At 37.1% G+C, this 72089-nt stretch overlaps 2 long non-coding RNA genes across 3 annotated transcripts; both read left to right on the top strand.

Annotated features, from left to right (window-relative positions):
• Positions 1–24065: 24065 nt before the first annotated feature.
• LOC137863254 (uncharacterized) lies at positions 24066–37941 on the top strand. 2 transcript variants are annotated; one of them, XR_011100778.1, is made up of 4 exons: positions 24066–24210; positions 25002–25332; positions 25925–26050; positions 37881–37941. It is a non-coding gene; the product is annotated as an uncharacterized lncRNA (long non-coding RNA). The 2 variants fall into 2 exon arrangements; XR_011100779.1 differs by lacking the exon at positions 25002–25332.
• Positions 37942–38016: 75 nt separating this feature from the next.
• On the top strand, positions 38017–62976 carry LOC137863253 (uncharacterized). Its single transcript, XR_011100777.1, has 2 exons — positions 38017–38090; positions 60546–62976. It is a non-coding gene; the product is annotated as an uncharacterized lncRNA (long non-coding RNA).
• The last annotated feature ends 9113 nt before the right edge of the window (positions 62977–72089 follow it).

Here is a 72089-nt window from a genome sequence, read left to right as displayed (position 1 = left end):
TTGTAGCAATAATATTGAGCTTAATCTTCTCTCTACCACTGACAGTAGCAGTTTTTGGCAGAGAGTAGATCATTGTGGAAAGTTGTGTGAGGAGTAACTCAATTGGTATTTGCTTTTCTCATTTGTCATGTTTGATACACAGGACACAGAGGAAAAAACATTTTCTTAGAGTGAGGAATTATGTCTCTCATTTAAAATGACAAGTTCAGCCATATTATAAAAAGTTTTTCTTGTAAGTGGCTACCACTATTCTTTGCATATCAAATTCCAGTGGCACTTTGAAGTGAACGTCACTGCAGATACTAAAGAACTTTAACAGAGGATGACAACAGAAGGATAAAGGATAGTAGAAGTCCAGGTGGATGGTGGTTCCTCCGGGAATCATGCTCTTAATCACTTAATGATTTTGTGTTTTGCATTTTCAAGGACTTAGATATTTCCTAATGGGTTTTGTAGACATTTGTTGACAGCAAAGATAGATGAGACCTGGAAATCTCTGGTTGCATTCTAGCCTCTTGGAGTAACTGCATTCCCTCCATTCTGCCCAGTATTGTTGGTCTCCTCCATTTGTTTATACTTTTTGCTGATCTCATTTCATCAGATTTTTCACATGAATTGCATTTCAGATATTTCACTAGACCTAGTTCATTTACCTGGCTACACAATTTGACTCCATATTTTCATTTTTGTCTCTCTTTCACTCTTTCAGCATTACACTCAGATATCTCCTCATCAGTTCTTCTTCAACAGCACTTTGTCTCTTGTTTACCTCTTCTGGCTTCTACTGTAGTCCCTCTGCTAAGCAAATCTGCTTGCTTCTGAGTAGACTTTGTTCCATTTGCTCTCCATGTTCCTTCTTTTGACCCAAATATTCTAGGACATAATCTGTCTTTTTCCCACCCTTCTCCAGTCTCTTTTTTACTCTTCAGGCACCTTGTTCCAGTCCATTTCCCTGAAGGATTTGTCCTAAACCTTTCATATTTGAGTTTGGGAGTTACCTCTTCTGTATGACTTTGTGGTGTAATTGCCTGAAGTAACTAGGAAAATAAAACTTAAAGAAAATGTACAGCATTGAAGAGGCTTTTAAAGTAGGGCATAGCTGCATTATCTGAGTGTTCCCTAGGCTTCCAACTTTAGATGCTATCGCGCTGGGGAAACCTGGTGTGCTAGCTCTAAGGAACAGTATGGAGCATAGAGTGGAGTGGAGACACCACGGCTAGGCTCTGTAATCAGGTGGGGACTCTATTGTTCTTGTGCACACCGAGACCAATAAGCTGCACTTTTTGGTACCCTGAGCCAAGGACCTGTCATGTTTTGACAAATGCTGTACCCTAGTGTACTTTTTGCTCATTATAATATCATTATAATACCAAAACACACCTCCATCCCAAAAGCTACCTGCCTCCAAGGTGTGACCACCCCTCACTGAGCATGTGCTATGAATTTCTTGGAGCCTATTAAATTAAATGGAGATGGGAGAACTTTTCACCAATCATAACTGAGATATGCTTGACTAGAGTCACTCAAGCTCCACCTAAAAGATAGAAAATAATATAAATTGGCCTAAGAGAGGCGGATGTTAGGGAAGATACCACCATCAGGGCAGATACCATCCCAAGGGAATACAACATCCTTAGGACCTCCTGACTCCTGGGACAGGCTGAGCCTCTCTTCCCCCCCCCATTGGGACGCCTTTGGGTGAGATCTGAACACTTGGCTATAAATCTTTCTAGAATCTTTGATCTTTTTAATGCATTAATTTCTAGGCTGTGCACCTGTAACACCTGTAACACCTGTGTATTTCATGCATGCTAGCTTGCTTTTGCAGACAGTCACTATCGCCGGCAATCCAAACAACCTGGTTATCTGTTGCTGTAATAAATCACACTTGATTGCATTGTTATAGCTCTCATTAAGTGCAGCTAGGGTAAGGGTGGTTATACGTTATTGGTGAATCCATGACCATGATAGTTCAGTGTTCTGAATCCAACCAGACCCCAGTCGGTTAATAATTGGTGAATCCGACTGGACCCCAGACAGTTAATGCGTTATTGGTGAATCCAACTGGACCCCAGACAGCTAATGTGTTATTGGCAAAATCTGTGATTGTGACCGGACCCCAGAGGGTTAATCCGTTATTGGTGACTATCCGACCAGACCCCAGACGGTTAATCCATTATTGGTGAATATCCGACCGGACCCCTGACGGTTAACGCGTTATTGGTGAATCCGACTAGTTCAGTACCCTGAATCTGACTGAGCCCATAACGGTTAATCAGCTACACCCCTTAACACGACAGGCTTCAAGTTAGTAAGGAGAACACTGAAAAAGCAGAAAAGACCTCTGGGCTTGGTTCAGATTGCTAGCCTCAAATATGGCACTGAGCTGCAATTGCAGAGAAAGACCTTCTCAGGCCCCTGGAGCATGTCCAGTACAGGCAGTAATGTTGGGAATTACAGTGACTGAAGTATTGGCTGTGCACAAATCGCAAGGCTTTCAAGTTGGACATTTTGGAGTGGCTTTTCAGTGAGAGTGCAAAAGGCACAAGATCTCTGCCAGATTGCAAGTCCTTATTCTAAAGCATGGGATTTCATAAAGGAAGGTCTTCAGAATCTTTTAACATTGTAAAATAATGGTATTTCTGCTAGCATTTCAGGAGGGGGAAATTTAAGCCAAGGCAGACTTGCTGTACAGATGATCTTTTTCACTGGGATGAGTTACTGCAAACAGGATCTTCAGTTGGGGTACTACTTCAACCTTGTTAAATAGTATTTTATTAATGGAGGTTTTAAAAGTTTTTGTGGGTGTATATTTATTATATTCTGTACTTTTGATGCATTTTCCTTGAAGTTTGCTATTCTTTTCATCTTCCTCATTGTTTGAATACTTCAGTAAGCAAATGGAGACATGAGAACACTTGACATTTGCAGTGAAGTTTGACCATAGTTACATTACTCCGCTGTAAGTGTATAACTCCTATTAAGTGTATAACTCACGTAAGTGTATAACTCACATATGTAAGTGTATAACCCAGAACTCGAAGTGCATACATCTTTTGAATAAATTTTACAAATGATAAGAATGGAATTTTGATTTATTTACATTCAAAGTTGATCAAACAAAGATGTAAATAGCGTCCTTCCTAGCATAGGTAAGGAAAGTAAGAAATAGAGTGCAGGCAACCTCTTTATTCTTCTTGAATTTTCACTTAGAGCTTGATGTTAACTCTAAGCTATGATTCATGGCCTCTAAAGACTTTAATCAATCTCATGATATTTGTAGGATCTCTAACTGTAGACACCAGATCAGAGTCTCCTAACAAAGAATGTGGATATAAAACTCTATATTCAAATGTGTTTTTGAAAAGTTTTGTTGATCTGACTCATACTCATTATTTTGTCACGAATTTAATTATTACATTTATCTCACTGATCCATTTGAAACCCAGCAGAAGAAACTTAGCTACCAGGGTACTTTTGAGTTAAAATTATACATTATATAGGAGATATGCGATATGATTCTTAGATTGTTAGGCTTATTAGGAAAATTACTTTTGTTTGCAAAATAGTAAAATTGATGTTGAACTTAGTGGTATTTAACTGAAAACTCTTATTTTCCTGGTCTCTTTTTAAAGAAGATTTTTTCTGTTGTATATTTTTCATCAAAAACTGAATGTCTGCCAATATTTTTCAGTTATTTCAGATAGATGTAAAAGCTTGAATTAGAGATGATTTTATTTTTTTTTTTAATTTTTAATTTTAAGATTTTTATAGTACATTCATTCAGTATTGCCTTTTTCTTCTTCAGCAATATAGTTTTTCTAAATCTGCGTTAGAAATATTTCTAATGTGAGTTTAATCCACTAAATGTATGGATGGAAACTTCCATGGATGGAAGTTTTTTTTAGAGATCTGTTAGGCATATAGAACACACTGTACATTACTGCCCCTTGTTTCTGAGATGTTACTAGTCCTAGATGTTGTTAGACTGAAAACATGTACACAAATACATCTTGCTTTATGAACAGAGTACTGTGTTTTACACCCTGTTGTATCTGATGCTGTATTTACCTTAGGCACTCTGTAGGCTGACTTTTACTCATGACCTTAATGTGAACAATAAAGTTTAGTGAAAGTGACTGACCTTTTCATCAATCTATTATCTGCCAAGTAGTTAAACTGTGGGAGGGAATGCGCAGATACTGTAACAGTTCAGAACTCTGGTAGTAACAGATAAATAGTTTTTCAAAGTTAATTCTTTTCTTAGAACACAGACATGACTATTATAAGCCATGAAATATTTAATCTACAACTGTACTGTTTTTTAATCTTTATATCTATACAGTAATGCAAACCTTTTAAAGTGAACCATCTCTGGGAGAAACTTATGCTTCTTTCCTTCCTCTTTCTCTGCTTTGTTTTTGATAACAATATGAAAATCATAATAAGCTCATGGAAATGTTTTTGTTGCTGTTTGTCCAGTTATTAGTAAAAGTTCATTCCTTAGCTTTAATAGTTGTCACATCATGATGAAAATTCCAGAAAAGGGGATCTGATTTATTCTGTGTACATACTGGATTTTCCTGTTACTAAAGTGCACCCTAACACCATTTTAAATGGAAGATGAAGAGTGAAAAAGAAACATTGTCTGTTACATTTTTTCTAACATAGTGGTGTGGTTCTGCAAATGGCTGAAGATATTTGGTGATATTTTCCATATGTGGAAGAAGAATTCTGCACTGGGGAAGGATGTTAACAGAGGATGGGGAGCATATCACAGAATCACAGAATTTCCAGGTTGGACCTCAGGATCATCGAGTCCAACCTCTGACCTAACACTAACAAGTCCTCCACTAAACCATATCACTAAGCTTTATATGTGTATCATAAACTGTTCATAATTTAATGTTTGTCATTTTGGAGAGTCCATCCATACAGATTGCAACAGTGAAAATGCTGCTCTTTTTTTTCATTGATGTATCTGAGCTTTAATAGCAGGTGGCTGTGTTCATAAGTTGTAGATGTATTAGGAAACTATTGTTTGACACAATAAAGCCCATCACTCAGTGCAGTCCTTATGGTCTTTTTTTTTTTTTTTTTTTTTTTTTTTTTTTCCCTGAAGAAATAACACTTCTCTGGGAGGGCTATGCAAAGAAAACATAGAATATATTTTCAATTAGTTGTAATAAAAACATTTATTGCAGCATTTGTTTTATCAAAGGTGCTGAATGGGATTATCTGGGAAAAGATTTTTGTAGAATATTGTGGTCATCCATTCTTTTTTTTCTTCTTCTTTTTTTTTTTTTCTTAACCATTTACATTTGAAAGTGTTTGGGTGTAACTAGGTATATCTGTTTTTCTATTCTATGGCCTTTGATGACTGTTTAATTGTAAAATGACACATTCATTCCTGTTTCTCATTACATCCCTGAAAGATACAATGTCATGTAAATTGATGACTTCCCATGGTTGGCAGTGTAAAAATAATTATGTAGTTTGTAGTATCACACCTATCTCCATAGGGAACTGTTTCTGCATACTTAGATTTTTATTCTTAACTTGCCTAACACTGAACTGCCAAATTGATTATTTAAATTGTAACTGCTACTTGATGGGTAGAAGAAAGGAAATTTGTGTCAATATGAATTATTAAAAATCATATGAATATGTCACCTCATAGCATTTCGTTAAAATGCCATGATATTCTAAAGTTACTTGAAAATCATGTTGAGAATGGATCTATTTGCAAGTTTGTAGACATCTATTAATGATCTAATTGTTTCCTATGTGATGCCTATGTGTTTTTTATAATCTATTTGTGTCTGCTATAAAGTGATTTTGTGTTTTGTGCCTGACTTTTCCCTCATGCCAGAGTAAATCAGTAATTATTCTGAAGGTGTCATTGACAGTCTGCCAGCGTTAAACTTGCATGGTGGAAGAGTAAGAAAAAATTTGTTCTGATACATTCAGTGGGTAGTCTCCTAGTTTCAATTCTTGAAGAACTTCAGGCTTTTGCCTTCACTTTTTATGTTTGGAAAACCTTTTTTGCCTCATGTTTAGCTATTGTAATTAAAAGTGAGATAATAATGCAGAATATATCTCCTGTGTAAATTCTACTGTGCAACTCCAGCATTTGCACTGGTTTAGATCCCTTGAGTACAAACACAGGGAGATACTCTTATCAGGCAGATTTACCTTAGGGTGCATATTAGCATTTCCCAAAGTAGTTTGTGTCCTTTTTTGTGTGACAGGAGAGATGTCGATCAGCTGCCTAGTAAGCTTAATACAGTCACATCTTAATCATGTAATTTTATGCTTTCCCTGAGGATTGTGAGTTCTACTGCTGGGAGTCAATGCTGAAGTACTTTTATACTCTTAACAGAGAACTCAGCAACCTGATTTCTTCCAGTCTTCCAGGTGATATTTATAAGCTCTGTTCAGAGTAGTACTTTGTATAGAGTAATACACAGTCATAGAATTCTTAAGAGGTTTTGATGCTAATTTTTTTTTTTTTTTTGCTGATGTGACTCACGTAGCTTATGTAGGCTTGCCCTTCACCTATTTTACATGTTAACTGCTCTGAAAAGGGAGGGAACTTTTCTACTGTTAAGCATGTTGTCTTCACAGATTATCTATATGTAGATTTAGATAGGAAAAGTCAAATGACAACATGTCAGTTTCTAAGTTCTGGATAAATTATCCCCCATTACCTTGGTGGTGCTGATTGTTTACAATGCTTGTGGTCTGTAGTGGACTATTTGCCTTAAAGGGCTTTGATAGTTTTGCTGAACTTAACAGGTATTCAACTAAGAGATGATGTTTTTTCTCTACATTACTTGCCCTTTGAATAGGTCACATATTGATGAGATCTGTAGTGTTTGATCTGCTAACTGTAAAACCACTGTGTAAGTCTTCCTTTATGCTTGTATATTTCCTGAAAGATCCACTGCATTATTCTAAGAGCAAATATCTAATTATTGGCTGCTGAAAGCCATGTAAGAAGACCTGTCTATATTTCTGAAATCCTTTGGGGACATCTGCCACAGCAAGGTTACACCCAAAATGAAAAGTGGGAAGTGATTTCATACCATGGTCCTGCTTAGCTGGAGTCTGGCTTTGTGAGAAGACAAAAATAATGAAGGCAGAGTGCCTGAGGGAGGCCTTCAGTTACTCTTTTAAAGTTATGCTATTGAGTCAGAGAAAGTGAAGATCTAGTCAATGCATTGGCTTGTTTGACTGCCTTGTATCCAAGTCTGAAACTGAGCATTTCTTGGAGTCATCAATACCAGGTCTAGGTATACATGTACTTCTGCACTTCTCAGACACAAAGCTTCTGAGAGCTTGCCTCTGAAACTGACTCTTCTTACAATGTTATATCATCCACCAATACACTTCTGCATCATTCACTGAGCTTCCAGGATGAAAGATACAACAATTAAATTATGTATGGGAGGAAATAGTATTCAGAAGAAAAAACACTACAGACACCATTGACAGAGCTTGCTTATGCTATCCTGACCAGAAGCATGGTGATAGTATTTGTAAGGCTTCAAGAAATAAATGTTCTTTATGAATCTTGCCCTGTGGAATGACTGGGGTAGTTCTGCAGAATTTGGATGTCTCTTGCCAGTGTCTTCAGGCAGCAGGCGTTGGTTAAGACGGTGGAGGATATCACAATTAGGGGATGAATCATTCCTGATGTCTGTTATTTTAACACCTGTGCACCTGTTCTAGGATCCCTGCATAGAGTTCAAGGTCTTTAAATGTTTGTGCAAAGAGAGAAAGACAAAATGAAGAAAATATGTTCAAGAACTGATATTGTCAAGTAACATTTCTCTACTGGTGAATATTACATTTATATTAGGCTGACTTCTCACACACAGAAAGGTTTGAAGCATCCCCTGGAGGTGCAGCAAAGTTGTCTGAAGCTGTCATGACAACACTAAGCTTCAGAGAGGTTCACTTTCTGTTTGCCATTTTGAAGATTATTTTAACTGGATGCCACCATGGTGTCAATATGTATGATAAAATGTAGGGTTTATAATCTTTGGAAAAGTGGGCAGGCCACTAGGGAGGACTATAAGGATGTTGCGAGGCTGTGCAGGGACAAAATTAGAAAGGCCAAAGCTCATCTGGAGCTCAATCTGGTTACTGCCGTTAAAGATAACAAAAAACGTTTTTATAAATACATCAACACAAAAAGGAGGACTAAGGAGAATCTCCATCCTTTACTGGATGCAGGGGGAAACTTAGTTACAAGAGATGAGGAAAAGGCGGAGGTGCTCAATGCCTTCTTTGCCTCAGTCTTTAGCGGCAATACCGGTTGTTCTCGGGATACCCAGTACCCTGAGCTGGTGGAAGGGGATGGGGAGCAGGATGTGGCCCTCACCATCCACGAAGAACTGGTTGGTGACCTGGTACGGCACTTGGATGTGCACAAATCGATGGGGCCGGATGGGATCCACCCAAGGGTACTGAGAGAACTGGCAGAGGAGCTGGCCAAGCCCCTATCCATCATTTATCAGCACTCCTGGCTATCGGGGGAGGTCCCAGCTGACTGGCGGCTAGCAAACGTGACGCCCATCTACAAGAAGGGCCAGAGGGCAGACCCGGGAAACTACAGGCCAGTCAGTTTGACCTCAGTACCAGGGAAGCTCATGGAGCAGATCCTCTTGAGAGTCACCACGCGGCACTTGCAGGGCAAGCAGGCGATCAGGCCCAGTCAGCATGGGTTTATGGAAGGCAGATCCTGCTTGACGAACCTGATCTCCTTCTATGACAAAATGACGCACTGGGTGGACGAGGGAAAGGCTGTGGATGTGGTCTACCTTGACTTCAGCAAGGCATTTGACACCGTCTCCCACAGCATTCTCCTCAAGAAACTGGCTGCTCTTGACTTGGACTGGTGCACGCTTTGTTGGGTTAGAAACTGGCTGGATAGCTGGGCCCAAAGAGTCGTGGTAAATGGAGTCAAGTCCAGTTGGAGGCCAGTCACTAGTGGCATCCCCCAGGGCTCGGTGCTGGGGCCAGTCCTCTTTAATATCTTCATCAATGATCTGGACGAGGGCATTGAGTACACCCTCGGTAAGTTTGCAGATGACACCAAGCTAGGTGCGTGTGTCAATCTGCTCGAGGGTAGGAAAGATCTGCAGGAGGATCTGGATAGGCTGCACCGATGGGCTGAGGTCAACTGCATGAAGTTCAACAAGGCCAAGTGCTGGGTCCTGCACCTGGGGCGCAATAACCCCAAGCAGAGCTACAGGCTGGGAGATGAGTGGTTGGAGAGCTGCCTGGCAGAGAAGGACCTGGGAGTGATGGTGGTCAGTCGGCTGAATATGAGCCAGCAGTGTGCTCAGGTGGCCAAGAAGGCCAACGGCATCCTGGCTTGTATCAGAAACAGTGTGACAAGCAGGGCTAGGGAGGTGATCATCCCCCTGTACTCGGCTCTGGTAAGGCCACACCTCGAGTACTGTGTTCAGTTTTGGGCCCCTCGCTACAAGAAGGACATCGAGGTGCTTGAGCGAGTCCAGAGAAGGGCGACGAAGCTGGTGAGGGGCCTGGAGAACAAGTCCTACGAGGAGTGGCTGAAGAAGCTGGGCTTGTTCAGCCTGGAGAAGAGGAGGCTCAAGGGCGACCTTATTGCTCTCTACAGATACCTCAAAGGAGGCTGTAGTGAGGTGGGGGATGGCCTCTTCCAAGCTAGAAATTCTGTGATTCTGTGATTCTGTGATCAAGACTAGTGTGACTTGAACATACTGCACGAGAAAAGGTAATGAATACTTTAATGCTAAGGAAAGGTAAATGAACGAGGCAAAAAAAAAAAAAATCTACAAAAAAATACAGTGAAACTATTGCCTGAGTTTGTATCTGAATTCCATGCACAGCTCTGCCTTTGGCTGTCCTCCAATTGGCAAAGCCACTTGTTTTAGTGGCTTTCTTAGTTGTTTTAGAAATGCATATAAAGCCCGTATATGCAAGCAGAGCAGCTGATTATATCAGCTCCATTGTGTGTGCATCTGACAAGACCCATAAAGTAGCTTATGAATATGAAGCTAACTCTATTCCACCTTTCACTTGGATCTGAGAGAAAATTGTCTGAAGTTGAGCCTTCTGCCATCAGTGCTCATGTCTGAAAAATGTTAACAGACATTCTGTTTATCACTTGGAATATGTTACATGTCAAGTGGAAATCACCTTACTTCTCTGTGTCACCTTGGAAAGAAATACTGTGAATTTCAACCTGGCTATTTTGAGAACCCACTGTGTATGTTCATTTGGCTAGGGGGCATCCCATTAAGCAGCATAAGCAAAATCTCTTACAATCGTAGACTTTTCTTGTGGTAATTTCTGTTGATCCCAGGAATCTGAGATGGAAACTGAAACCAGATCTTTCCTGGCTATGCACAGTTCTATGACAATGCCTTCAGAGCTGATGATGTATGAGGGATAAATTCTGCCAACCTTTTCAAAAAGTAACATTTTATTTCCTAAATGTACTGTTTGGATTTAATAACACTTGCAAAATACTGTTGCAGTCAGGGGTAGCAGAATCTTACTTTTTCGTGAGTGGCTGCTGAAGAGCTTTAATTCTAGGACCTTACAGAGGAACCAAAAATGCTAGAGAGGAACCAGAAAAAAATAGAAAAGAACGATACAGTTTTTGTAGATATATAAGGCACCTGACCTTACCTTCTACTTCTAACACCCATAACGATCTGATATTTGCTGTATCAAGCAGATCATCCCTATGAGCTGATGGGTAAATTATTTATTTACATGTCCATTCACAGTTCAGCACCTGTGTTGGCTTTGGTACATATTTAGTTTTGACAGTGCCAGGTTATATGCTCCCCCTTTTGGGAATGGTCTATATCAGTCTGGCATTTCTGTAGTCACCAGGAGTATCTGTAATCTTGGTGAGAGGCCACTTTGTTGTTCCCTGATAAATAATTAATGAATAATACATCAAGAACTGGCATCTTGCTTTGCCCTGTTGAATTGAATTGGGAGAACTTTAAATGTAACAAACATCAATTCATGAATGACTTAGCTGAATTTATTATTCATTTGAATTCCCACAATTTTCCAGCATGTGAATGAATGGAATATTTCAATTCTGAAAATGACTAGTGACATTCATGTGTTTGTTTTAATTTCTTCTGTGTTTCTGGCACTGCTCACTATTCTTTTGTAACAAAACTGTCCCCCAGCTTGTTTGTTTTTTTTTTCATGTCTCAGATCACAGAAAGGTTGTGACATTCAACAGAGAGACAATAGATTTTTTTAATTTTTTCAGTTTCTTGAATACATCTACCAACATCTCCAGGTGCATATATTTCAGTAAGTGAAAAAGATAACAGAACATATTGAGCATAGTAGGAACAGTGTTACAACAACAGTGATTGTAAAATCACTTGTACCATAGCTAATAGGATGCCCTTGGAAGTGTGCTGACAAAAGGGCCGTTTTAAGTTCTGCACCAGGTGTGCTACCACCATGCACATGGTGACTGTGGGGTGCTGGTCTGTGTAAACTCTACAGGCAAATGCTCAAAGTGCAAGGTCAAACAACAGTTACCTACTGCAGTGATTTGCAGCTGCATCCATTGATTTCCTAGTGCACAAAATGAGAGATGACATCAGATGAGCTTTGTGCTAGAGACTTGATTAAATTGGATGCTGCACCAGACAGAAAGGATTACAATGATGCTAGAGGTTCTAAGAGAACATGTAGCATGGCTGTACCTCTGTCAGCTGAACCTGCCAGCATTACTCTGTGAGAAAAACCTTTGAAGGTAACGACTCACTCCAGTCTGACATACTTTGTTTACACTAGCATTATGGTTGTTTTAAATATGTTTTTGGTTCGGCATATGTTTAGGTATAAGCAATATTTTTTGAGATTTCAGATCTGACTCTGATGCATCTTCTTATTACAAGTATATGCACAATCCACCAAATGCACATTCCTTTCTAGGTACTGTAAATTAGCTACAGTATATAACTTTGCATGTAATATGATAGCATTTTTTTCATGTTGGAAATAATGATTGTGTTATGTATTTCTCGCCCAAAGAGAAATAGCATGACTTCAGGCAACAGAAATTAACAGTGTGAAACATTATTGTTTGTGATGTTGTTGATGTTTTAATTGCTGATCATTAATCTGTGTTCTTCAACTCCAGTGTTGGTGGAATTATAATTAGTCCAGTGTGTTTTGCTGAAATGTAGAAAACAATCACTCTGCCACTAATGATAGGGCATGTGGGACTCCAAAACTGAGTATCAAGTCAGTACTTCTGTTCCACAGTGCATATTTTTTTTTAATACTGATATTTCTGGAGAATATTGTACTTGTTGGGAGAATAACTAAAACTAAAGAAAACTTACAGAATGTGAAAACAATTATTCAAAGAAAACCTTACATGTTTTATTTATTTTCATTTAGATACTCACTGCATAATGATGTAATTACAGTATCATGGTACATTGGAAGAAGAATTTGGACATACATATTTCTGGAAATGTAAATAGTGTTGTTATAGTTGATTATAAGCATGACTTTCATTCTCTTGTACATATGTTTGAGCAGAATTAATTTAGAAGTTAATTAGAAGTATGTATACTCCATTTATTGGGTAACTTTTATTTAGGCAAAGATCAGTTTCATGATGAATTGATGTGGTAAGGTGTGCACATAGGCATTCGTGAAATTCTAAAACTGCGCATATTTCAGGATTACTTATGTTGTAGATCCAAATCTAGCTCTGCTCTTTGACAAAATTTATTTTAAGTTAGAATCATTTCTGTTCTTTTTTCAGCCTGTTATCTCAGAAAAAAAAAAAAAAGCTGGTAACACTAGTCAAAAACACTCCTCTTCCCCCTCTCCGTTCCCTTACACCAATGCAAAAGGAGTCAAAGAATTGAAGATTAGTTGTACATTTGCACAACTTGTACAATATGGCAGATGTTCACTAGAGTTAATTTCTAAGGGTTATAAAACAGCTTTTACCATTTTGCCTTGTTTGCAGTGGCAGGGCCTTGCCCATGTGGGAAAGATGCTCCACGGTATCAAACACATGGTATGACTGTAAACTTCCAAAACTGAGTTGATGTAAATCCTAGTACCTTATTTAATTTTCTCTCAGTTTAGCTGAAATCACCTGGAAACAAGTTTTAGTTGAACCACAAAACAGCTTATCAGGAACTGAGTGATGAGTGTCCCACTGAGGATTTTTCACACTATGACTCCGTTGTCATCAACATCATTTAGGCCACACTGATACACTCCCATTTTAAAGCATATATAATCTGATCTGTTTCTGAGGTACTGCTGCTTACTACATAAGAGAGGACTGAATCTCCCCTTTAATGAGGCAGGGACCACTTCTCATTTGGCATAAATCAGTATTTAAATAATTTATTATCTCTAAGAATCTGTCACTTTTGATTAAAGAGTAAACTTACTTCCTAGTTAATGCTAATTCTGTAAAAATTCCATTAACCTACTTACTCCCCTAAGTAAATAAATTTGTATTCAGGTTTAGCACAGAAGCAAAGAAGTGCTTATTCAGAAATTATTTGGTGCAAGTCTAAAACCAGATGTTGTTTCCACACTAATCTCTATAATCAATGATGACATACCAGTTGCCAGCAGACAGCTGAATGTCAAGCTCTTAATGACTGAATTTTCAATAAGGCTTCATTTCAGCTCAGCTTCAGATGCAATGGTACAGGAAAATTACAAAAGTTTCATGATTGAATAAAGTACATTTCTTATTATAGCTGTACTGGTGGACAAAATTTTGCATTTAATATCAATTCATTTTGACCATCAGTCTAACTGTGTTAGCATCAATGCATGATGAGTAATTATGAAATTAAGATATAAATGGTTCAGATGGTTTAAAATCTGGAATCTACTTATACAATATAGCTTAACTGTCAAGCTTTAAGGTGTACTAGTTTATGATTATTGCCTGATTCTAAATCATTTTATGGTAACATTCTAAATGAGAGCACCTGTATGGCTAGTGGAATATTCCTATCTTTTAAACGTGAGATAAAACAAAGACAAGCTTACACACCTGTCCACAAAGAGACAATAATTTATCACAGTGATTAAGAACACTTCCAGAATATGGGAAGTTTTAGAAATAACATTTAGCTTTTTTTTTTTTTTTTTCCTGTTGCCAAGCAATGAGATGGGTATAGCTGCAGACAGATGTGATGAATGAGTCCAGTGAATGCTTTACAAGACCTTCAAAAGAAAGAAATAGAAGTCCTGACCTGTAAGAACCAGCTGCATGATGAATTTGGGTAATACTGACAGCCCAGCAAAACTCCCAGAAGGCATTTTGTTACAGCCAAAAATTTTTACATGGGAATTTGTTCAGACTTACTCTGATATGTTCTGGTTTGAAGTGTCAAGAGCGGGAAAAAACTAGCATTGGCTACCATGCAGCATAACTGCTAAAAGTTGCCCATAGCTGGTGTTAACCCTTCCCAACTGCAAAGCAGATTGAGACTGTGTAGCTCTTGAAATGAAAATTGATGTTGGAACAAACCTTGACAGCTGTGACTTCTTGCTAAGACAGCACTCATTTAATTGTTTCATTCAGTATTATCACACTGATTACAGGTCCTGTTGAATGTCTACACAATCCAATCAGTCCTTCCTTCATTGCTCAGTACAATTGTTGCATTTATGTGAGATAACCCAGCATCCTGAGCAATGAGCACTGACATTTCTTGGCAGAACATGCCATTACTCATAATAAGATGCATTACAAAACATTGTGCCACACCACACCAAACTGCAATTCAAATGGTATAAATCCTTTCACTTTCATTTCTTTGCTTTTCTTTCTTTACACCTTATCTTGGAAGCATTAAATGCAACCAGCTAATTGATTTGCCTGCCTTGCTGAAGGTCTAAGTATAACAGTGATGGTGTCAAAATGACAAAATAATCAGAATGAGAAACTCTGAATGGAGAAAGGGTGGGAGGGAAGCACGAAAATGAGCAAAGGATAAGACGAAAGAAGAACACTGAAGAGAAAAACTATTTTTTAATATACACTATGAACTTTCTCTTGCAAGTCTTGGATCTCACCCTAATTAAAGGGTGAGATTAGTTGGCATGTAGCGGTGTGTATTTGCATTTGCTAGTTAGCTTGCAAAAGAGGTGTTGTATTTATTTATTTATTTATTCACTGTCTGCAAAGGAAGAGTGGGTTATATGGCTGTTAAGAAAGAGGAGACACATGAATAAAAATCTCCATGTTCGTTAGACTCAACTGCTTGAATGCTTATGCTCACCTTGCATTCAAAAGGAGTTTGAGTTCCCCCAATAATGTCCCTATCATAAATCCTCAGAATGAGAGACTTTTTTAGTTGTTTGAGGGAGATTTTTTTGTATGGTCTAGAAGTGGTTAGGAGCTATTTCCACTAGAGACTAATCTAAATCATTAAATATTTCTGGGATGACACTGGATGAAAATCTGGCCTCTTCCTCTGCTCTGCTTCTTTCTTCTCAATGAATTCTCATCAACTTTTGAATTTACAAGGTGAAAACACTGTAAAGGGTGATGAGTTTGCAAGAGAGAATTTAGCTTCCATTGGTGGAGAAAAGTGAGTATATGGTAACTCTTCTTGTAAAAATCTTAGAGCTAATCAAATGGATCAGGAAGATAAAGTACTTGCTCACTGGCTCCCTACAGGTCACAGCTCTCTAAGTCTGGTCTTCTGAGTCTGGAGACTCTCTTCATGCATTTGCTGATGTCTGAGGAAAAAATAGTTCAGTTTAGTTAAGAACAGGGTTAGCATAAGGTGCTGTGATTGGCACTGGAGAAGCCCTAAAAACTTTTATGGTTTGACTGAGGGTGACTGTGCAGAACAGCTCTACAAGCTCTATCTGCCACATGAGATCTGAAGAGAATGGGCAGAAGAATGAGGTCACAGGCTACCACTTGGATACTGATTCCCAGTGTAGCTGTTGAGACATGATTGCGAGTTTTCAAATGCAATGCCCAGTTTGAGACGTATAAAGCTTGTACAAATCTCACACAATAAACTATGAGTTCTTAGCACGGCTGCGTGTCAGGATACTCCTGTAAGGACTGGTTAGGAAGAAAGGAAATTAGCTGCCTACGTCATCTTTTTCCACATCTATAAAACTAGGATAGTAACAGGTACTGTCTTCAGTCTTTCTGTGAGAAAAAATACCAGCTTCTCTGGACCAGGGAAATGTATTATCTCTCAAGAACACAAGTCTGTCTTCTAAACATAACTGGTATTCTTATTCAGAATGCTATGCACACTCTCAGGGTTTATAGTTCCCTAATTCTCTTGTTCATAGTCTGAAGATCACGGTAAGCCACACAGAGACCATTAAGGAGGATGGAAAACCTTGACGTTTCCCTGAAAAAAAAAAAAAAATCAGTTATCCTGACTGCTATAGGTGTTTGTGTGTTCCAATGATGTGCAAATAGCATACAATCAGTGGTGAGTCAGTGTCAGACTATGCAAAGACTATTCTGCAGTATTAGCTTTAATGTCTTACTGCTATATGTGTGTACGTCATTGAAATGCCATTGATCAATAGGCTGCAGTGGCTTTGAGTCTAAGTTATGTAATGTGTTACTGAGTTTTGAATTTACTTTATTTGCCAGTGGAAGAGTTCAGAACCTCAAAGAATGGCTGAGGTATGTCTTGAATAGTGCCTTGAATGGTGTCTTGGATAGTGCCATTCAGGGATGTCTGTGTTATGGTGACAAGTGCCTGTCTTCTGCAAATTGGTGTGTCTGTTCTGGTGTGGCACTTCAGTTCTACAACGTTTCTCTCAGTGATTGCTGAAGTTTGCCTCAATAAGTTGAAGAAGGATATTTTGTTGTTAATTGAAGACAAATGTGTTTGAAGGCCTCTTCCCTTAGTATTTTTTGATTTATCTTCAGTTCCTATGGTAAAGATATTCCAGGAGAAAATGTTCTTAGGTCATCTCTGCCCACAGGTTAAACACAAACATTTTTACTAAAACCACTGGTGAGTTTCCTGGTAAAAGAGGATCATTATATCCTAGGTGACAGTATCCTTTTTCTTCACCTTTCATAGTGGTAGCAATAGTTGGAAGAACACAGTGAGTCCTTTGAAATGGTAACAGTTTAAACATGGGTATGCAACTTCATTTCATCATGTCACCTGAGAAGGGGGTGAAATCCGAGGAAGTGCATCATTGCCTTCTTCCTTTGTCAGCCCTTTTATCCCTACAGGCAAAGAAAACTTTAGTTTTCTCTTCTTCCAGTACGTCAGTATCAGTCTGTCTTTTTCTGACCCTGTTGTGCATCCAAGGGCAGCGGTCATTGGGTGGGAGAGCAGCAACATTGCAAGCTTGACAATGGAGAAAAAGTACAGTACTGCTTGCTCAGTGACCAATTTGTCTGAGATAAGATTGTGCAACTTGATAAGTCTGTAGATGTGCAAAGCTGAAAAGAAAGCTTCCTTAGGAGTGCCTGAAGGGAAGCTCAGCTCATCCATTCTCATTGGGAACAGTAGCTCTGCTGGAACCTAGGGCAACTAAGTAGATGCTTTAATAAAAACGTAGTTTAACAGTCTATGAATTCTGACAATGTTTAAGCACCTTTACAAATATCTAAAGGCAGAAAACTATACGTAAATCATTGTAAAGTTTATCATCTCTGACAGTATTCCTCATTAAGTGTTTTAATGGCTTTTGTGGTGGAACAGAATCAATGGTGACTAGTGGTGGTGGTCATACGGGCTCTACATACATTTAGTTTATTTCATATGTCTGACCATTTATTAGAGATGCAGATAAACTGAAACTTACTTTGAGTCAGTGGGACAAAGACTCATGCATATTTTTATGTATTTTTCCGGGTTGGAGATATAGATACAGATATAGATATAGATGATATACATATATAAAACATGTTTTTCTTCTGGTCATGCAGCACAGATTTCTGTAATTATCTCGAAGGCATCATGGGCTGTCACTGAAGATTTTTTTTTTGTATTTTAAGAAACTTGAACTGAGTAGAATGGGTGCTGCTAGGACACTCCCCATGATACTTACAGAAAGTAGTTACTGACTCATTCATGATAAGTTACTGCTGTGTGCTTCTGCTTGTGCATCTGAAAACGTAAGCAAAGCCATGCTGTTTAAAAGACACTATTTCTTATTACATGCAAAATAATTGTTAACATTTTGTAGTCTTGTTTTTATTTCTCTCTCTCTTTTTTTTTTTTTTTCTTTAATGTACTTTAATGTTCTTTATGGAACTCAGAATGAGTTCTGAATATAAGCAGGAAACTGTGAGATGAATAGATGGTGCTCTTTGTGCTTTGTGCTGTTTCCTGTCATCCTTCTGCATGTCTGACAGATCTGGTGTTTTATGGGGAAAAAGTTATAATTTTTCTTAAGTTAGGAAAATAAGTCCAATGAATCCTGCTAAAAGGCAGTCTCATGCTGTTGTCATTAATGGCCTCCCCTGAGAAACTGGCAAATTGATAAATTAAGCTTTCTGTCTGTGACAGCCTTTCACATGCTCAAGATGTAGTCCTACTTTAGTTTTCAGCAGTGTTAAATCAATCTACTCTAGAAATATTTTTGCCTTACTACCTACATGTAAAATAGATCTAGAGACTTGGTTTTCAAGCTCGAAGTCAATCTTTTGGCAATGAGAAGAGGCCTGAATTTTGTGTTTATCTTGCAATGAATCCCTAATTGAGATGTCTGTACTGCTTCTAGCCTCTCTTCTTGAAAACCAGTTAATACACATCACACTAAAACATTGTCCTTTTTATTAAGACTCAATTAAGAAAGATATAATGAGGCCAAACTAGGTGAAGCTTTTAGTGTGTATTATGCATAGCATATCTTGAAAGATAGATGCAAAGTCAAGTTTCACTTTGAACCTGCTTTCATCTAGTAGTAATAAAAATTCTATATGGAGCCTGTTCTAACAAGGAACTAATAAAAACCTAAGCAAACAAACATACTTCTGTAAGTAAAAGATGGATTTTAGTTATGTCCCCTGTGAACATAAGAAAGTGATTTTTATTTTTTTTTTTAATTTTTTTTTAAAGTCTGATAGCTTTTTTCATTGGCTGTTACTGGACACTTCTAAATTATTACAGTCTCTCTCTCCCTCTCTCTAACTCTAACTGCAAGGCATTTTTATGTGATCTTGGACAGCAATTTAGCTAAATTGTCTTTATAAATGCCAAGAGGAGGTGCAGTTTCTTAGGACTGCATTGCTCTAAAAATGCGGAGAGTGAAACTTTGAAAGACCTATGGTATTATTAGTATGTCTTGTGATAATTACTGAACTGAGATGCCACCACAAAACTGAAAATCTCTTAGGTGTGACAACTGGTACTGGCTGGTCTTAGTAGTATGTTGGTGAGATCAGTGGAAAACTTGTTATATTTGCTTTTGTCAAAAATCTGAACTTAAGCTACAGATATTAAAAAAGTTGGAAGTGTTGTAGTTGGTTATGATGTCATTGAAATTTATATGCAGAATGTGGCTGAAATAAACACAGGTTTATATAATATAATCTGTTTTACAGTATATATATTAACAATTCAGGCTACAATTAAGTAGTGTAGGAAAGAAAGATGATGAAAAACTTTAAAAAGTAGATAAGGTAGAAAGAAAATTTTGTAGGTCATTCTTGCAGAAAAGAATCTTAAATTATATAAGTGTTGTGGATTCAATGAATCTGACAGTCTCTTTCTTGTTAAATAAAGGGCTGAATTGTTCAGTTCTTGAATGTTTTTTTTTTTTTTTCCATCATATTTATAAAGGAAACTAACTTTTTTGTGTGTCAATTTTTAAATGATAAATATGATCCTTCTTAGGAATTGAGTGAGATGACTTTTTGTTCCCCATTACTGTTGCTAAGTGCTGTTATTCTCATAACAAAATCTAAGGCAATTGGCAGAATGCCTTCATCTGTATTGATAAATACAATGCATAAATACAGTAACTCATAATCAGAATAATACTGTCTGTGACAAGTGGCAATGCCAAAGAAATTTCAGCATTCAGAGGAATCTTTTAATTTTATTATTTATGTGGTATGTATGATCCTATCTTGGCAAAGGTTTGATAAATCTGGCCCTCCTTACTAATATAACATGACAATTTAGTTGCATATTGAAATATTTGTAGCATCCAGATGCTGACAGAAAAACATGAGAAACTAAAGTCCTGTTCCAGCCCCACAGTCTTCATAGCTTATTTGCTGGCTTATCTCAATTACTGAAGGCATGTAAGTAATGACTGACATGTCTCACTTCATCTACATTTTTGCTAACATTCACTGGTTTTAGTAAGTCTATCATCTTCTTCGTTTAGTACATCTTTTTCCCTTCCTATAAATTCTTTAGACTGTTAGAAGCCAGTAACACACAAAGGGTTGCCCTTCTGTGTTGGTACAATGAGCTTCTGTGCAGACTACAACTGTCAGTAATTGGCCATTAATTTACTTTGTTTAGTAACGAGACTTCACATCGTATGTGTGAATATGTTCCTTATATTCATCCATCTTTTTGAAGTGTGTACTGTTGATTCTCTTAAGATTCTCTGCCTCTTTTCATACACCCAACCATGCTCAGAGGACAAATGTATTCTATTTCCAGTTTCTCAAAGTATTATTTGTACATAATATATCACCATTCAATTTATGAGGAAAAGAGTTAGGTTTTTATTTTAGGAAATGAAAAACCCAAATTTCATCTGCAGTGTAATAAAATAGGAAAATCCCATTGATAATTCAGTGTTTTACATGCTAATGAAAGCTAAGTATATACTCATAAAGGAAGAGATGTTTTTTCTTGGCTGTCTTACAAAGAATGCATACTACATTTCCTTGAGGAAACAGGAAATGAGGTGGACCTACCTTTGATTTGTTTGAAATCAAACTTGTGATAGAATTTTCAATACATTTCACAGTGTAATTACAAATCTATCAGATATATATCAATGGATATTTAGAAGGAGATCACATGTTTACACATAGATTTATTTTTTTTTAATCAAAATAATGAAACCATTCTGAATTATCATTTTACAAAGATGATTTTGTTCACCAAGATTTTGAGTAAGAGACTTTGAACCTGTTTGCTCAGCAAGTCTTATCTGTGAGTGGCCCAATATAAAGTGAGGGCACAGATTCAGAGAGAAAATGGTAAAATGCTAATTTATTCTGAACAATTACTGCATGAAACCAAGGTTAAAATGAAAAAATTATGTTGCTTTCTTTTCCTCTCCAAGAAAGTTGACACAGGGCTTCAACAGGTTCATGTCTTAGAACATTAATGAGATTATATTACATTTCATGTAACTGAGTGAGGATAAATTGACATCAGTAATGATGAGCGATTAGTGCCTCCCATGACAAGGACTGAATCTGCTTTGAGTCAGGCAAATAAGGGAGGATTAATTTCTGTGTATTTTATTGGTAGCACACAACAGAATTAGTAATGCAAGTATGAGTTCAGCACCATGGAAGACAGCAAATGGACAGCTTTTAAGCTGTCTGTTATTGTTCTTGGTTTACTAGGAGTTGAGGATCCAAATCTATTAAGTTATTTGCCCCTTCTCAACTTTATTGTACAAACCCGTAGTGTTATGCTGCTGGACATGGGATTTTAGAGATTTTGGACATATTTATTAAAATGTATAAAAAAGAGTAATTTTTTTTTTTTTGGATGACTTTGTAGCAATTTTCCTTGTAATTGGTTACTACATTTCTCACTGCAAGGTGTATTCCTTTCCAAAAGTTGCTAAATTGTACACAGAGGAAGACTTACGGCTTTCAATTTGAAATACATCATAGTTAATGTGTAGACTTGGCAAACTTTCACTCTCTCTCCTTATGGAGAAATGAAGGAATGATCCCTAACACCCGTTGTGTTTTCCAAAGGGATTACTTCCACTCCCGAGTGATTGAAGACATGAAATTCAACATTAGCCTAAGCACAGAAGAAAGGGATGACATTGCCAGAAGTGTAAAGGACCTGAGTCCTCCAGTGCACCTAGGTGCCAAAATATCTGGAAACAAAGTTTCAAACTGATTATATATATGCATTAATTTCTTGTTCTTAACATACAGGATGCAGCAATAATTTTATTTGATTATAGTTTGATAATTTATGGGAGATATTAAGTGCAAAAGTCCTGCTGTAAATCAGTGGAGTTACTCTCTTAAAGAACCATCTCTTCAACTACTTTTATTTCTTCGTATTTGAAGAAATGGTAAAAATCACATGCACAAATATGTATATATATATATTTAAACAACAAAATATTTTAGTCAGTATAGGTAAATGAGTTCTGTTGATAAGGACTTAAAAGACTATAGGAAAATTAGAAAGGTTCATCACAAAGTTCTGAAAAATCTGTTAATTTATTTAACAAGATTTGAAAGAAAGCACTTTGGCCAGGTTCCTGAACTGACACTCTTTTTTCCTTTTTTATTATAGATCTTTAGAAAAATTTGTTAATTTACTCACACCCCTGTTTGATAATAGCTTATTGTTAGAGTTCCTGATGGTATATCTCCTGGTATTACAAGATTTTGAGTCTAGACAGGTGAATCCAGGCTGTCTGTCCTCTGAAGAGACAATTTCAAGCAAGGAAGAGGGACACTTTCCAAAACAATGCTTGTTGCTGCAGAGAAAGAAGAAATCATCATTTTGAAGTTCATCATTAAATAAACTTTCAGTTCTCAGAAACCGCTGTTCATTTATAGGATTTTACTAGATAGCTGTCCAAAAAAAAAAGGGGTCACTGTGCCTTCACCCAGCAACACATTAATAACTTTAAACACAAGTGACTGGATTCTAATCATGACTTTAAGGGTTTTGTTTGACTGGAGATGTACTGACTTCTTTTTGGCACCAATCTCATTCTTTCTCTGAAAGAAGTTAGGCACGAAATTAGAAGCCTTAGTTCACTTCATTGTTCAGACAACAATACCACATACAGGGCTGTGCTGATGGAGCTTTGCAAGGCTCAGTAAGACCTTTATAATATTGAGGAAAACAGTACTATACATGACTTCTGTTAATTAGTGCTTGATTTGAAGATCCTTACAGTTCTATCAACTTGGCCTGACCCCAACCATCATCCCATCAAGAATATAGCCATTTAGAGTTCTTATTTTCAAATTCAGTTCAGCTGTTACTCCTTGCCCATGAGGCTTCCTGTAGACTGTGGATGGCAATCATTTCTTGTAAGTGTGTCAGTAGTCTGTTTGGTAACTGGGACCAGGAAGTCATTTTGAAGCAGTGAGTAGATCTTTAAAGTTGAAATAATAACAGAAAAAATGGACTGTTCTCTAAGAGAGAGTACCATCCTGCTTCAGCTATCTTCCAGATTGTTTTTTTGGGGGGGGGAATATGGTGGTGACTTAGCCCAGTTCACATACAGTAGATCTTCAGGGAGACAGGGGAAGGTCTTTAGATAGGGAGCCATCTCCTGTAACAGGAAAGGTGAATATGGCCTTCCTTCTTTTCCAAAGCTCACCATGATGTTGAAAAGGCAGGTTTCTTTCATCCCCTGAGCTGCGCCCAGCTTCTACCCTGATCATAATTCCTATAATGTCTCCTCTGGTGATTGTAGGAGGCATGAAGTAGCTGCTATACTCGTGAAGATCTACATGGCTTCCTTTTCTGATATTCCCCCTTTACCTTGCTTTAGAACAGCTTTAGTTAATTACCTAAATGGTCCATGTGAATCAGATTGGAGGATATAAGATTCTTTCCATATCACAGAATGTTTTCCAGTAGGATTAGACAGTTTTTCTTTGAAAAAAATATTTTAAAAAATCGTGGCTCACTTCAGGAGTCTTATTTTCCAGAATCCAACTAAATACAGGGAAGCAAACTGGATTTACAGTATTGTTTTTCATCATTTTCTTAAGGTAGAGTGTTGGGGTTCCCCAGCTGCTGTGAGTATATACTGCTTTATACCACTTTGCTGCCTCCTCAGCAGCCTATCATTGCCTCCTGTGCAGATGCATAAAAGAAGCTATTGGTAGAGATGATTACACACACCAGACAGGGTGTGTGGGACCATTGTTATAAGGACAAGTCAAACTGAAGGACTAATTTTTCCTCATAATATATGTTGCTGAAAAAGAAAGAAAGAAAAGATCTCTAGGTCTCTGTTTTGGAACAGGTATAGAAAAAAAAAACAACAAGAAAAGTAAAGAACATCTCATATTGGCGGGACATTAGAATTCTCATTGTGTGACTGCATATGTCTTTGCTAGTTGTAGCGCTTTTTGTTCTTAAGCTGAGAATCAAATGTAGCAGTATCCTGAACCTTTATTACAAGAAACTAATTTAATGACACTGTTTATTTATTTATTTATTTATTGGTTGATTGTTTGATTGAAGTGCACATGGACAGAATCTATTCATGGCAGTCTTGATGAGCATGATGCTCATCTTGAGCAAGATGAGCAAGAAATGGAGTGAGGACAGTGTTTGAACTCGGACACCAAAATGTCAATTAAAAGACAGTAGTCTTTATGGGTAAAAGATGCCAGAGAAAACTTGGAAATCCTGTAGTAACCAACCTCTGTTGCGGATTTCCTGATGATACTCTTTTCTGTTTAGATGGGAAAGATGGTTTCATTAGACTGTTGGAGAATATTTTTACAGAAAGTTTCCCATGAGAAGTTCACATTTACCTTGTTAAAATTAAACAGGTTATTAAAAGGTCTTGGCTGAAGCAAGGCTATGGGAACCTGGTTCAGTGACTCTGCTTTCACACCTGAATACTTATAAAGTAAAATGTGTAAGACCTCCAAAGCTTTATTCCTAATTTCTCTATTCAGAGAACTGGTTTGATAATGGCTAAATTTTGTTTTCTCTCTGAAGAATTATTTTAGAAGTGTTAGCATCCTGACTGGAAAAACAACATTTATTAATGCTGTTTATTTATTTATTTATTTTTTTATGTAGATCCAAAAGTGTTTGCCAAGAGTGTTTTCTTGAACAGACAAATGGGACAGTATATCACCCAAAGAAGCTGTACTCTCTGAATGTATTTGAAAATGAGTCAGAATAGCACATTTAGAAGACAAGTTGGATAGGGATCACTAAGTTATTTGCCAGACAGGAGACTTTTTCAGACCATCATTACAAACTACAAAGAATGAGAGGTAGAGGGTATTGGAACTGAATTATAGACTTCAATAACTTGTGCAGAATCATGGCTGTAGTCTATTTGAGTCAGCATCTCTGTAATGATGGACTATCTGGATATTTACCTGCTTCATCAGCCTGTTTTCAGGTGAATAACACATATCTTCCTAAGTTAAAAGTTGAAACAGAGGGATTCTAAATGGATGTAAGCAAAAACATTTTCACTTTGAGGACAACTAGGCATTGGACCAGGCATTGCCTGTAGAGATTGTGCAGTCCCAGATTGTGCAGATCCCTGGAAGGTTTTTTGGGGAAAAAACAAACAAACAAAAAAACCAAACAGGTAAAAGAAGGAACTTGAAGAACTTGACAAATAAAATATGATTATATGACTCTTTATGTAGTGTGGTATGTAGTCAAAGTATGTACATACAAGTATGTAGTCGAAGAAATGCTTTTTCTTGAAATGTTATATTCTGCAATGCCATAGGGTCTGCTGAAATGTAGCCTATAAAAATAATTGCTGAATGTATCCCAGCATGAGGGTTTTTCCAAGGTAATCAGATTAGGTTCTGGTACTTACTCATTTTAACATTGTTTTTTAATTCATGCTCTTAACTGTCTTTTAAGTCAGTCCTCATGCAATCTTGATTGAATTTGAACTGATTCAATAAAAATGCAATTAAAATTGTTTGATGCACAAATGTTTAATATTTTGACTAATAAGTTTATTTATAAAGGTTTGCAGATGGGACCTAGTGATATACAGGAGAGGTTGTAAACATTTAAAATGAGGAGACTACTGGAGCTAAAATAATTATCTTTGGGTAGTGAGATCTTAAGATATTCATAGAGGACTCCTCTAGGTAAGTTAAGTTTCTCTGTAGGCACTTGCTTCCATTTGAACACAGACAGAATCTCTGGTTTTTTTTTTGTTTGTTTGTTTTTGTTTTTTTCCCTTTACTTTCCCCTCCCAAGTTTCCCACAAAAAAAAAAAAAAAAAAAAAAAAAAAAGGTTTAAAAAAGCATATTTGTGTAACTTTGAGATTTATGAAAAGTTAGCTTTTTTTGGTTGGTTATGGGGGTGGACTGTAATTGCAGGCATTTCAACAGTAAGTTGCCATTTAGCTTCTGGATACTAGACCAGCTCTTCAGTCCCACTTCTTCACATCAAATTGGGTGTTAGAAGGGGGCAGTCAATGTCATAAACCACTCTGGGCTCTCATGTAGAAGAAACAACAATGGAAAATATTTTTCCTTTTACCCCCTACTCCTCTTCTCTTCATGCTGACTGCTGAGAGGTTTTTAAAAGCCTATCACCATCATAAGCACATGGTTGGTTTTTACTCTTTATCAGGCACAGAGGAGGCAGGGCAGCCTTTTGAAATTTCTCAGCAGTCAGCAAGAATAAAGTGGGCATCCTAGTGGTAGGAGTAATTTTCAGCTTCCTGACAACAATTGGCAGAATGCTGGGAAAAGCTATTAAAAATGAAGTTCGATCGCCAAAGTCTGTTTTGGCCTATATTTAATGAGATGTGTCAGCTAGAATTTACAATAAGTGGCTAATTGTTAATAATAGGCCTGTCTAAGGCCTGTCTAAGACACTCTGTGACTTCAGCACATCTACACAATACAACCCCATGTGCTTGCTGGGTTTTTGTGTTTTGGGGACAACAGGTCAACTTATTGCTGTAGTGAAGGAACAGGATGTGACAGGAATAAAGGTATCATTAACTTTATAAAAGTGTATTTATTATGTATTAATGAGCATATTAGGGGGTAAATTACAATAAATAAGTTAAAAATTAAAAATGAAGATGTAACCTCAATATAGTTGTGGCTTTTCTTCCTTCATAATTGTACTTGGGAACAGAGCAACATGTCTATGGGGAAGGATTTTTGTGCTGAAGGCACTGTCCAGCAGTTGCAAAGGTTATTGTGTTACTCTGGGCAAGTTACTATGTCTCTTTGCTTCAGTTTTGTCTGTGAAAGGGAATCACACCTAGCAAAAATGGAAAATCTATGCACTTTGAAGTCACAGAGGGTTAGTCATATAAAATGGATTTATGACAATGACTTAATATGACTAAATCTAAACCTAATATTCTTAAACTTTTGAATACTAAGCTTTTGAAGTCAGCTATGTCTATTAAATTAAACCACAATCAAATTCCAGGAATTTTTTTTACGAACATTTTGTGTCAACAGGTTTGTAGTTTGCTTGAAATTTTAGTTTCATGCTGGAGGGTGCATTAGGCCAGTGCTCAATGCTCTGTCATCCCACTGTAATGTAGGGATAACCAGGACTATGGTACTAGGGCAGTCTCCTGACTGTGTCGTGTACTCAAGGAAGTTGCTGCCTGAAGTATTTAGTGCTGCAAATTTGCTTCCAGGAATTAACTAGTGCTATGCTTTCGTTTCCTTCTGTCCTTGCATAGTTTGGTAAAGTTTCTATGGAGGGGTGATGTCTTCTATTAAATTCGTTGATATAGTTGAAGGAAGGAGAAGAACTTTAAGAAAAAAATCATTTTTCAGCTTAGAAACAGAACAGGTCTTGTCTAAATCCCATTACCATCATAGACAAAATACCTGTTGTTTCTGGCTTTGCTACTTAGCAATCATTTTTCTCTAGCAAAACCAGAACCTCCTTCTAAAGACAGTCTACTTCCCAATTTTCTTTATCAGACTTTTGTGTTTTCTGATAAAGAACAAAACCTGGGAGATTGCTTTCCTTGCTAGGAATCTTAGAAAGCATTGTCTTAATGATTAAATACAAGTATCAAGAAATGACAAGAATGATGTGCTTTTATACTTACCTTTAAAAAAAATAAATCAAAACTATTTGTTGAAATAGAGGGAAAACCGACAGAAATTGTGGACACTTTTAATAGTACCTGGTAGAAACAAGTTAACTGGTAGATGCTCTAGCACTGCATATGTTGAATAGGCACCCAGACATTAGCAATGCTGGAAAATCATTAACACTGCATGTGCTTATGGTGGATGTGCATGCTAAATGAATAGTTTGAATTAGAAAGTGAGCTTGAGAGGTAGATGGCACATCATTATAGAGAGCTATACATGGGAATGGGTCTTGCTAATTGAGCTTGAGGTCCAATATTTCAGTCAGTTTTTTTTGTTTGTTTGTTTTTGGTATGGAAGTGATTTTTCTTGATAGATTGAGTAACTTGTAAGCAATAAGCTTTTATCTTTTCTTTCCACCTGTCCAGCCGCCAATTACTTCTTTAAAATGCTGTAAACCCATGAAATGCAGGAGAAAGTTATGCCCCCCCCCCCCACACACAGAAGGGAAAAAAAAGGAAAAAAAAAAAAAAAGAGAAAGAAACAAAAAGTGAAGCAAAGCTGCCCAGCCTTGGAGCCAATCTCGCTGTCTCACTTGTAAGCCACTCTCACTGAGTCTAAAAAATGTCTCTCTTTCTGTTGATATCTCAGAGCATAAGGAGATAGGGCACAGATGTCTTACTGAGGTTTACAGAATAAAGTAGGAGACATAGTAGCGGTGTTGCTTCCTTATCTGTTCCTCTCCCTGCTCATGATGTATTTTGAGGACTTTTTAATGCATTTTCTTCCTTCATTTACATTCTTTATTTTCTTATTCCAGGTACCGCTTTTTCTTTCTTCTGTTACACTTTCCCCTCCTTTTCTCTAAGGAAAATAAAACTGGAAGATTTTAAAAATATTTGAACAAAATAAGCAACCATGCTGTAATGTGTACATAGTTATGATGATAAAATTAAATTTGTTTTCTTGGACTTCTGTGTGGAGCATTTAATTTCTTATTATGGAAACAAATGTTTAGTTAATTACTCATACACCACCTGGCTTTACTTTACAAAGTACATTTAAAGCCCTTTGAGATACTTTCAGGCTGGAATTTTGTTAGTTTATTAATGTGATTAGAAAAAATATCCAGGAATACCTTACCATCTTTCTGAAAGCATCATTTAGCTTCTCAATTAGTAAATTTCTGTAAAGCAGTCTGCATCTCATCCAAGATCATCTTACATCTCGCTTCCTTTGGCATATTGTATCTGATTTGCTCTCAATTATGTTGTATTCATTCAATAAATGGCTGGATCCTCTATAAATAGGTAGATGCTTTCCCCTTCTTGAGACAACAGGATTGAGAGATGACGGTTTTTGGCAGGTAATGGAATCACACTGGGGAGAAGTATGCCTGCAACTAAAGCAGAGAGGTGTCGGTGAGGAGCAGCCAGTGATCTCAGAGGAGCCTGAGAGAACGTCCTGTGAATCAAAAGGGACAGGACAACAATTTTCTGCAACTTTTCTTAGTTAACTGAGTTAACTGCAACCATGACTTCAGAAATGATCCAATGGGAAAGAAAGTTTTATTCTACCTTCTCTAGTTGTTTTCAGATTTCATTATTTTTTTTAAATATAAAATCAATTAAATTATGAAATGTAGTTCACTTTCCAATCCTTCCCCCCCCCCCCCCTTTTTTTTTTTCAGTTTTAAGGTTTCAAACTTTGTAGGATTCCTTGTGTGCTTGCTATCGAAGCTCTTAACTCCAAGAGCAGCCATCTGAAACAGCTCTAGCAAAGATAATGGTAGACCTAAAGAGACTTACAGAGTTATGTTTTTGCAACCTAGAAACTTTTATTGCAGATAGTGCAAATGGGCAGATGTTCAACAAGGATCTCAATAGTTTTATACACTAATAACTGGGTTTAGATTTCTGGAGATATTTTGATATAATAGACTGGGTTATTCACCAGTTTTGCAATCAGTGCAGTATCACATCACCTTGTGGTGAACTAAGCAAATGAGTTTAAAATTAATTTAAATGACGTTGCTAGAAAAAAGATTATCTTGTCAGTATTTTAGTAAATGGTAATTTTTGTGGTAAAAATCTTTTAAAATTTGCTTCCTGGCAACTAATCTGGTAGTCCATCTCTGTACAAGTGGATGAGCTCTGATTTCTTTAAAATTTGTTGGAAAAATATTCTAATGATGCATATGAACAGTATATCCTTATTTGTTGTTATTGTGGTTTATGGATGAGTCATGAATCATTCATACTGGATGTTGACTGTCTTCTGAGTTTTCTTTGTTGTTGCTCTGTCTTGAAGAAAGTAGTAACACATAGTATTCATATAGAAAAAATATAAAACAAAGGGTTTAGGAGACCTTTCTTTTCAATTAGGACCATTGTAGGATGGAGAAAAATGTAAGCTTCATTTGCTTAAAGGAATAATGCTTCTCCTTGATAGTGATTTGAAAAGGTATAAACCTTGTACTGCTATTCAGTCATGTGAAATTGGGGCACATTTTTATTCTAAATTGCCGTGAAGTTGTAGAGGATATCTGGCTAATTTCCAAGTCAAGCATGATTACAATGCTGTGCCTTCAACAAATTTCACAGAACAAATTTAGCCTTCAAAGGCATGAGAGGTTAAAGCTAGGTCAACTGACATCCTTCTTGCACAACAGCATGTCTTCAGTTAATTATGTTGCATCTAAATGTATGTTCTGTGTTGTCATACTGACTACACTAAGCCTAAAAATACTAAAAAAGAAAACATGTAATTGATGAATTCACAGACTGTCAGCATGGCATATTTAATAGCTTCTTCAAATGTATTAGTGAGGAGTTTCAGCTCAGAGCCCATTGTCCAATGCTGCAACAGATCTGTCCTACAAGCAAAATTTTACTAAGTTTTAATAAATTTAATACTGTTTTTCAGGCTATGCTCTACTGACACATGTATGAAACCATTAGAATGCATCAAATCAGCATTAGACTTCTTGCAATATGAGGTGTCTGCAGAATTACATATTCATTATTTGACCATATCAAATAGATCACAGTGGGAATCAGAGCTTTATATTGGTAATTAATACAGTACACGGACAGTTCTAAACTGTTACAGTGCCACATCATTTAAGTGACACTGCCCTCTAAAAGGTAGTGTCATAAATTACCTTTAGGTGATGTATTGTAAGAAAATTACTTTATAGGTAGGTAATACTGTACAGGTGAATGCATACTATATATAAATATTTGTATTCTCAGCATATCTTGTAGTACCATTGTTTTCTTCTTTATGTGAATCCTTTTCATGTTCATCCAAGGCTGAAGGGTTGGCAAATCACCAGCAGCACAGCCCTGTCTGCTCAAGAGTATCAAAAGAAATGATCTCTATTCCTGTTTATTCTTTAGGAAATTTGCTTACAGCACTCATTAAATGCTTGTTCAGATTTGTACATTAAATCCTTTCATACCAATAAGCTCAGCGTGGGCCCATAAGCCCTGCACAATTTTTGGTTATATAATTGTGTCACTCATCATCCACTTTTCTACCTGATCAGTATGCACTCTTATTGCAGCATAGCTGCATGCTGTGGGACATGACTCCAGAACTCCTGCACAGCTAATTCCACCTTTCTACGTGTGCCATCCTCCCTTTAGTTGTATCCTCCCTACTCTATTGCCAGCAGCAGTTCTGCTAAACCCTGTTATCTATCTTTGCTTTTTCTCTTCTGCAATGTCTTCTCAATGTCAGCCAGATGAGTACTGCTGTGTCCTGGTGAGCACCTGGAGCAAGCACTGCATGCCTTGTCATTCAGCAACTGCATTTTTCTCATCTGCAGATAGATTGAACAATCACTATGCATAAGATGAGATAAAAATGATACAGAGGTTTGGGGATTCTCTAGTTATGCGTCTTTGCTCCAAAAATCCAGACTTTTCTTGTCGGGGCTTCAGAGATTCCTGGTTAGACCCTTAAACACAGGGATGGCTGTGTGTCGTGTCACAACCCTGTTTGCAAAGAAGGGGAATTTTTAGATACAAAGGCAAGACAAAAAATACCAAAGTTGAGAAGTCCTATAACTGTGGTGCAAACCTCTGTGTGTCAGACAGCTCTGCATAGGATGCTGTCCCACTGGGTATTCCAGGAAGGAAGTTCAAGAGACCTGTTAAGCAGTGAGTCAAGTGGTGCCCTAGTGGCAAAAGATTGTGAGTAGCTGGAACATCAGTTCAATAAATATGGCTATTACTATTGCTTATTGGGAAGCTTATGTATAAAAACCTGTTTTGGTGAATGACTGTGATGTAACGAAATCTTGCATCTCAAAGAAATAATAGTTCTGATTTAGAGCAGAAGCTCTGTAAGAGGGTTCAGAGGCTTGTTCTAGCTATGCCCTTGCCTTGTCCTTATTCAGATGGCTACCGCTGGTGGAGACATAGGGCAAAAAGCAGTATATTTGGAAGTACAGTACTTGCATTTCTGATTATATTGAACAGTAAGGTATCCTTCAGTGATTGATGCATTAAATGGAAAACTTTTTAATGAATATTTTTGTAGTCTACTTAGAGTATGTATGGATCAAGGTTGAAGACTGAAAAAAAGGTAAATTAGCCTAATTTTAAGAAATTCTTCAGCAAAATATAAATAATTCTTGTAAGCAAATTAATGAAAACAAAAATAGACTGTAGCTATGGAATCAGTCCATAAGAAAGAAACCTGAAGTGTAGAACTGAGGCCTTAGATCAAAAGGGGTAGACCTGTGCGGTGTCAAGAGTTGGACTTGATGATCCTTAAGGGTCCCTTCCAACTCAGGATATTCTATGATTCTATGAAAATAGCTGGGACAGGCTTAAGACAGAGTCTGTTTTAGGGACTGACAAGCCAAATTAGCTGTAGACCACTGGAATTCACGTCTCAGTATGTTTGTCCACTTGCTACTGTACCAAAACAGCTTTATTTCAACTGAATTTTTGCTCATCTGTTTTTAAAGGCAATCTTGATGGAGCACTTCCTGTCAAGCCTGTCATGTTTTCCTACCCAGCACAGAAATTAAGTATTTCAAGACTGGATTTATTAATACAGAAGGAGATGGGGAAACAGGAAGATTCTATAGCAGAAGCATGCTCCTACCTTAGCTCTCTTCAGAGTGCTGTGGAGTTTTGCATATAAAAGCAATCATATCAGACCTGTGTATTTTGTCATGTACTTGCTGTGTTAGTAAATAATAAGGATGGAAATGAGCTACGGGAGATGCTGCTGAAGGTTCTGAGCTATTGGTTCAGGATTTCTGCACAAACCACTTGCTGCTAGTTTGTACTGGGATGAATGTTTCTGCAGAATCTTGAAAGGTATCAAGCTTAAAAGGGCACATCGAGATGTATCTGTGATTAAATTGCTGTAAATAACCTTGGTGATACATGGTGCATTTTCTGAAGTGTAGCTGTTTCATCTCATATTATACTATGCTTCTGTTATTGTACTAGGCTTCTTGTGCTCTCCCATTTAAATCAACCATCCCTACCTCTGTGCAGCATAAGATATGCCTGTTTCTTTAAGTCATAAGCCACAGTGAATCAGTTTCTTACACTTCTCTTGTATATTATTTCGTTCTTTTTCCATTGACGATCTCTTATTTCATAGAATCACAAAATCATCTAGGTTGGAAGATACCTCCAAGGTCATCTAGTCCAACCTCTGACCTAACACAACAAGTCCTTCACTAAACCATATCTCTAAGCTCTACATGTAAACATCTTTTAAAGACCTACAGGGATAGTGATTCAACCACTTCCCTGGGCAGCCTATTCCAATGCCTAACAGCCCTTTTCGTAAACAAGTTCCTCCTAATATCCATCCTAAACCTCCCGTGGCACAACTTAAGCCCATTCCCCCTTGTCCTGTCACCAGGCATGTGGGAGAACAGACCAACCCCCACCTCACTACAGCCTCCTTTGAGGTACCTGTAGAGAGCAATAAGGTCACCCCTGAGCCTCCTCTTCTCCAGGCTGAACAATCCCAGCTCCCTCAGCTGCTCCTCGTGAGACTTATTCTCCAAACCCCTCACCAGCTTCATTGCCCTTCTCTGGACTCTCTCAAGCACCTCCATGTCCTTTTTGTAGCAAAGGGCCCAAAACTGAACGCAGTAATCAAGGTGCAGCTTCACAAGAGCCGAGTACAGGGGAACAATCACTTTCGTAGCCCTGCTGGCCACACTGCTTCTTATACAAGCCAGGATGCTGTTGGCCTTCTTGGCCACCTGAGCACACAGTTGGCTCATATTCAGCCGACTATCAACCAATACTCCCAGGTCCTTCTCTGCCAGGCAGCTTTCTAACCACTCATCTCCCAGCCTGTAGCGCTGTTTGGGGTTGTTGTGCCCCAGGTGCAGGACCCGGCACTTGCATAATCAATTGTAACTCTGTTTCACACTCTGTTGTCACTCTAAATATCTTAGCCTTCTGTAGGCAAAACTAACATTGCCTTTGATAGGATTTTTGGCTATAAAATACTTTTTGGTTGCCCAATTGCATCTGTCAGATTTAAACAAAGTTCTGAGTGAGTGGCTATGCAATGCTGTACAGAGGTGTCACTGACACTTCATCCTTGTGGGGTTTTCTGGGTAGCAAGGACTGTGAATCAGGCTGTAATGGGAGCATGAGGCCATGTCTCAAGCTTTTCTCCATTTTGTTTGTTGAGACATTTCCAAGGGCACTATCTGCAAATGGTCAACATGCTGAAAGAAAAAAAAAAAAAGGCACAAGGAAAACGTGCAGCTTCCTGGGAAACTTAGGAAGGTGTTCAGATATGCTGAGCAACTCCCACCTGCAGTATCCATAGGAATAGCTGAGGTACTACCCAATTGATTTTCTAGTAGTATTTGGCCTTCCTAACCGAGTAAACAGTTATCCCAAAATACATACTTGTTACAGCCTGAGTGATACATGTCTAAAGGGGAGAGAAAGCAAAATTGTGTTTTTTGGCAAGACCATACTAACTATATAAATGTTTCAGAGTTGACTGTACATATATATAATATTTTAAATACACTTGACTCCTTCCCCCTTTTGAAGGCTTATAAGTAGTCAATTTAATTAGTTGTGCTTGATCTCACAGATTTCACTATGAGCAAATGCTATTCATCTAAAAGGTCAAGAGTGGTGTCTCAGTATATTATCTACAATTCTCTTATGCATAATTTAATTATTTACATATAAGTAGATGTTGTTTGAAATTCATAGATACTATTTTTCACTATTCACAGAATACCATTGTGCCTAAGCTATTTATTATTTAATAAAATATAAAACCATAAAATAACCTATTAAAATATTTGTGCACTCCTCTGTTTAAATATTTGATTATTGAAGAAGTCTAATGCTTTTCTTAAAATCTCATAGACTAATGAAAGAAAAAGTTAAAAGGGCTACTTTCTCCTCCAGAGATGCTCCAAGCACTCATTAGCTCTAATATGAATGATATGGTAAAACATTGAACTGAATGTCCCCATCTCCCTGACAAGGGGAAATAACACGCCAATGCCTGTGACCTTTGCTCCTCCCCAGAAACATAGTATGTGTTTGAATTTTGTTTTTATTTCAGAAAGCCTGGTGTATTGAACCAGTTTAGCTCTTTCAAGTTCTTTTACAGGTCTAGTATGTGTCTGGAAAATGAAGAACAATGGGTTCTAAATGTGCATAAAAAATCTGCCCTCAGCTCACTCAGATTCCACTACAATCTCAATTTAAATGTACCTGATATTATACAGCAGTCTAGGAAAGCCAGAACCAGTTTGACTTGTTGCTATTTCTTTGTCTTTTCCATCTTCCTTTTGCTATATGTATGCTGACCACAAGTCTGCTGTCATCCATGTTCTGTCATACAGTGTTGCACTGTATTTTTGATATAATCTGGAACATTCACAACAGGCCCATTCATCAATAACTACATAATCTGAAAATTAGGGGTGTCTAAGAGTGTTTGTTCCTCTGTGAAAGAACTGGGAAGCAGGCTCCCCTTTTTTCAGAAAGTGTGGTTGATACACAGGGGATACATGAAAACTGATGAAAAATGAATTGGACAAATGATCAAAGGACCCTGCTGTCCTAATTTGTTGTTTTATGGCCAAAGTTTTTCTGCTGGTGCAACTGTGGATTCCCAAAACTAGTGTTTAAACTAGTCTGCCTTCCTGGATAAGCAGGAGAAAGCTTCATTTTGAATAGTGTGAGAAGTGGGATAGAAGCCATGTTCTCCTGTCACCTTTTGAGAAATGTCTTCCCTGATGGTACTGCAAATAGTGTTGTTTAGATCATATTTTGTAATTAAACTTATTTTATTTCTTGAACTGGTAGTGGGCAACAGGTAACTTTGCAGTGCAAATCATGTGGATGTAACCTAGAGGCACTGAAAGAGAAAGAAGTCAAAGAAAATATTCAGTAGAGTTGTTTAGTCTTAATAGATACATGTGAATGTATTTTAAAGACAGTCCAAAAGAAAAATAGGCAGTTGTCTGTCCTTATTTACACATGTTCTCTTTGTTCATCTTTTCATGCAATAGCTCAATAAGCTATATTGCACATTAATAAAGCAACAGATAGAGAAAGCAAAAAGAATTACGTGTGAGTTAGAAAGGACTGATACGACTAAGTGATGTTGAGATATGCAGCATATTAATTAATTCTATCATGTCTATTTTGTAAAATATGTAACTCATTGCTTCAACAATATAGTTTTGCAATCTACTGTTTGCCTGGGAGCATGTGCTTAAGTTTTCACTACTAGTCTACAATTTCATTTACTCAGCCAAGACGTATAAATTCATTTTCATAAATGAGACAGATTGCATCAACAGAAAGTGCAGGTTGGAAGTGAATTTTTCAATTATTTCAGTAATTCAGAATTATTTAAATATCGTAGGAGATGTGTGGTGTCATTCTTCTGTTATACCCACTCTGTATCACAGAAATGACCATGTATGTATTTTTGACTGATCTTTTTACTAAGTATTCAGATTAAGTCTTTCAGTCCAAAAGTAGTCCTTCCAAAAAGTTTCAATAACACAACTTTGTCGATGCTTTCAAAAGTAAGGTTTTATTATGTAAATTAATAGTGTTTTTTTTTTTTTTTCCTCAAAATCTATTGTAATGTTTATTATATTTTTAATTTTAAAATTACATGTTTGGGTTTGTTTTTTACTAACAAAAGTTTTTGCAACAGTTGGGTAAACATGCACGTTTTTTATTTAAAACAAAGCCACAACAACTCATTTTAGATGTCATGCAGTTAAACAGTATAATATGAGTAGATTTTTGCAACCTCTTTTGTATCTTTCAAGTCATCCCTGATACCTTGATGTTTAGCTGCTTTAGTAACTGACACCCTGGAATTTACTATGTCTATTGGTATTTCTTCTGCCTGAACCATTTGCTTGAGCCAATGATTGAATGAGTCAGAAAGTTAAAATCTTGCATAGTTTAGAACAAGAACTTGCCTTGCCATTGTGATAGGAGCTGTGTTAACAAGCTACAGATGTTGAGTTAATGAATGTGTTTAATAAGCAGATGGGTGGTGGGAGTGGTTCTGCCTCCATACAGGAAGCAAAGAGAGCCCTGGGGAAGACAGAAACAGGGCTGTGCCTGATTGGATTGCTGCTATGTGGTACAACTTGGGATGGAGTAATTTACCAGCATGGAAGTGTTTTTGGATGTTTTATTAAAATCTTATACTTGCTTGGTTTCCATCCTGTAATTAGTATAATTTGGGAATGTATTTAGGAAACTATGATAAAATATTTTGAAAACTAAAAAGATTCTCAGTAGAAAGACAATGACTGAGTTGAGCCTAGAGATTGAATAAGCCTTAAAATTGAAACAGTGCATCTAATCTTAATTGAATTTTGTTTTCTAGGGAATTCTGGTAGAAAAGATCTAAGAGGAAATCTTGCTGAATTGAATAGCAATGAAGAATTCTTGTCTTCTGAAAGAGAAGATGTTGAAGAAGTTTTAGGTTATGTACCTTGTAAAAGGGCATTTGCTAATCTTCAGAAGGCCTTCAACTAGGTGATGAGTCTGAAGATGCAACTGGCTGCCTGAAGCCAAAATGGAGGACTCTGTACCTGTAAGAAAGCACCCTCTTCCTGTGACCAGTGTACTCCATTGTAAATTGGTGTATATGACCATGTTGGGTATCTGACCATACAACTGTGAAATGAGTGTGGTCTTGAAGACTGTGTAGTATACCTGTTTCATGTTGGGTGGAATAAACTTTTAATTTTTGTGTCTATCCATGTGTCATCTCAGAAAGACGATAGTTTGAGTCTAACACTAAGAACTCATTAAACGGAGATAACTTGCTCTGCAAATACAATCGGTCTATCACTATAAACTATTTTTTTTTCTTGGTAGTTTTAATACTTTATTTTTCCAGTGGAGAAAAGGTCACTATGGTAGTTAAATGCTTGGTGGCAATCCATAACATTCTATAGAAACTGTTAAGAGAATTGCCTGGAAAAACAAACAAACAAAAAATGTCAGAAAGGTGCTTACTGAAGTGTTACCCTTCTTGAGGCACTGCAAGCAGCTCAGTTTAGGATCTTGAGGAGGTGGGAGGAAGTTGATTATTTCTAAGTTATAAGGTTATTTTTTTTTCTTCTCTTCCTCATGGGAGAAAAGAAGGAACAGTATGGGGCAAAATAAGTTGTAGGGGACACAACCACAACTTTCAGTAGCAATGTGGGTTTAGGTTTAGGAGAAAATCTGGGTAAAATCTGTATTCAAGATAGTTATTTAAATTAATAAAAAAAAAAATTATTATTTTAAGAGTCATGGAATTTCTAGCAAGGTATTCATAATGTTATAAATGGCTCAGGATTCAAATTAGGATTAAAAAAAAAATAGGATTTATTAAAAGAATATAAAGGAATAGAGGTAAGCAAACAGCGCTGGGTGCACCGGGAGTCTCCGCTCCACCAGGACGCACACCAGTTACACCAAGCAGCTGATTTTTATGCACCTAGACTAATACATATTCATTACTACTTCTAAAAAAATAGATTATTATAATTAGCTTCCGGGGTCCATTCCCTCCTACTGGAGCATGCGCATCAGTCTCCTCTGGGGGTCTCTAGGGGTCTTTCATGCTGAAGGCTCGTAGTCTTCCTCTCACCCTTTGTACTTACTCAGCACTATTCCAAGTTTATGGAACACTCTCTGTACACTCTCCACAGGTCTTGTCTCCCAACCGTCCTTCAGCTTCTTTTTTCTTCCTCTTAATCTCTTGGCCCCCCCTGGCCAGATACCAAGGATCTCATAACAGTCACCAGCAGTCACCAGTTATTATCAGTTGTTCTGAAACTCCCAAACAGGTTGACGACTCACGAGCAATTAAAACATTCTTTCCCAGCTATTTACAGTCATCTACATAACATCTATAGCAGTGTTAAATCAATCTCGAAGAAGACAGAAAAAAAACTGTAACTGTTAGAACTAGAAGTCAGGAATAACAAAAGCAAACAGGTTCATAAATTTAAGGAGTGTTTTCTGAAGACGTGATAAATTGACTGGAATGAGGGGGAGACTGGGACACACTGCATCTGTGGTTCAAGAACTAAATTGCCAGTGCAGGGCCCAGAGGCAGACAGGATTCAAACAGAATTGTTCTTTATGGACACGAATTCATGGACACGAATTGGAATTGTTAAAACATTCCTCACAATAACCTCCAAGCTTCTTGAACTGATTCCATGTTGTAATGTGATGAATGAAACATTGAATAATCAGTCTGCCTTGTCTCTTTACAGAGCATGTGGACTTATAGAAGAATAGTAGATGTATCAATAATAAGTATTAAATCTAGAAGTGTATTATATTTGATGCTTGAATAATGAAATACAAGTTTGGATTCCTTGGCTGTGTTTTAACTCCATTATTGATGTGGCAAAATGCACAACAAATTACTTCTCCAGTTTTCTTCTTAATTCAGGATTAGACAATTCTGTTACTAAATTGATGTTGTTGCACGGCACCAGATACTGTTGTATGACACTTACTAATCCGATTCATGAGATTGACCCAAGTCCAAGACAGTAGTACAGGATATAGTTCTGACAGGCTGAAACTGGCACTCTGAACTTCTCACATAGTGATCTACTGTAAGAACACGTCTCTTAGTGAAAAATATTTTTTTTTTTTTTTTTACTTTCAAATTATGGGACAACTTCTCTCAGGCTATATAAAACCAGTACTGAGAGATTCATATTCTACTTTGGAGGGAGATTTCATGTGAATGGATGCTTAGAAACACAGAGATTAAAAATTCAGGATACCATCTCTGTAAACTATAATTTGGAGAGCTGTGAGCTGTAATCAGTGAAATTACAGGCACACAATTACTGTTTTATTTATTAAGCTTAAATTTCAATGTACTGTTGCAAATTCATCTTGTTCTCCAAATAATATCAACAACTCATCCAATCCAACAGTTCTCATCAGGGCAGTATTTAAACTCAGTACTGTCAAGGTCCTATAGCAGGTACTTCTGGAAAGACATGAGGGCAGGAGCCTTGCTGTGTGAGGTTATATGCTGCAAAGTGTGGGGTGGGAGTCTATACCCTCCACTATGGCAAGTGGGTAGCACCAGCTGAGAAGTCACAGTAAAAATGAGATGGCATAGAAATGACACTACAGCGTCAATTGGTTACATTTTTAAACCATCATGGCAGGATGTGCAGAAGTTACATTTCAACCAAACTACAGACATGCATCTTTATTTAGATCTACCTGAAGCTGATGGATACTGTTATCTTCATAACACAGGTAAGGAAAGGGCCTTAATCTGCTGTAATCAGTGTTGGTTTCATTGGCTCAAACCTTCTACTGTTATATGGGTAAAAATTTATATGTATAAAAAAGTTATTGTACCTGGGTGATCATCACAGCCCTCTACTGCGTTTTCAAAACTGTCTGTAGATTTCTGCCTGATTGTGCTCCATAATGCACTTCCACTAATGTAAATTTAGCAGATGCTGGCACTTTAACCCATTTGAATAAAGTGACAGGCCTAACCTGAAGTAAATTAGCAAGTTGTTGTTCATATGCAAACTTGAAATAATGCCCTCAGTTTTTTCTGATAACACCGTAAAGAACATTTCTGTTCACATCCCAAGGAATCATATTCCTAATAAAACTTCTTACAGTAAAACATCTATGTAGACCAAGCCTTAATGTTTGGCAAAAAATCTTTGGACTTCTCCCAGAAGAATGTCATTTCAGGTAGCACTGAAGAACACAGTACGTTTGAGGGAACAGAGGAAGGTCAGAGAGGGTTTGTAATCACTGTCACAGGCAATCCTTCTGCTGTTGGTCAAAGATAAGGTTTGGTACTTTTGGAAACTAGTTATAGGATGTGCTGAGTAAACAAGACATTTAAGGTTGATGAATGCTTCTAAATACTTGGTGGTTTGTATTCTCCAGAAAGACTGCAAGGCCGGTCAAAGACAGAGGCTGCTCCAGGATGTCTGGCACACACAGTATTTGTAGTATTTCCTAAGACTGATGCACATGGGCAATTTGGTCTAATTGTGCTTTTTACCAAATGCCCATGTGGTTTGATTGTTCGCTGCAGGCTTTTTAAAATACTTTTGAAATCCTGATCTAAAGGAGTTGGTGTTCTCAATTTCTTCTGCGTACCTTAGCCCCTAGATTGTTACTTTAAAATTCCAAATGGACAACTAGCATTCATATGCAAACTAAATTAGGGGTTGAAGCATGAGAACATACCACTTTTTACATTCAACTTTCTGGCCTGAGAAATCCTCATGTGCACAAGAATATCTTGGAAGTGCTCCTAACTGAACCCTCTGGGAGAATAGTTAATCAGATATTGAATCAGCTGTAAGTTCTTCTGCCCTCTACTTTAGAAGTCTCATTTTAACAGGATGGAGGAAGAGTTCCAAGTGCAATTAAAATCTAAGATAAAGCCATGTGCATTAATTATGCTGCAGGTTTAAGGAATCCTAGGAAAGACCCCAACTAGTTTACAAGCTGCATTGTCATCCTCTCCTCCAACTCCAAATATCCACTTGCCCCATTATAAAAATGTTTCTGTTGTGATGAATAGGAATGTAGATGTTTGCAGAGCTAGATAGTATTTATTGTTTGGGAAGCATCAAACTGCGCAGTTAAGGACTGTTGTGATATAAATGCAGGGTTTGACATGAAGGGAAGAAGGAAATGCAGACATCACTAAAAGAATGGATAGGCTTGCTGCCCTATCAGTTCTTGCACTGAGTACCAGTGGCTTGCTTTTGCAGATTATTCACTTGAAAAGTATGCGTTGGGGCAAGTTTTGAAATTTTGGATGTGCTAATCAAGTGTTAACTTTTTCTCAGTTTTCTGAGGATGTGTTTGTTTCTTTGAGAAGTATGATTATGTTTGACTGTTGCATTTTCATGTTACACCTAAGGCTATCTGTTACTTTAATACCTACTATTTATTTTGTTTGCACCTTCTTTTGGTGGAGAGGTGTTTTAAATGGGCTGGAGGATGTTCTAAGTGATGGAAATTACTAATTCAGAACGTTTACATTTTTCAAGCTGTGCCAGTGGCCTGATCCCAGGTGTCCTGTATCCTAGAATTTAATTCTGTTTGTCTAGGATGCCAGTTGACTTTGTAAGGCTTTCTAAACTTGGCCTATGTGAATGAAACCTGATCTAGTTTATATTTTATAATGACACACTTTTCATGTTCTGATTTTCTGCTTTGAAATAAGTTTCCATTTTTTCTCATCTGCTTTCATGAGAATTTTCAGATGATATTTATGAAAGTGCAGTCTGGAACAGTTAAATTACATTTTTGTTTGGTGTTAGAGGCATTGTAAAATGTTAGTATGCCACTCATGGAGGATGCTTTGTGGTCAAGGCAAGTGCCTCTGCTTTGATTGTGTGCCTGTGGAATCTTGTTTGCTTGATCTTGAGTCTTGAGGACATTCCCAAGAGCAAGCAAAACTGTTGAATGCTAACGAGTCTGTGGTCTAATTTAATGTCCTTCTAAAGCTCTGTCCTTAAAACTGTTGAGCAGCTTTTTTTTTTACTTTCTTGCCTTTTTTTTTTTTTTTTTCCTCCACTTGATTTGGTTGTTTCCATCTCTCCAGCACTTCCCTTACTCCTCTGTGGTTTTTCTTAGCTGTAGCTTACTTATTATTTTTGTTGCTCCTGATCAAGTACCATCTTTCTTATTTAACTTGGTGAAACTGGCTTCAGCTAGTCTGTAGCAGTGGAGGAACACAGACATTCCTATTTGCTGCATGCAAAATTATGTGCGCATGTAGATGTAATCAAATGCTCAAATAACCAAATCTCTTGTGTAGTGCATATGTAATTCAGAGGCATATGTATATAATATAAACTTTGGCTTCCTGTCTTTGTCAGGATGGAGATAATTCAATCATGTTCCATTGTGACTGTTTTTAGCTAAAGAGACAAATAGAATGACTTTCTGCAAACAGCATTAGTGACAACAATATCAGTAGATGTGCTCAGTGCTGGTAGTAATCAAAGGCTATTGTAGAGTACATGTATTTTTCTCAACAGTTAAAACAATTTGAGGAATGGAGAACATGCTATACCATTAGAGAGTTTCATCTTGAGATAATTTGGTTACAATATATTATTCCTCTGAGTGCAAAATTGTTTTAATCCAGCATAAAATGGTGTAACATTTGAGAGCTGAAACTAGACAGATTTAGATTAGATGCTAAATGTAAAATATATAAGGGGGAGGGGGATATTAGCAATTGGACCAAGCAGCTGGAGCTCTGGGGCATGGTGGATTCTCCACTGAAATTTCCAAGGTAACTCTTAAAATCTTGTTTTAATCACATACTAGTTATTTGGCTTATTTAATTGTCTGAAATATATACATGGAGATCAGCATGCGTGACCTAGTGATTTATTTTGCCTTTAAATTCTGTGAATGAGAGTTGTCAAAATTTATTTCTTCAAGTTTCAGTATATCAATATAAGGTAATTATTTGTCGTGTCTCTCTCTCTTCCCCCCACCCCCCTTTGTGTACTGTTAATACACAAGATCAGTAGCTTTTGATATTTATGATATTTATTTTGGGCCCTGATGGTTCATGTAGAAGGCATCTGAGACTCTAATAGACTTAACACTCTTCACCCAAGCATGGAATGTAACTTCTGGCACCAAAGGCTTTATTAGCCAGGGGATCATGTAATTACTAATCTTTTGGTTCACTGTTCATTAGACCGTTTATGGTAAAAAAAGTGTTTTACCTCAGTGCAGTCCTTGTATTATCAGAAGGCCTGAAATCAATAATAGTGTATTCAAAGAAATGGAAAAAGCCTAGGTAAAATTTAATGAAAATCATGTAGTTTGTAAGGTTGGCTGATTACTCTCTATTGTCTTCACATCTAGGAAACAATTGAGAAAGTTAAAATGGAAATATACACCTATACTAGCTAGACATGTCAATGACAAACCATTGCTATAAAAAATGGAATAAAAATGGAATAACTCAAAATATGTCATCACCCAGGTTAAAATTGCTGTGATTTATTTTTAAGTTACTTCTCTTGTGTTAGCCTTCTCTGAGGTAAGACAAAGGCAAGATATGAAATAACATCTTAATTGTCACATTTAAATGGTACTTTCTCACTCATTAGGACAGCTTACTTGTGAGCTAACTAGATACATGTAAACTAGTGTATTGGCATTCCTCTATTACTATGGCTTTATTGCTATAGTTAATCTAATATAGCTCATGTGAACACACTCTTCTGAATTATGAAGATGAATTCTGAACCCTTCTGAAAGTCTGTCACTATTTGGTATGGATCATTATGCCCATTTTGTTATGAAAGTAAGTTTGCTGTGTGATAGGCTTGCTATTTCCTAATTTTTGCTGGACATCCTCATTTCTGCACAGATATTTTTTTCCAAGCAAAACATGGAGAACTCTTCTAATTTGTCTGTTGCTTCCAGGCATTTATTCAGAGTCTGATGTACCATCGTTTGTTGGAGCTAATGCAAACAGACAGGTCACCACTAGCATAGAGATCTAATACATCCTAGGTAGTTTACATATACTAGGTAGTATGCATATATACATCATTAGATGTTAGGATCAGACATCCCAGCCTGGGAAATTCTGTTGAAAACTGAATCGTAAGATTAATTCTTCTGCAGAGTGCAGATGAGGGGTAACTGTGTATCTGTACTGGGTATGGGAAGGAGGTATTAGAAAGTCAATGATGTTCCAAAGATGCTCACCACATTCATTCTGCTGAGGATCTCTGATTTTCTACACCATTTTGATTGGAGAATCTTGGACTAAAGGGTGAGCATTAAACATACAGGACAAGTTATGGTTATGTTTGAGGTAAGTGTCCTAACAACATATTGCAAATCTCTTTTTATGCCAATAAAAAGAAAAGCTAATAATGATAAAATAAAGTGCACTTCTACCTTATCCCATTGCATTTCAACAAGGGATTACATTTTTTTTTTTTTATTGAGAAGTAATTATTAGAATCTGCTGATAAGTAGCACATAAATTGCTGAATTTTGATAAGGACATATGAGCACTAGAGGTCCTGACCTATGAACTAATTTCACATAAGCTACAATAAAATACGTTACTGTTTATTTCTGTGATTAGTATCAGGGATGAGTTTGAGATAGTAATCCGGAGAGAAAAAATTTCATGTATCCTTATCAATTTCTTGAACACCCAAGTGACCCCCTAGTAAAGTGGTCTTTAGCTACTTTTAAGTTCTAGGTAAGTTTTTTGCTACTAACTTTCTCACTTTGAATGGAATCGATACTCTTGACAAAATAATTGGTAGTAATTGTTGTACCAGTGTCAGTTTTAATAAACCATTCAAGTAGAAAATATTTTACAGATCCAGCCGTTTCCTATGTGTCACCAGATAAAACTTTCACATCCTTCAGCAGCTGGATCTTGAAGCTCATAGCTGTATTTTTCTTTCATGCTATAATTTTTTTTTCTTATTAATAATAGAGCTGTCATTTCTAATAAAATATGAAACAACCATCCAGGGAAATAACACCGGTGATAGATAGAGCAGGCTGAAACTCTAGCCTGAGTGAACACAAATGCTTGATAGCTTGGAATATAATTCTGTCATTAAACTGAACATGTTGAGGGCCTAGGACTAGATGCACAGGGGCAAAACTGTTTTGTGTTTAGGAGACTGACTCAGCTTCTGTTGGGACTATCCAGGTCACTGGAGTCAGCTCAGACTCCTAATATCTGAAGGGGATCCTACAATAAAGGAAATGCTGTCAAAAACAGGCAGCATTCATCTGTCTGGGGGAGATCCCATAGAAACAGGTACTAAAGATGGAAATCCTTTGTCAGCTTCTCTGCCAAAAGATTCCCTTTATTTGTCACCTATCTTATTGGTGAAAAGGCTGTACCACCAGAAAGTATGCGCACAAAAGGATCATAGGGAGCTCTATAGATTTATTTTTTTTTTGCTTTGACATTAGTAACCAGGATCAAGGCAGAAGGAACAGTGCAGTAGAGATACCCCATCTCCCTATTCTGCTTTAGGCACACATGAGATGTGTAGGAAAGGTTTCATTTGTATGTATACCTGGGCGGAGTATCTTCTCCTTCCTTCAGCCCTCTTTAGTAAGATTTGTCCAGTAGCTCAGGATATACACTGTTAGCCATCTGGCAAAATTTCTTCTCTTGGTGCTTGTTTCCTTTGTTCTAAAAGTGGAAATTAATATATTTTATTTTGTATCTTTACAAAATACTATGGCAGTTCTGGATTGACAGTGCATTGGGAGAATTCAGTTTCATTGCTATTGTGAGCAATATTGTTTCCTTGGCCCAAATATTGGAAACAAATACATGGGGAGCAGTCAGGGTTGAGTGGGGTGGGGAGGATCCAAGTGGATAAGAAAAGTAAAACTGCCTATTTAAATGATAATTATGCTCTTCTCATCCTCCAAATAACAGCTAAAATGTCTGTGTTTTTCTCATTGAGTAGTCTGGTTGGCTAATGAACGATGTCTATTTGCAGTTAAAGCTATTGCAATGTTGACAAGTAAGCATATATGTGGAACAGGATAATCGGTATGAATGCTGTTTTATCACCAATGTTAATTATCTAATATTTTCCATTTTACAATAATGTAAAAATTCCTTAGGCATAAATGAAAATGAACCCATCAATTACAATTTTTCTCAAGATAATGGCTGACAGAACATTTGCCTCCCCACAAAAAATGGAAGCAAGAGAAAAATTAACAAAATTAACAACTTATTTGTTCAGGCTCTATGGTATATAAATGTAGTCATATGTTACATGATGTGTTTTGATGTGTTTCTTATTTCATCTTGGGAGGAAACTTCCAAGTTGGTGACTGGAATTACTCATACAGATCTTTCCTTATGAGAGGCTTGCATGTGCAGCCACTCCTAAAATTTATAAAGAAAACAATTTTAAAAGCAATGGAACAAACCCTCATCTTAAATGTAGGTTGTGAATGAGAGCAGAATTGATCTAAAAATTATTGTTTGGTATAGTAATTCTCACAGATTTGCTACATCAGTGCCTAGGAGAGTCTGTGCTGCTCTGTGTACAAACAAGGAAAATACTTTCTGGCACGTCTCCTTTATATTCCTGAACAACTTGCCCTTTTCATTTTATTTCTTGTCAATAGTGGACTAATCTCAGTTACAGTCATTCCAATCAGACATTCTTAAATGACACTTAAATACTGGGGAGAGCCAATGGAGATTATTTTTTAACCTCCTTCCTCTGAACTTGAATAGACAACTTAAGTTAACAGGAAGTGAGAGAAGCCATGAATACACAATAATTTTCAGGAAACCTAATCTTGTCAGCCTTACAAGCTCTATGATCAATTTTCATTTCAAAGTTAATATTCAAATGAAAACTGGAAGACTCTGAATTACTCCCTTTAAATAAAAAACATAGCTGAAAGTAGCAGTGAATCTTTTTAAAAGCATTACAGAAACCAGGAAACATGGTTAAGGGCTTGTTGAGCTTCAAAGGAAAGTATAAGACTTCTGGCTTCTGTTTGAATGATACAAATATTTAGATTTTAATTTTCTTTCCACAGTTAATCTTCTGTAAGTATTTAGGCTTCCTGAGCAAACTGCAAGAAACAGCCTTGCTCTCAACAATAATTCCCAGGCAGTGACCTCTTTCTGCTCCTGAAACTGATTTTTAGATATCACAGAAAAAAAGTGCTAATATAGAGTGTTCATTGATGCTTTATAGATTGATGTACTACTGTACTGTTTAATTATTTTTTTAATGACTGCTCAAACATCATCACAGGATGTGTCCAGGATATGTAGCTGCTTAAACAGCTTTGACTTGCATGGGCTTCATGACTGCATCACTGGACATGCAAACTTTTGGCTAACCCTATTTTCTAGATTCTTTTGGAAGCAGTTTCTCATTCCCACGTGACCTTTCCCTTTGAGTAAGCTCTTGCAGCCTGCTGGAGTTGCTCATGATAGTTCTCATAGTCCTCATGTTTCCTTTCTTTCCTTTTTTAAAAAAAAAAAAAATATATTATTTTTTAATGTGAGATACTAAAGTGCAACCATCACAATTTCAATTTTCTTGATTAATCCAGTGGGCGGTATATGATCCATGCAATGAGATCTGTGCAGTGCAGTCATGCTGATGTTCATGCTAAGCACAAGTCTTCTAGGTCCCAACTTCACTTGAGAAGCCCTAATTTTCCTGTTTGTTTGGAGACACAGATTGTTTCCTGCCATGTATCTGGACCATCACTACTAGCTCATCTGAGGAATGTTTATAAATTGGGTCTTGGATTAACTGTGAGAATCAAGTTAAGTGTCTTAAATATTTGAAATATCTTCCTTCAATTTCAGCAGAGAGGGTAGAGATTAAACAGAGCTTGTGGCAGAAGAAAAGTAGGGCTGCTTTCTCAGTTTTCTGTAATAATCCATGTCAGGCTTATCTCCAATAGTGACTGTTGTATAACTACACAAAAGAGCCCTAGAATTTCTGCATCAGAGATCTCTCTTTAATCTAATACCTGTAACAAAGCAAGTTAAAGTCACTACCAGAAATTGAACAGCCACATCAACTGTTGGTGTAGGTTGGTGTACATTATAGCTCTCCTTTGCATGTGACAAACCTAAGGAATTATATTTGCCAAGTTCAATTTTTGAGGCACTTAAAGTTTCAGAATGTGAGCTTAGTTGGCAGAGTAGGCTGAACTTACAGTGTTTCTTCAGTAGGCATAGTGTACAGTCCTGTTTTGTTGGAAAACTCTGAAAATCTAGTTTTGCAAGTAAATTCTGCAACAAGAGTATGTAAGCACATTAGCAGTTACACATTCTGTAGTGTCCATTGGCTTTCCAAGCTCATGAAGGTTTCTTCTCTGTGTTATAGGTTAAGAGATTTGGGGAACACATCTCCTGCGAAGACAGGTTGAGGGAACTGGTGTTTATTAGCCTACAAAAGTCTCTAAGGTGACCTTATTGTGGCCTTGCAAAACTTAAAGTGGGCATACAAAAAAGATAAGGAGAGACACTTTACCAGAGTGTATAGCAATAGGGCAAGGGGTAATGTTTTTTAACTAAAAGAGGGAGGTTTAGATTAGATTTTAGGAAAAAGTTCTTTACTATCAGAGTGGTGAGACACTGACATAGGTTGCCCAGAGAAGCTGTGGATGCCCCATCCCTGGAAATGTTCAGCATGAGGTTGGATGGGACCTTGAGCAAGCTGGTCTAGTGGAAGGTGTCCCTGCCCATGGCAGGCTTGTGTGTGTGGAACTGGATGATACTTAAGGTCCCTTCCAACCCAAACCATTCTATGCTAATTTTAATGGGGATGTGGTTGGTGTGTTAGAGCACTACATGGCCTTGGCAGAGCTCTGGCACCTGACATATGGAAATGGGAATGTGATGAAGGTATCCTATTCAGTCTCTCTCACTTAAAGTTTGATTGTTTTAATTCCTTTAATCAAAGTTTTAATCAAGTTATCATATGGCCACACTGTGGCTGTAATTGTATATATGGATTTATGTGCAATATTTTAAAAATCTTGCAGCAAAAGCAACAATTTAAAATCTTGCTTTTTATGCAGGAATAGTCTTCCAGGTTTCTGCTATTACACAATTGGATGTAATTGTTTGTCAGCAGGTAACTACTTGGGAAACACTTCTCTATGATTCTAGGGAACAAAAGAGGAAAAAAAAATACAGCTTGCATTAAGTGTAGAAAACCTGCAAGATGGGCAGAACTCTGACTTTAAAATGTTACAAACTTCCTAGTAAGTATGCCAACTGCTTACAATGTTGAAGCTTTAATTTCATTGTGTGATAAAGGAACAGTATATTGTGTTTATATATATATATATATATATTTCTAATAACATATAGGAATTCTTTCTTGTAAGATTGAGGTTTTAATATTTAGGCATTTCTGTAACAATATCGTGCTTCTTTTTATATCACATTGAAAACAATTGTACTTATATGTATGTAATAACTTGGTTTTAAGTGTCTGGCAAAACTACATATTGCATTCCAGGATGTTTTGGCCTGTAATCATTTTTCTTCCCCTTACCTCATTCTACATAATAAAAAGAAATTTTGTATAGTCTTTTGAATATGTATTCCATTTTCTATTACTAAAAGCAAAGACACACACACACACAAAAACCAACCCTCCCCCAAAAGTGTTTTTGCTTTAAGATGGTATTAATAGTTCAGCAGAAACACTTATAAAGCACTCTAAGATTTAGTAAAATTCTCATTTTTATCTTTCATGTGAATTGATTTATCTACTGGACGTGAAACAGCCTTAATAGATAATCTAATTGATGTTCCTGTAAATATAGACCTATTCCCAACAGAACATCTTGTCTTTTTTGCAGGGTACCTTTCAATATCTCAAACAGTGGACTACACTTCCCTTAGAGATTAATTTACAGGCTTAAATATTTCCTAAACACATCTGTTGTGGTTATTAATTATTCGTGGTATTATTTGCACCACAATAAGTAACAAGGTTTGTTGTGCTAATCACTGTGGGAAAAAATATGGAAAACAGATAGGTCTTTGTTTCCTTGAGACAGGCCACCTTTCTGTAAATCATCAGCTTTTTTCAGTACTGTGACTGATGCTCAGAAACAGAAGTGCTATGCTGGAAAGACCAGCACAGACTTAGCTGCAGAGTCTGTCCTGCTATTGAGAGCAAATGCCTTCTCTGCCTTCTCTGCTTTAACACGTGGAGTATTTGAAGATATTTCTCGTTTGTCATGCTGTCTTTGCATATGATAAAGTTACAGTTGGTTAGCTCTGTGCAACAGTATGTAAGCCTTTCAGGTTTCTGCAGCTCCTTTGTATAGTTTTATCCCCAGTATGTTGAACTGCCTTTTTCCAGAGTCTCTCATTTCTTTTCTGAAATATTACTAGGCAACATGCCCATGGCTACTAAATCAAAAATCTTCAAACTTTTAATTAAGTCAAGAGAGTTCCAGCTAATTTCTTGCCACTGTTGCTTTGGAATTTACATGACTAAAATCACAGGTATTAGAGGTCACAAAGATTGATTCCTTGAATCTTAAAAGCAGGAGCCTTAACAGTCTCTACATTTGAGCAGTGCCAGGTGAAGTATAGCACCATTTCTGGCTGTGTCCTCTGGGCAATGATATTATATAAATTTTAATTTGGTTAGCACTAAACAAAATTACTAAGCATGGAGAGGTTCTGATTCCATCACACAGTGTCTCTGTTGGTTAATTATAGGGTGGAGTGGCCAAAGGGAGATAAATAAATAAGATTTGTATAAATAAGTTAATATGATTTAATGAAGATAAATAATAAACCATTAATACATATACAATACAAAGTGAGGTTGCAGATTTTATTGGAAACCACGAGGTTCAAATGAGATTAATCTATGCTGATATGTTTGTAGACAGATTAACTGTTCTCCTTGTCTCTTAAATGTGAAATTTTTCATTACTCAAGGTTAAAAATAGTAGTTTGGGCTTCATTCTTTGAAAAACAGTTCCTTAATCCCTTTTTGAGTTTTCAGGTCTTGTTTTAGTCAGCAAAACAAATATGCTGCTCAATGTTGTAGGCAATGATAACACCAGGGTAAACACAGGAAATGCTTTTATTAATATGATCTAAGCATTTAATTGCCTTCCTTGTAGTTTAATCTTATCTTCACACATTGAAGCAGTGCATATTGTACACTTCTGATCCTCAAAGGACAGTTTTTCATATGGCATTGTAGAGTAAGATATTATCAACAGAAACCTGACAGACCTGTAATGTTGCTTGTCAGCCAAGGGGCTAGAAAGTTTGTTATAATTATAGTTTGCAAAAGGCAATGCTGAATGCCATTTTATAACTAAAAAGAAGGAGTGAAGTCAAGATGTGCCATGAATGCTGTATTGCTATGAGAAAGGAAGTGTCAGAATTCAATAAGCCCCAAAGCAGAGAGTTCAGTCTCCAGATGATACATTTACAGTCAGCTTAAAATTAAAGAAACAAAGCTTTGAATTCTGAGTGGTGAAAGGGCTGTAATTAAGAAGCTTAAACTCCCCATTTTTGGAGTCACATTTAGGATAAACATACATTTGTGATAAACCAATTATATGGAGCAACAGTTCTCATGTTCTTCAGTTTAAACTTTCCTCTTTGCAACCATATCTCTGTTTATACGTTTATGTGCAAACAAATAAATATAAACTGAACTAAAAAGGAGAGCTTGACACACTTTATTTTTTTATTTAATATGAGTATCACCATCATGGGCTTTTTATCGTTCAAATCAGCATTATGTTAAGTTAAATTTATTCCTCAATTTAATTACATAAAAATAATAACAATTTATTATTTGTGTCTTTCATTGCTCATGAACTGGGAGGAAGATGTGGGTTGTATATGGTATGGGGCTGGAAGTACAATTATTCCCCTGTAACTCTTGAGCACGTCCAACATAAAGCTACTTACACTGGTATTATTGTTTTATAATTCAAATAGTTCTTCCCTGGAATTTCCCTTCCTTTTCTTTGGTCCCAATAATGTATTTACAGAGAGTTGCTTTTTTCTTCTTTTTTTCTTTTTTCTTTTTTCCGTCTATTTTAATTTGCTCTTTTAGGGTAGGTCATACAATACTTTAAGACACTGTTTCAGTTCTGGATTAAGTTTCTCTTGCTTGAAAGTGAGTAGTTAACATTGCAGACAATCTAGTATGTCAGATCTTCTTTCATCTATGAATGGTATGATAATCTCAATCTCTTTCTATTTGTATAGGGAATATATTTCTTTATCTATTTTAAGACTGAGTTTGAACTTTTCATAGTAGCACCATACTAATGCCTAAATAGTCCTTTTGAAAGCCTAGAGTGAGAATCTCCCATAATTACAGAATCCATTCCCTTAACAATGAATCTACTGGGAATATCTGTTATCCATGTGATCAATTTTCATAAATATTGCCAGCATTTTTTCCCTTTTTCCTTTATGCATTTTTATTACCTTTTTTTACCTTTTAAAATGTGCTATAAAGCACTGTATACTGTAGAGGTCCCAGAACATGACACGAAAGAATAGAGTAGGCATAAATTATCACTCTGCCAGTAGGTTGTACAGCTTGCCTAGGCATGTGTTATTATTTAGGCTGCTAAAGCCAAGTAGTCAGACTGTTGTTACACCCCTATATAAACTACATGTATTTCAAAAGACTGTTCTGTTTCAATCTGCATATGAAATGGCATTTAGTGGATAAAATGAATAAAACTACATGCATAAGTGTCCTGGTTTCAGTTAGGATAGAGTTAATTACCCTCCTAGTAGCTGGTAGGGTGCTATGTTTCGGATTAGGATTAGAAGAGTGCTGATAACATGCTGATGTTTTGCTTGTTGCTTGCTTGCTTGCTTGCTTACACCAAGCCAAGGATGTTTCAGCTTCTTGCTCTGTCCTGTCAGTGGGCAGGCTGGGGGTGCAGCAGGATCTGGGAGGGCAAAGACCCAGGACAGCTGACCCAAACTGGCCACAGGGGTATTCCATGCCATCTGACATCATGCTAAACAATATTTAGGGGTGGCTAGCCAGGGTGTGGGCACCGGCTGGTCGGGGATAGGCATTGGTCAGCAGGTGGTGAGCAATTGCATTGTGCATCACTTGTTTCATACATATTATTATTAGTAGCACTATTTATTTATTTACTTATTTATTATTATATATATATATATTTATTTTTTTTTTCCTGTCTTAATAAACTGTCTCTATCTCAACCCACAGGCTTCAGTTTTCTCATTTCTCTCCCCCATCCCAGAGAGGAATGGGGGAGGGCAAGCGAACGGCTGTGTGGTGTTTAGCTTCTGAGTGGGTTAAACCACAACAATAAACTACAAATTAAACTGTCGTTATGCAGAAAAATAGTTAAATGAAAATTGTATCCCTCCTTCAAATTTAGAAATAACATATTAATATTCATTTCAAATATTGTGAGTAAATTTCTTTGAAAACATAGTGCCTTTCCCAGTCCTTGAAGGGCAAATTTGAGGGCTGTCTTAGAAATACGGTACTAGGCGGCTAAAAACAATCCTTCGATAGATTGTGAATTACATATGTTTTGGACTATTCATCCATGATTTTCTTGGAAAAATAGAATTGTATTGCACATTTGTTTTAACTAAAATCTGCTACAGGCCAATATCCTAAATTTAGACTGCTAACCTAGTAAATTTTGACCCTGTATAACAAATTTGTTTGATATAACAAACTTACGTTGTCAGTACTAGAGCATGTCGAAGAAATTCCTACAAGGCTTCTGATATATGACACTAAATTAAATAGGGAATCTTGTTTAAACCTTTTGCTATTTTCAACAAGATGTTGCGAATTGGGATCTTTTCCATCTTGAATTGGATTATAGGTTTTAAAAGTAAATATAATCAAGTGCACAGATATCATTAAATATTACTCTGTTTCTTTGTAGCTGTTGAAACTGGCAATGAGTTTACTCATGTCATTTCCAAGACCCACAGTTTGTCAGTGTACATCAAGCAATTGTGTAAAAGGTGTTCTACATTACATTTTACCAACAGATCTGAAAATGGACTTCCATTAACTTTTGTAAAAGCTATATATATGAAAGAATGCAATTTAAGCATTGTATATGCATGCCTTAACTTTTTCAAGGCAGAAATCCTGTTTCTCCTTTCTCAGTTTTGCAGGAGTGTGGTACTGCTGCTTTTAGTGGAATCATTTCTGATTTACAGTGGTTGAAGACAGGTTTTAGGGTAGAATAATTGATTTGGTAACAATGTTAAACAATAAGCATCTATTCCAGTCCATTCTGTGTAGATTTATATATGATAAGGGTGAGTGACTGGGAAAGGTGAAGAAAGTATCAATATTATGGTGTGTATTTTTCTATATGCCTTGTGTTTGGTTTTTGAATTTGAGGGGCCTACTGGGAAATCTACAAATTCTTACCAATTACTCTAATAATAATTTTGTCAAGACACAGCTCTTGTAATACTTTGTTCTTGGTTTTGATTCAATTATTTTGACTTTACTGAAATGAACCTAGAAATGTCTCTCCACTGGGGAATACAAAGGCAAAAAGAACAACATAATAAAGAAGTCATGAAGAAAGCTTTGTGAAGAGCCAAGTGATTCAAGAAACAGACAGGTGGAACATTTCTCATTTCCTGCTGTCCCATCTCAATATACTTCAACAAGTGAACCATATTTTACCATCAACATCTTCCATACAACTACAGCAGTGTTTGCTCTGATCAGTGATCCTTTGCCTTTTACTGAGCTGAGCATAAAGGATTTTGAAAAACAGGGCGGGGGAAAGAAAAGCTAAGGATTTCTTCAGGGACAAATCTTTGTAAAATACTGCAGCTCAGGGCTAGCTGGATTATTGGAAAGGTCCGTCTGCTTTTATCTGCATTTTATACCATTTGATGAAATGTAAAGAAATGATGTTAAGAATGAAATAGGGTTAATAAAAATTCTAAGAGAAGCTGTAGCTATTTCTTCTCTTCTGAATTTTAGAATGAAAGCTTTGTATGCTTTCACATTATTAATTCAATTTAATTGTATTAATGCAGTTGTAAGGTATCAATTCCTTGTATTCTCTCCCCTAGTTTACGTCACAGCCTCAGCTGAAAACATGAATATCTTAAGTTAACAGACATGACACTTATACAGGAATTACTCTGCTTAACAAAATCATTGACTGCACTCATTCAATTTCTGTGAAGAAATCTTAAGTTTTGACTGATCTGAATAACTCTATGGATGCATAGATCACTATTTATTTATTTATTTATTTATTGTGCTCTATTGCAACTTAGCTTCTCAGAGAAAGGACCTTCTGCTCTACCTCATTCACATGGCCCATCTTTGGAGAACTGCATAACAGCTCTGATTTCTTTAATGGGAACTGTCTTTATGTTGTGTGCTTTTGATGTTAATGGCAGAACTGCATGCAGTAGTTTGATTTTTTTAATTATTTGTACTATGTTTTCAATTGTCTTGTGTTCATCTTATTCATTAGTTCTAACAGACAGGCCTTGTCAGGCTAGTGTTCTGCTGGCTTTCCTAGACAAGTTATCTTTGCGAGAAATTATGCCAAAAGGGGATTTTTAGTAATACAATATTTGTCCAGGGTTCCTGATAATCTCTCAGCCCAGTCTATACTGTTTTTCTGTGGCTATAGGTTAGGGAAATTCTGGAAACCTTGGAGCTGTCAAGCTCAAATGTCTTCTATTTTTCTTGGTAAGTAGTTGGTGTGCTCTGAGCATGTCCTGCAGACCTACCATCCACTATGGTGTGAGTACATGCAGCAAAGCTCTTATTCTTGTGGTGAAGTGAGATAACCCTGTCGTTTACCTGTGCTGCATGTGCATGGCATTCTGGAATGTCCTAGATTCACAGGTTTCACTGAAGATATACTACATAGTGCATGAGCAGGAATCCTTGAGTTATATTACAAACAATAATTTTAGGTTCTGATGTGCTTTGAATTGATGACTCTTGTAGTATATAAAGCTTAAGACTTGCTGGATCTTGTAGTGTTCACCTGTATGGGAGAAGATAACACTCAAATTTGCTGTTATATTAGTGTATCTAATTTTATGTTATTTTATGCCTGTAAATACATGATGTTATTTTCTATCAGCATACTCTCATGTTTAGACATTAAAATTAAATAAGAATATACTGGCAAAAACTTAAGATTTCCTCTCCACAAACATGACTGTACATCTACGGGTAAGTTGGCCAGGTAAGAAATATGTTTTAAAATACAACAACCTTAATTGAAAAGACAACATCGTCAGGAGTCTCTAGCATAACAAAAGTCAAAAAACTAAGAAGAAATCTATGTCCCTAGTGAAAAATGATTCCGATCACAAACCTATTAAGTGCAGTATCATTTGGAAGTGCCATGAGACTGCTTTTTGTAAACAGTTCAAGCACTGAGCTCTCAAGGAGATAAAATTCTCTGTTCTATGCATGCCATCTCCACATCAGGTTAAGGTCACCTGAAAGACTGCACCAGGGAACACTGCGTTGTGGCTTGGTGTACAGAGAGCTGACCTATTGATAAACAGGGGAATTTGGCTTATAGACAAGCCATTCTGTAGTAGCACAAATATTTACTTGGAAGTAGAAAACAAAACAATACATGCAGACTGAGCTTTCATTTATTTTGGTACTTGCTTTTTGTCTTTTGTAAAACTCCATTAAAAGCTTTTCTTCCATGGAGTGTTTGGATGATGCAGTGGCTAAGCCAGATCTGAGTGTGTTTCTAACAACTTAAAAAAATTATTCTGGCTGATAGCTGAGAATAGGTACAGTGATAGTGAGGTACAGGTAGTGTTGTGACAAACCTACAGTTCATTTGCAGTGGATGTAAATAAATACACTCAGGGAGCCATTATTTTTTTATATATGTGTTGTAATAGGTACACTTTGCTATCCAGCAGTGTGTGGTGTGGAAAGACAACAACAAATCACTGCTAGTGGATACCTGTGATCTGTTTTTCATGTGGGCACACATAAAGTGTAGGTACCCAATGGCCTTGTAGCTCAGACAAATAATACTTCATTCTAGTATATTCTACAGTATTACATTGGTGACTTTAAGTACATGTATAGTTACATATTTTAGTCTTGGCCTATTTCTGGCAAAGTATCTCAGTTTTGTATCGCTTTGTATTTTTTATTATTACTAATTTAATTTTAAAAATATTTTTCAAATGAAATACAAATACATATAAATATTAAAGATATATTTTTTATTATTTATTTTAAATTCTCTTGAGCCATATATACTTTCCCCAATTCTGCTACCCTAAGCCAGCATTTTTCTAATAAGCTATAATAGTTCTATACCTACCAGTGCAATCATTTGTCTTCAAGATCAAGTAGAGCTCCTTTCTTCAAAGTAGGACATACTGGAAGTAAATTACCCATCTCTGTTGTGCCTCGTGTAACATCTATCAAGAAGTTTCTATTGGATCAGTCTAAATTTCATATATAATATCTGACCTACAGACTTGTAATATCTATACTGTGAAATCAGTGACATTTCTTTTTGTATCCCTCCAATTTGCTCTATCACTTTTTTCCTTCCATTTGTACTTGAAAAACTTAGGATATTATAGAATTGGAAAGGTAAGGTCAATTCCCTGACATATACGTAATTATTTTACGCAGGGTGGTGGTGTGTGTGGTGGTTTATATTTCGTGGTTTGGGGGGGGGGGGTGTCTTTCTTGTGCTTTTTCTAATTCTTTTGCTTCTCACAATGATTTTGATGAAGACAGTAATTGTAGACAACACTAAAAAGTCTATAATATTGCTCCAAAGTCAAATCTTGTAAATGAGCTCATAAAAAGTCAGAAGTTTTGTAGATTATTTCTGTCCTTAGATGTTTGGCTTAATGACTTATTTCCAATAAACCATTGCTTGTGTCTCTGGAGTTTCCATAGAGGAAAGAAAGCATTGAATTTTAAGCTTTTTTTTTTTTTTTTTTTTTTTTTTGCATTTTAACCTGCAATGTTAATGGCAATTTGCAAAGTTTGGTTCCACTTAAAACTGAAGCAGAAAGAAAAAGTTACGTCAATACTGAAGCTTGCTGTCTTTGAGGTAAAAAAATGTTCTTTGACCTGGACCTTTGCGTTCACTTTCTGGTTGCTCCCAAGTTACCTCAGAAAAAAAGAGGGCAGGCAGAAGGACTCTACCACATGAGTTGATTTAGGAGCAGCAGCTTCTCTAGGATATTTCCACACATGTCCTAAAACCACGGGGGTCTAGGAAGCATTAAACCTGCTGCATGTGTATGGGATTACTTCAGTGCAGGAAGTATCAGAAGTCAGTCTGTGTGGTAGAGCAGGGCTGTAGTTTATGACTAAGCCTGGCTGCTTATATATCCTTTGTGCTTCTGTTGGTATATATGTAGATTTACCAGAGTAATGACTTTTGTATCTGGTTTATTATCTTTTCTTTGTCACCTCAGATTTCTTACCTTGCTTTCATTCAACCAGCTATTATTGCCATAACACAGTTCTGTGTGAATTATTTTAAGCTTTTGTTTCTTCTAATGCTTTTGAGCCTCAACTGCTATATCCATACGATGTTTTACTAACCCTGTACCACAAATTTGGACTGTCTTATGCTTCTTGAAGATGCATGTACAATAGCAGGTCTGTAATGGATAATGGTTGAACTTGTTATCAGGACCTGTTACAAAATGAATCCCCGTTTCTTTGCTTCTTGAAATGAAGATAAACCAGTTCTTAATTCACAGTGGTATTCTAGACATTGTAAGCAAGACACTGAAATTTGTTGGGTTACTTTGTTTTGTTTGGGTCTAGAGGATGGTGAAGATGAAGCAGAGATAAGTATTTCTAAGATCTACTGCCTGCTATTCTGTTCTGTCCTGTGAGAATACATTTTGGTAGCAAACACAACCTCATATGTCATACAATGTGCACTGAATAGAAGACCGGCAATTTTCCTATACGTCTCACCTCAGGTTTTCCTAGTGCTTTGTAGATGATGGGTGATCCTTGTAGTAGATCTGTGAAAGAGAAAGTCAAAGGTACCATTAGTCAACTGCCAAGTGGGAAAACAGGGTCCTGGGGCAACAGATGCTGCATCTGTAAGTTCCAGCTAAAGCATTCCAGCTGGGGTTCTACTTGCTGGGTTTTATTTATTTTATTATTTTATTTCATTTTATTTTATTTGTTTTTTATTTTCTTTTTTTGCTGTTGTTCAAGGAAACACTCATTTTCTATTCACTTTGACTTTTTTCTTGAGGGTTGGTGAAACAGGAAAAAAAAAAAAAAGGAATGAAAAGCTAATTGAAAGGAAACAAACCACCCAAATTTCAAAGTTTCCTTCTGGGACTCTTCTGGGGATGTTTCATATATATGTTTCATCCCCAGAAGCATCTCAGGAGTGGAAGGAATAAAAGGGTCCTTTAAAGTCCAGTTCCAAAGTATTTTTATTTCTTTCTTAGATCTTCTGGTAGATCAGCATTATACCAACAAACTGTTCTCCAAGGAGTGCGATGAAGTATGCTCCCCAGAGACATCCAGGAGTTCCTATCCAAGCCTGCATTGCAGGGGCTACAATCCCAGACAATGTACTTTGCTGAAGATCAGGTTTGGTTGCTCAGTAAATACAGATTGCTCAATAGAAAGGAAAGTAGATTCATATTGTGTGCCCAGTAGACTGAGACCAACTTGACACTCTGGTATATCTTTATACTGGCTCAGGGCCCTTTTCTGATTCTTTCTTTGTTTCTTCCTATATGCGGTATTGGAGAGGTAACTGAGCAAAAGCAGATGTCTGAATAGGTTATAAAAGAGATGCCCTGTTTAAAAAGAAAAACACAAACACACTTTGCGTGTTCTCTTTCTTGTCCAAATTCTGAGAGCTTTGGGAATTTGCAGTTAGTGAACTCTTCACACCTTAAATGCTAATTTTAATATGCATGTCATGTTTGAGAAATGTCAGCAGAAAAGACTGAATAATACTTGTTGCCTATTCATCTGAAGTACATAATTGCTCCAGCTGACATGTATGAATGCACTTTCATTATCGTGTCAAGAGGACACTTTGTGCTTGCAAATGAACAATGTTTGGGGTTGGCAATAAAATGGGAAGCACTTGCTTAAATAAAGTTTATTATAGGTTTTTAGAAAAGTGTAATTATGAAGTGTTCATACTGGATGAGAACACTGTTTCTGAAGTGTTAACTTTAATACGGAAATAGAGTTATGGTTTAAAGAGGAAGACTGCATTTAGGCTTTACTAAACTAAACACAATATGAATGTGAAATAATGCTATTTTATTTGCTTGTCCAAACAATACTCAGTGGGTATGTGAGCTGGTCCTGCAACCTGTCTAAGGACTGGCAACCTTCTATGCTGAAATCAGTCTACTCGTTCAGTCACCAGAGGTGGAAAATGAATGTTTAAATGTAGAGATCTGATCTGAGAGTCCAAGGTGAAGTGTTCAATGCTGCAGTTAAATCAGCCTGGGAGCTAATGGCAAAACCAATAATACTAACTTTTGCTGTGGATATGTGGATAATAGGAAAATATTCCCTGTTTTAAAAAAAAAATAAAATAAATAAAAAAATAAATAGTGGTACTACAAGCTTCATTCAGGATCTGTATTTTATAGACAGGGAAACTGAGGAAGAAAGAATAAGGCGAGGACTGTTGCACATGGATTTTCATGCCAAACTCTGCAAACTTCTGGCATTCACTTGTGCTTTTGGCCTTGACTTTTGGCCTCTAGCTTTTTGCAGAAGTCCTTCATTACAGAGAATTAAATAGGATTTTTTATATGTCTAAACATAGGTATCCAGCTTCCATGGGTACTCACTTGGAAGCCACTTCCAAAACCTCTGGAAGTTCCAAGACATCAAAGCTGGTATTCAAATCTATGAGCTACTGGCTACCACCTTTGTGCCTGGCACATTTATTATATGGAACACATGAATTAGGTTATGATTTGACTCATGTACTGCTCTTGGTTTATATCAAGGACTGGTGAATTATGGGTTGCAATCTCTGGAGAAACATTGGATGAGTCTCTGTAGTCTGTTAATATCACCTCTGCTGTAGAGTTAAGTAGCAGAGGGAAATGTAGGATGTGAAGTACCAGCTGGGTGAACCAAGTAGGAGAGCTGCTGGAAGGTGTAGTCTCAGCTGGAGGTGGACATAGCAGTCAGCAGCAGCTGGCACAACCTGGAGATACACCCATCTGGGGGCTGCAGACAGAGTTTAGCACAGGAAGCTGGGAAATGTATTCATTCATCACCTCCACTAGACAACCTCTGCCAGCAAGGCTGTCATGGGGCCTCTGGCATCAAATGAAAGCTGAAGCCCTGAGGGAGCACAGATGGCAGTGTTATTTTTCAGTGTGATGAATTCCCTCTTGCAGGTACTTTTTTGCATTATGCCATGCTAGGAAGAGTGAATCTGATCTATACTGCATTCAGGAGTTAATAGGAAGTCGTTTAAAATTTTGTTATTATTCAGTACTTCTATCACTATGTAAAGGTAAGCTACTGCTCTTAAAGGAATTCTCCCCAAATCAGAACTTCTCAGTTCCATATTTTCCTTTGTTCTTTAAGAGATTTTCACAAATTTCAGCCATGCTGCTGTGCTTAAAAGGCTAGTGATTGTCCCAGCAGCAAGGCGGATTTTGCACAAAGTAAATAATAATTCAAGTCCTATGAAAGTTTCACTGTCCATTTATAGAGAGAGTTCAGATGTATTGCCCTAGAAGCTCCTGTATTTTTGTCTGCATTTTAAAAATGTTGTAATGTTCACATTTTTTCTACTTGTCTCTAGATGGTTAATGCCTGTTCTTTGTGTGTTCTGTTTTGTTTTTGAGGAAATAAGAACAATAAAATAAAACCATTTAAGAAGTCTTTCCTGCTCTTTGGGTCAGTAACTTCTCAATGAAATGTTGTCTGCTCTACACCTATCACCTACCCTCTAATGGTTTTTGTTTGTTTGTTTGTTTTTCTGTTTGATAACCTCTTGAAAATTTAGAAATGCTTCTATGAGTCTTTTCTATCAGTCCTTATAGCTGCAAAGTGGCACTTGCATGAGTGCAGCCATTCAGTGAGAATCCTTGTAAGAGAAGATTTCTGGTGATGTCCACAGAATCACATATCTTTCAAAGGCCTTAAAGCTACAGGGTATTGAGGAGTTTTAGAAAGGTGAGATGCAGATGGCTCTACGGGAACATCTGTTCTTTTCCAAGATGTTAATATAGGAAAGGAGAATTCTGGTTCCTGTCTGTATTTCCTTGCATCTGCTGTCACTTTCTGGCATGTCAAAACATCACTAGTGAGAGAACTGATGGTAGCCAATCAGGAAAACTTATTAAAAATAACTCTAAAAAATTAATATAATCTTTTTTTTTTTTTTTTTCTTTCATACTTAATTACCAGTGCAACTAAAGAGAGGCAATCTTCTCATAATGCTAATTTTATTTCCCTTGCTGATGCTAAGCAGTAGATGCAGAGATAGAAAATCCAATAATCCCCTTAATGAAAGTTGGGGTTTATTATTAAACATTACATGTTTTCCAAAATTATGTAGTAAGTGTCTAAGTTTAACTGGTATGTAGCAGTGGAGTGGTCCCTCCATTCTTACTTGCATTGTGCACTACGCTGTCCCTGAGATCTCACATAGTTTTTGTGCTATGCATCTCAAGTGCTATAACGGGAGGCAGTGATGGAGCCACACATAGCTCTTAGTATTATTGGTATTTTTGGTTTAAATTATATAGTGCCACTTCTTTTTGGTTTTGTGTGCATTGCCAACTATTCCAAGTTAATTTAAATCAAAGTAGAAGAGTCATCAGGACAGGTCTGTATTGGCGCAGCAGTACTGTAAGGCCAAGGAACTTGCAAAAAAAAAAAAAATCTATTGAATTCATAATGTTTTCTACAGTCTGAAAGGAGAATAACCTCCCCAGCTCCAAGGTTCTGTTTCAAACTGTTGGACCACCAATTGTTTTGTTTTGTTTTGTTTGTTATGTAGTGTGGTGGTGTAAACTCTGTTGGTTCTATGAATGTGACTCATCTTACTGGTCATGACACAATGAAAATACAATTGTTTCCAAAGACACAGGCACTGACTAACTGACTAACTACACAGATACGAACTAACCATTGCAGTTCCAAGTTGACAGTAGATTTGTATTAGCAGTCTGAAAGCATGTAAGCTAAAGAGTGCTTGTATCAGGTTTTACAATTAAATGATAGACAACTGAATTTTATTTTAAATCAGAAGAAGTTGCTTTTGTTTAGCATGGCGTGAACGTGCCCCAAATTATATTTTCAAAGATTTTTTCTTTGATATTGTTGTTGTTGTTTTTGTGTTGTTTTTATTTGTCTTTGTCAAACACATATTCATGGATCTAATGAGATCAGTAGTAATAATTCTATTGATTTAATTGAACTACAGCTTTATTCATACTGTGTGGAGAATTCCTACAGTGGCAGAGAAGATTTATACTTTTTCAGTAGCTCTAAAATGCCTTTGGCTTATTACTTTTTGGACACACCAAAGCACTGGAAGGAATGTGATGCAACACTTACTCATGTTACCTGGTTATGTTGAAATGTAATGTCATATTTCTTATCATAAAATAAAAAAGTAGACTTGGAGATGAGAAATTCATGTTTGCTTTACAGAGGAGTTGCACACTGAACCAAATAGCACTATATTCTGTGATTTTATTTGCAACAATAATGTGAATTCCAAACATTTAAGATCACAGGAGTCCTCCGTCATCAGCTAGTCCATCATTCTTCAGCAACCTGTAGGGAGATTTCACCCAGTGGTGCTTGCAGCTGTCTCAATGGTTTGACTAGAACATACCTATTAGAGAAGGTCTAAGTTAAATCTTAAAATAAACTCATCTCATCCCTGGGTGAGGTAGACTAATGTCTAATTATCTTCTTGTGAAATTTTTGCTTCTTATTTTTAACCTCAACTCTGATGATTCTGTTTTCCCTCCATGTGGCTTTTTATGCTAATGTCTGTAGCTTTAGAAAATATCACTGCAGACCCAGGAATTCAGCGTCTCTGATGTTTTAAATTCTATATAGTCCTTGTTAGAGGGAACACCTGGGACACTTTGAAAAATGTAAAGGAACTTAGGACATGTCTGAAATTGTGAATGTCCTCTACTCATGGAGATGATTTTAATGTCTACTGAATTATTCCCACCACACCTTATCTTTTGGAATATAAGGTGACAGTACAAGTCTGTGTTGAGTATTGCGAATTAGTAATTTAGAGAGTGTTTGTGTATGCTGACTAATAGCAAGCAGAAAGTTACTTTTCCAGCAAATTAGTTAAGAGAAACATCAGAAAGCTAGGGAGACAAGAAAGAAAAAATGGAGAAAATTGAAAGGTGAATCTGAATGTTCTTTTGTGAGCACTAGCATTATATTGTGCAATGTATGGAAAACTGTATGCTATGGAGATGGAATGTTAGAATCCATGGTAATTATAAACAAATTATGAAGACTTTATTGTAAGGCAATTTTCTGTTTTAAAACATACATCCTTTTGTATATAAAGGGAGTATGTCAAATGTTTGGTCCCTTCCTGATTTGGAGTTTTAGGATAAAACATACTTTATTAGTAAACACTGATTCATCAGAGTAAAACAATTTTGTGAAAATTTATCAGAGATGTTGAACTTCTGTCTCAATGCAGATTACTTTCTGCCAGAAATCTGCATGGTTTTCTCAAGGTTTACTATAGAACCAAACAATCCAGCAATGTTCTTTGTTAGTGGGATGGAAACCACAAACAGCAGAAAACTCAAAATTAAGATAATTCCAGTATCTCTGAAATTGAAAGAATTACAGTTTATGGAAAAAATCAGAAAAGTCCATTTAATTTTCGCCTAACATGAGAGTAAATTATCTTGCATTGAATAATGTGAATCAGAAAATCATAGGGGTATTAATTTTGAACTTTTGTTTACTTATATGCAGAAAAAATACCTCCTGACATCTAAATTCATCATTCCCTTAACATTGTTTCACATGGTAATTTCTGTGGCATTTGGGCTGCTTAACTGTTCTCTGTTGACCTGGTTATGATGGTGACTTCAATTTGGTTTGTTGTATTTGTTATTTCTGTTTAGCTGCGATGTAATCACTACATGAACAAATCTCATCAAGTGACTTGAAACTAAGTTGCTTTTAGCTTCAACAAATAGAGAATAGATCTGCATCTCAGATTTCATTCATTTACTTTAGTTATTCTGTTCACCTGAATGCAGTGCTGGTTTGCCAGATACTGAAGTAGTCTTTTGTTCTTGAGTCAAAAGCTGTTCAGCACATACATGCTGGACATGGACATGGGAAGGAATTCTATACTTGTTCAGCCCTGAAGTCTCTGGGGTTAGAAAAATACTTAAACTTATTTGAAGTCAAATTTTTCCCTTGCTTCTATGTATAGAGATCCAAAACTGTTATTTCAAGCTCCCCTCAAATTTATCACCAAGTATGAGATCTATCTCACTTCATGTGATTTCAGAATGAGGCTTCAAAGTGCATAGAGAGTTTTATTCAATCCTATAAAGAATTTAATTTCTGATGTCCCTTACACAGTCAACAGTATTCCCTTGCGGTGTAGTCATAGCCATGCACTTGTTAATAATAATACTAGTGTCTGTAACTAAATACAAAAACAACTGGATATTGCCAAGTCAACTTGGCTTAGTCAGGATGTTTTATTGATAGTAATGCATAATGGCACAAACCTGTAAATGTTTGACCCACATTGTTTTCTCTTTTCAGTACTGTGAAGATACTGTCCTGTGCAAGCATGCATTTGCTTGGAAAGCATTTTGAAGTTCTAACTGTGTCTGTACTGTACTGTATCTGAAGTTCTAATGTGTATCTGTACTATGGCTTTTGTGGAAGAGACTGATTTGTTCTCACCAAATGAATAAAGAATTATATTCTCAAAAGAGGATTTGTGGAGAGATAAAGTATTAGACAAGGCTACTGAAGGATACTGAATAACACCCGTTGACTCCCAGAGTGTATTCCTTCATAATGATTTTGGCCATTACAATGAAAAAGTCTATTAAGGGAATAAAAGGTTGTCAGTAAGGTATTTAAATGTCTGCTGCTGAACCTACAATACTTATATGTTACCTTTTAATGGTAAGTAAGATGCTTCAACTTAGGATGCAATTTCAAAACTGAAAAACTCTATTCCTTTAGTGTTGTATATCAGCCTTAAGGTGGAAGTGGGTTTATATTCTCCCTAATGCACATTTATTCTCATCATAAAGTTAATTTATTTTATTTTATTTTTTTATTTTTTTTTAGTAAGGCTAGCAATCATGGGAGAAATGAGCTAGTGCAGAGGTTAAATTAATTCTTGCACCTAAAGTAGGCAGAAGATATTCTTGGATGAATGGCTCAGCACGATACATGTTACAGATGACTAAGGTGTTGCATAATACAGTTCTTGGCTTTTGACTATGGATAGAACTTTAGTCCTGTTTCTAGTAGCCTAACTGTCTGAAAAATAATTCAAGACTTCTTCGAATACTTTAGTTTTACTGGTAGTCTTGAAATTCTGACTGCCCCATTTCATATCATTGTAGAATATATCAGAATTTTCAGTAATAGTTGAAAACAAGAATACAATGTCTTTTAGCTGAAGAATGTCTGGTGTTAACTTCTTTGATGATATGTGCAGTATACTGGAATTTAAGTGCTGTCTTTTAATGTATACAACAATAAGGGATTTAATCCCCTTTTTTAAAAAAGCCATCAATCTAAACTTCCTAAACCCATTACATGGATGATTACAGACTTAAAGAAACTATGGAATGCTTTCAGTGATCACTTGTATCCAATCATTTAAATAATTTCATTTTATGGAAAGGTAGATAAAAAGACCAGTTTGTTCAATACAGATTGGCAGGCTTTCTTGATTATTGTTTCATGAAAGAATTGATTCTTTTTTTCTGAAACAGAATAAGTTGTAATAAGGTAAAGAATCATAGAAGTGGTTGAATGATAATGATTGAATAACCTATTTAATGCCTATTATGCAATTATTTTTATCTCTTAATAGATTTTAAATATTTTCACCCAGCCGATATGTGAATAACAAGAAATTTCTAGCTCAGTAGGAAGCAGTGGTATCAAAATATATGAGAAGAAATTAAAAGACTTATGAAATGGAAGTATTTCAAGGAAAAGTCTGTATTGAAAAAAATTAGAGTGCTTATTAAAATTATTAGGATAATACTACCGTGGTTCATAGTTCAAAAAGTTGAGTGTTTCCTGAGAGTGAAAAATCCCTTCAAATTGCCAGTAGCGCACACTTAAGAGGTCCACTTCACTTCTTTTTCATGTATCTGTGAAAAAACTTAGTTGATTTCTGCAGTTTTTTGGGCATGTTGGAGTTTTCCTTGGAGAGGCAGGGCAGAGTGCTCAAACTGGAAAAGAATTTAGTACAATGGCAAGACAAATAGAATACTTAAAACCTGAAGTTTCATAAAATGGGCTGTAGGCTGTTAAGGTCTACAGCAAACTTACATAGAAGTTGGCATTCACAGATATCAACAACTTTTTGTGTATAGGTATAGAAATTTTCATTAAAAATAATGTTTTGAGAGACCAGGAAAATCAAGGCATTTGGAGCTGGAATATCTAAGATGTTGATTTTAATCTTTAGTGATTCTTAGTTCTGAATCACTTTTGGAAAAAGCAAAGCTGCAGATATAAATGCTAAACTATAAATGTATACATATTTATATAAACAAAAGTTGACAGTATGATCTACAGTTTTTAGTTGATGTGAAATTTTGATGTTTATTATGAATTATAGAAAGAGCAAATCCATGGTATAATGTAGTATTGAGATAAATTTTGGGTTCAGTAAGGGCTCCATTTATAAATAAGAGAAATAAGGAACTGAATCTTTATAGATAAAAAAATAATAGTAATAATCATATTGAATCACAGAATCATCTAGGTTGGAAGAGACATCCAAGATCATCTAATCCAACCTCTGACCAAGTGTTAGGTCAGAAGCTGGACTTGATGATCTTGAGGTCTCTTCCAACCTAGACAATTCTGTGATTCTGTGATTCTAACACTAACAGGTCCTCCACTAAACCATATCTCTAAGCTCTACATGTAAACATCTTTTAAAGACCTACAGGGATAGTGATTCAACCACTTCCCTGGGCAGCCTATTCCAATGCCTAACAGCCCTTTTCGTAAACAAGTTCCTCCTAATATCCATCCTAAACCTCCTGTGGCACAACTTAAGCCCATTCCCCCTTGTCCTGTCACCAGGCACGTGGGAGAACAGACCAACCCCCACCTCACTACAGCCTCCTTTAAGGTACCTGTAGAGAGCAATAAGGTCACCCCTGAGCCTCCTCTTCTCCAGGCTGAACAATCCCAGCTCCCTCAGCTGCTCCTCGTGAGACTTGTTCTCCAAACCCCTCACCAGCTTCATTGCCCTTCTCTGGACTCTCTCAAGCACCTCCATGTCCTTTTTGTAGCAAGGGGCCCAAAACTGAACGCAGTAATCAAGGTGCAGCTTCACAAGAGCCGAGTACAGGGGAACAATCACTTTCGTAGCCCTGCTGGCCACACTGCTTCTTATACAAGCCAGGATGCTGTTGGCCTTCTTGGCCATCTGAGCACACAGTTGGCTCATATTCAGCCGACTATCAACCAATACTCCCAGGTCCTTCTCTGCCAGGCAGCTTTCTAACCACTCATCTCCCAGCCTGTAGCGCTGTTTGGGGTTGTTGTGCCCCAGGTGCAGGACCCGGCACTTGGCCTTGTTGAACTTCATACAGTCAGCCTCAGCCCATTGGTCCAGCCTATCCAGATCCTCCTGCAAAGCCTTCCTACCCTTGAGCAGATGAACACATGCACCCAACTTGGTGTCATCTGCAAACTTACTGAGGGTGCACTCGATCCCCTCATCCAGATCATCAATAAAGACGTTAAAGATGACTGGGCCTAGTATTGAACCCTGAGGGATGCCACTAGTGACCAGCCTCCAACTGGATTTAACCCTATTCACCACAACTCCTTGGGCCCGGCTACCCTTTGTTTCTAAACCAACAAAGTGTACACCAGTCCAAGCTATTAGCAGCCAGTTTCTTGAGGAGAATGCTGTGAGAAACAGTGTCAAAAACCTTACTGAAGTCAAGGTAGACCACATCCACAGCCTTTCCCTCATCCATGAAGCACACCACTTTGTCATAGAAGGAGATAAGATTTGTCAAGCAGGACCTGCCTTTAGCATAAACCCATGCTGACTGGACCTGATCGCCTGGTTGCCTTTCACGTGCCACTCCATGAGCTTCCCTGACACTGAGGTCAAACTAACAGGCCTATAGTTTCCTGGGTTTACCTTCTGGTCCTTCTTGTAGATGGGTGTCACATTTTCCAGCTGCCAGTCAACTGGGACCTCCCCCAGTAGCCAGGACTGTTGATAAATATGCAAAGTGGCTTGGCCAGCTCCTCCGCCAGTTCTCTCAGTACCCTCGGGTGAATCCCATCTGGCCCCATCGGCTTGCATACATCTAAGTGCTATAACAGGTCACCAACCATTTCCTCATAGATTGTGAGGGCCTCATTCTGCTCCCCGCTCCTTCCACCAGCTCAGGGTGCTGGGTATCCAGAGAACAACCAGTATTGCCGCTAAAGGCTGAGGCAAAGAAGACATTAAGCACCTCAGCCTTTTCCTCATCTCTCATCACTAAGTTTCCCCCTGCATCCAGTAAAGGATGGAGATTCTCCTTAGTCCTCCTTTTAGTGTTACTGTATTTATAAAAACATGTTGTCTTTAACAGTAGTAGCCGGATTGAGCTCCAGATGAGCCTTTCTAATTTTTTCCCTACACATCCTTACAACATCCATATAATCCTTCTGAATGGCCTGTCCTCTTTTCCAAAGATCATAAACCCTTTTTTTTTTTTTTTTTTTTTCATAAGCTCTAGCCACAATTCAGCCAGGCCAGTCTTCTTCCATGCTGGCTCATCTTTGGGCACGTGGGGACAGATTGCTCCTGCGCCATTGAGATTTCCTTCTTGAAGAGTGCCCAGCCTTCCTGGATTCCTCTGCCCTTCAGAACTGCCTCCCAAGGGACTCTGCCAACCAGTGTCCTGAACAGTTCTAAGTCTGCCCTCCAGAAGTCCAAGCCAGCAGTTTTACTGGTCCCCCTCCTGACTTTGCCAAGAATAAAGAACACTACCATTTCATGGTCACTCTGCCCAAGACAGCTCCCGACCACCACACCTCCCACCAGTCCTTCTCGGTTTGTGAACAGAAGGTCCAGCGGGACACCTCTCCTGGTAGGCTCACTAACCAGCTGCATCAGGATACTATCTTCCACACTCTTCAGAAATCACCTAGACTGTTTCCTCTGAGGTGTACTGCATTTCCAGGATATATCTGGGAAGTTGAAGTCCCCCAAGAGGACAAGAGCTGACAATTTTGCAACTTTTTCCATCTGCCTGTAGAATTCCTCATCTGTCTCCTCATCCTGGTTTGGCAGTCTGTAACAGACCCCCACCAGGATGCTTGCGTTGTTGGCCGTCCTGCTGATCCTAACCCATAGGGACTCAACCTTATCATTCCCAGTCTCAGCCTCGAGTTCAAAACATGTTAATATAGAGAACCACACCACCACCCCTTCTGTGCTGCCTGTCCCTTCTGAAGAGCCAGTCATTGCAGCACTCCAGCCATGGGAGTGGTCCCACCACATTTCAGTGATGGCAGCCAAGTCATAGCGAGCCTGCTGCATGATAGAGAAAATTCAGTCAACAAGATAAATGCTAGACTTACGGAAGATATTTGTGAGAGTGAACCTTACAATGATTCAAGAAGAAGACAAAGTAATTTAGATGAGAAAAGAGCTCTCAATATGAATTTTCAAAAGTAGGAAAGAAATGCCTATGACAGAAAACGTGTATGAGGAAAGAATGCTGCAGGGGAGAGAGATTAACAAA

This window comes from Anas acuta, chromosome 12 (genome assembly GCF_963932015.1).
Source record: "Anas acuta chromosome 12, bAnaAcu1.1, whole genome shotgun sequence".
NCBI lineage: Eukaryota > Metazoa > Chordata > Aves > Anseriformes > Anatidae > Anas > Anas acuta.
Note: the sequence above shows the minus strand (reverse complement) of the source record. Positions and strands in the feature narration are given on the sequence as shown.